The sequence below is a fragment of the Puma concolor genome, chromosome B1, assembly GCF_028749965.1.
Source record: "Puma concolor isolate L17-30 chromosome B1, mPumCon1.1.hap2, whole genome shotgun sequence".
In the NCBI taxonomy this organism is placed as follows: Eukaryota; Metazoa; Chordata; class Mammalia; order Carnivora; family Felidae; genus Puma; species Puma concolor.
This window is the reverse complement of record NC_141670.1, coordinates 150581354-150653442: the sequence shown is the minus strand read 5'-3', so window position 1 is coordinate 150653442 and position 72089 is coordinate 150581354. Positions and strand designations below refer to the sequence as shown.

Below are 72089 nucleotides of genomic sequence, written 5' to 3'. Positions count from 1 at the left end.
ATATAAATACAGTTATGCCAGAGTCTCTTCACACCACAGCTCATTATCTAGTTTTAAAGATGGATATGAAAACAAGCAACCATCAGTCACAATATCATTGCATAAAGAAGTGAGGTGATTGGGTGGGTTATTTAGGACTGTTTTACCAGCAGGTCTGTGGCAGCTTGAGTGAGAGGGATCTAGGCAAACAATGAAGATGGCCATCAAGAAACTACCAAAATAATTTAGGATGAGAAATAAGAGCTTGAGGAAAAACAAAGTAATAGAGATAGTAGCAATTTTCTCTAAAGCAGAGTCTGACTATATAAATACTTGAGAATAATCTCATCAGCTCTTCCCTGTGGACGATTTTAACTAAGGCACAGTTTTTGGTCAGGGAGCTTGTGTCATGTGAAATCAAACCAAACCCAAACTTAGATAAGGAGGGACTTTATTGGTAACAAATTCCATTGCTTAAATGGGGAGAACACTTATATCTCAGAAATCTGCAAGTGTCTCAAAATCCAACAGAAAAGGATTTTCTTTCACAGGCTAAAAAGAAGAAAGCAAGGATCAGCAGAAACTTTTGAGGGGAACTTGGGCAAGCAGGGGGAATCCAGTAGGATCTAAGAGAAAGTGTAGGCTATGGTTAGTCAATTCTCAGGATAAGTTGATAAGGGTCACACTCCATCCCCAGCGCTTCTTCAGACTTGGGCCACTCAGAGCTCAGAGCGTAGAGGAGGGAGAGAAGCCTGATGAATATGAAATCCAGACCAAGCAAAGGGTAACAAATGGGCAACTGTGAACACCTGCTCATTCACGGAGGAATATATTTAGATACAAATCAAAAAACAAGAAAGCATAAGGGTATTAGCAATGACTTGGTCTGTCGTTCAAATTTAATAAAAAGAATGTTTTCTCTTTATCCACAGGTTTGGCGGAAAGTCCTATTTTCTCTCTTACTGATGATGATTCTTCTTATTCAAAAGTCCTTTGACCATCTATCTATTAGATAGAACTACCCGCTGTGCTGTTTGTATTATGTTATGTATTGTATTGGAATTTTAAAAAATAGTTTGAACCATCAGTAGTTTCTAGCTTCCCCAACAACAACAAAAACCTATTCTAATCAAATAGTGTTATATGAAATGCACAAACTTGAGGTAAATGATCAATATTTTTAAAAGAGTGGTAATGTTAGTCTCTGAACAATTTGATTTTTCCCTGACTTTGTGCTCTGTATTCATAGCATTATAAAAATTTTTTTTAAAAAGGTCATGCATAATAAATTGATTTATCAAGCATATACTGGTTCTCCCATTGTATTTGTTTCTAGGGTGGCCATAACAAATCACCAAAACTGGTGTTAAGAACAACAGAAATTTGTGATCTCACAGTTCTGTTGACAGAGTCTTGCTCTTTCCGACAGCTCTGGGGTACAATCTTTCTTCACCTCTTCCTAGTCTCTGGCATTTGTTGACAATCCCGGAATTCCTTGGTTTGTAAATGCATTATTTCAATTTCTGCCTCTCTTGTCTCAAAGCAGTCCTCTCCTGTGCATCTCTCTTCTTATACAGATAATCATCATATGAAGTTAAGGGCTCACTCTGCTCCCTCCAGTAGGACCCCATCATAACTAATCACATCAGCAGTGGCCCATATTTCCAGAGAAGGTCACGTTCTGATGTTTTGGGCTTAGGACTTCCACATATCTTTGGGAGAGGGACACAACTGAATCCATACCACCTATTTTTGTTTTGGTTCTCAATAACATTTTTCTGCAATGATTATATGTCAAAACTCATAATATTCTTCACTATGTCAACATTTCTAAAGGAATGACAAGCGATGCTATTTCATAATCTTCTGGGACAATGATTATGGAAGAAAATAGTTTATGACGTAGCAATTCACAACAAACCTAGGTGGTTATTTAAGGGGCATGAAAATTGTCTAAGCAATCTCATTTTAGCCTTGAAATCTTCTGTACTAGAAGACATTCCAATTCATGCAATTTGCATGAAATCCCTAGAATACCAATCAAAATCTTTCCTTTAATTTTAATCATATGCATAAGGAAAACTAATGCACATTTAGCAAGTGGCTTGGAAGAAAATCTCAGCTGTGCCCTGGTTGTAAATATTGGCAGCTAAAAGTTTACAAATTATGCTGAATAACAATGTTTATGATAAAATGTTTTGTTCACCAAAATTCATGGAGGCAGCTTCTCTTCCAGAGAAAAGCAGCCCAAACTAAAGGTCAATCCCCAATCCCCACAGGGTTGCACGCAGCAGAGAGAAGTGTGAAGGGCCAAAGACATTTGAAAGGAACAAAAGGAGGGTGCTGAGACTCAGAGGCTGAGGAAAGAAGGGGAGATAAAGGGAAACTGGTAGAATGCTGAATTGGGTGGATTGTGTTTGTGTCCTGAACCGCCTTCTGGTCCTCCACCTTACACACTTTGGTGGTATGTAAGGGACTTCTGAAATTTAACAGATCTAGAAGAACTCTTTCTTGTTCTCCTCCTTGAGTCTTAGTGAATTTCACCTTGTCCTTGTACAGATTCTAACCTAAAGAAAACAGTGATTTTTTTTCTCCTCTGCCCTTCACTCTTTACACACACACACACACACACACACACACACACACACACACACACACACTTGCTATTTGTGACCACAATGAAAGTTTTATTTGTCAAATACTTCAAGTACAGTTTGATTCCAATTACATATGTCTCAATGAGGCATTGCTAATAAATTAGGCACTGAGAAATAACTCTGCTTTGTGATTTTCTTTGAAAGGGGCTACTTTCTTTCTTCTTTCTTTAGTTGTAATGTTTATTTATTTTTGAAAGAGAGAAAAGAAGGGGAGGGGCAGAGAATGAGGGAGACATGGAATCTGAAGCAGGATCCAGGCGCCGAGCTGTCAGCAGAGAGACTGACGCGGAATTGAACTCATGAACTGTGAGATCATGAACTGAGCTGAAGTCAGTCCCTTAACGGACTGAGCCACCAGGTGCCCCAAAAGGGGCTGCTTTCAAGTATGAGCCTTAAAGATTCTGATCAATGGCCTAGCTCTCAAGTAGATTCCCTTGCATGTACATGTTTTTTTCATGTTTTAATTATGACTCTCACTTTCTGGTTACATGATTTTGGCCAAGTAACTAAACCTGTCTGAACCCTATTGTCTCTTGTGTGATGACAACTTAAAGGCATTGCTGGAAAAATTAATGTAATAACATACATAGGCACCTATACAATGCCTGGCAAAGAACAATACTTAAAAGAGTCATTATCACTTTCTATGCTTGAGAACTGAATGCTTTCCCAGAAGTAATTTTATTAAATCTGTACACAATCCTGCTGAAGCAGTATGATTATATACAGAGAAGGAATCCAACACTGAACAGAATTAAGTTATTTGCCCTAAATGACACAATTAGTAAATTGTTAGAGAAAAAAACAATCAATATTCTGGTCCATTAGATTCCAAAGCCCAGGCTATTTATCATACTCCAAGAGTGCCTGTATTAGTTTCCTATTACAGCTGCAACAAATTACCACTAATGTAGAGGTTCAAAACAAAGTAAACTTATTTTTTATTTTTAAAACCACTTCATTGGTATTGAAATTGAGATGTAAAAGCTGTACACATTTAATGTATATAACTTGATGAGTTTGGGGATAAGTACACATCCATGAAACCATCACCACTATCAAGACTAGAGACGTATGGTTCACCTCCCATTTTCTCCCACCCCCTTCATTATTTATTGTGATTATAATTTTGTGTGCATGTGTGTGGTAGGAACACTTAACATAAGATCGATTCCCTTAGCAAATCGGAATGCTGCATTGCACAGGAGATCTCCAGAACTTGCTTATCAGGCAGGAATACAACAATGCTTTTTGACCATCAGCTTCCCATTGCCCCAACACCACCCCTGGAATCACCATTCTACCCTATGCTTCTATAAGTTTGACTATTTAGATTCTCCAAATGAGTGAAGTCACACAATGTTTATCTTTCTATGACTGGCTTATTTCATTGAGCATAATATCTTTCAGGTCCACCCATGTTCCCCTGAATGGCATGATTTCACTTAAAAAAAAAAGGTGAATAATATTCCAGTGTGCATATATACTCCATATTCTTTCTGCATTCATCCATCAAGGCACTTATATTTGCACATCTTAGCTACTGTGGCTCCTGCTGCACAATCATGCTGCAATGAACATGAGAGTGTGTCTCTTTGAGATCCTGATTTCAGTTGCTTTGGAAAAATACCGAAAGTGGATTTCCTAGCTCATGTGATAGTTCTAGTTTTTTAAAAGATCAACCACACTGTTTCATTGAGGTATAAATCAAATACTGCATCGTATTAATTTCCAGTCAATCCCAGTAGTATTGCTAGCTCTAATGGCAGTTCTATTTTTAACATTTTGAGGAATCTCCCTATTGTTTTCTGTAACAGCTATACCAACTTGCATTCCCCCAGTGCTCCAAGGTTCCCTTTTCTCCACATCCTCACCGATACTTGTTATTATTGTTTGTTTGTCTGTTTGTTTGTTTTAATAATAGCCATCCTGACAGAGAACCTTCCAATTATAGCCTTCCCTTTCCATCTCCCACCCTCTGTGGTAATGTTGCCTTACATATTCCATTTTATATGTATTAAAGCATGTACTCCATGTTGTTATTTTTTAGCTAATTTACCTTTTAAAGAATATAAGACATAATTAAGGTGGTTAATATTTAGACCATTTCTGCCACTTCTAATGAGCTTCCTTTGAGTAGTTAGGGGTTTCCAGGGGTATTACTTCTGCCCGCAAGGATGTCCTTTAATATTTCTTACAAAGGAAGCCTGCTGGTCATTGATTTCTCATTTCTATGACTATGAAAAAGTTATTTTAACTTCATTTAACAGTTTACTTTCAGGGCACCTGGGTTGCTCAGTTGGCTGAGCTTATGACTCTTGATTTCGCTCAAGTTTTGATACCAGGGTCACGGTATCAAACCCACTTATTTGACAGATACTTTTTCATTACTTAATTTTTTTTTACATTCTCTCCTCCAATTTTTTTTCAAAATCAAGTCATCTGTCATTTGCATCTTTGCTGCTCTGGATACTTCAGTAGTTCTGCTTATGACCGTCTTTAAGCAATTTGATTATGTTTGATGTAGATTTCTCACGCTCTTACACCGCCCATTTTGTTGACCTTCTTAATCTATGGTGTAAAACTTTCCTAATATTTAGAAAATGTCAGCCATTTATTTATTCAAATATTGTTCCTTCCTTTTCCTCTTTGTTACACTTACATATATATTCACAAATGGTTTCCCCAGAGATATTTCAAGGGACTGTTTCTTCTTTTTGCACTTGCTTTTTCCATGTTATTTTGGATACTTTTTTGCTATATATTCAAGTTCCTGACTCTTTTCATTTACACATGCTACTACCTACATTCAGTGTACTTTTCATCTTACCATCATGTGTTTCGAATACACTCAGGATTTCCTCTACTTAAACACATCAAATACAGTTACACTAAGATTCTTAATAGGCTTGTTTGCTAATTCTATCTTATTTGTCACTGCTGAGTCTGTTTATATCAATGTAAACTTCTCTTCATTGTGAGTCATATAATTCTTCTTTGCTCCATGCCACGTAAATTTGACTGGATGCCAAGCATTGAGTTTGCCTTTTTGAGAGGGGGTGCTAAATATTTTTTTTTCCTTGAATGTTATTGATTTATGTTGTGGGTCACAATAAAGTTACCTGTAAAAAATTTTTCACTGTAGAGGTTTGCTTTTAAGCTTTATTAGACAATCGAGGCAATTAGAGGCTTTCATTTCCAGATAAATTTACACTTCTATTAAAGCATGTTACCAATGCCAGGTGCTTTACAGGCTATTTCCACCCTGGCTGTAGCTAACATGGTCTATCTTAGTCCCCGTTTGAGCTCAAGGGATTCAAGGGATTGTACAACATGCTCCTTTCTGATGTGCAGCCCCCAGCATCATGGGCTTTCCTCACATGTATTTGGTTTTATTTTTTTCACTATTTACCTGTTTATTTATGTATCTATTTATTTGCTTACTCTTTTAAGCTACTACCTTTTTAATTTTTTTTCAATATATGAAGTTTATTGTCAAATTGGTTTCCATACAACACCCAGTGCTCATCCCAAAAGGTGCCCTCCTCAATACCCATCACCCACCCTTCCCTCCCTCCCACCCCCCATCAACCCTCAGTTTGTTCCCAGTTTTTTTTTTTAATTTTTTTTTTCAACGTTTATTTATTTTTGGGACAGAGAGAGACAGAGCATGAATGGGGGAGGGACAGAGAGAGAGGGAGACACAGAATCGGAAACAGGCTCCAGGCTCCGAGCCATCAGCCCAGAGGCCGACACGGGGCTCGAACTCACGGACCGCGAGATCGTGACCTGGCTGAAGTCGGACGCTTAACCGACTGCGCCACCCAGGCGCCCCCGTTCCCAGTTTTAAAGAGTCTCTTATGCTTTGGCTCTCTCCCACTCTAACCTCTTTTTTTTTTTTCCTTCCACTACCCCATGGGTTTTTCTTAAGTTTCTCAGGATCCACATAAGAGTGAAAACATATGGTATCTGTCTTTCTCTGTATGGCTTATTTCACTTAGCATCACACTCTCCAGTTCCATCCACGTTGCTACAAAGGGCCATATTTCATTCTTTCCCATTGCCACGTAGTACTCCATTGTGTATATAAACCACAATTTCTTTATCCATTCATCAGTTGATGGACATTTAGGCTCTTTCCATAATTTGGCTATTGTTGAGAGTGCTGCTATGAACATTGGGGTACAAGTGCCCCTATGCATCAGTACTCCTGTGTCCCTTGGATAAATTCCTAGCAGTGCTATTGCTGGGTCATAGGGTAGGTCTATTTTTAATTTTCTGAGGAACCTCCACACTGCTTTCCAGAGCGGCTGCACCAATTTGCATTCCCACCAACAGTGCAAGAGGGTTCCCGTTTCTCCACATCCTCTCCAGCATCTATAGTCTCCTGATTTGTTCATTTTGGCCACTCTGACTGGCGTGAGGTGATATCTGAGTATGGTATCGATTTGTATTTCCCTGATGAGGCGCGACATTGAACAACTTTTCATGTGCCTGTTGGCCATCCGGATGTCTTCTTTAGAGAAGTGTCTATTCATGTTTTCTGCCCATTTCTTCACTGGGTTATTTGTTTCTCGGGTGTGGAGTTTGGTGAGCTCTTTATAGATTTTGGATACTAGCCCTTTGTCCGATATGTCATTTGCAAATATCTTTTCCCATTCCATTGGTTGCCTTTTAGTTTTGTTGGTTGTTTCCTTTGCTGTGCAGAAGCATTTTATCTTCATAAGATCCCAGTAACTCATTTTTGCTTTTAATTCCCTTGCCTTTGGGAATGTGTCGAGTAAGAGATTGCTACGGCTGAGGTCAGAGAGGTCTTTTCCTGCTTTCTCCTCGAGGGTTTTGATGGTTTCCTGTCTCACATTCAGGTCCTTTATCCATTTTGAGTTTATTTTTGTGAATGGTGTGAGAAAGTGGTCTAGTTTCAACCTTCTGCATGTTGCTGTCCAGTTCTCCCAGCACCATTTGTTAAAGAGACTGTCTTTTTTCCATTGGATGTTCTTTCCTGCTTTGTCAAAGATGAGTTGGCCATACGTTTGTGGGTCTAGTTCTGGGGTTTCTATTCTATTCCATTGGTCTATGTGTCTGTTTTTGTGCCAATGATTACAGCTTGGTAGTAGAGGCTAAAGTCTGGGATTGTGATATCTCCTGCTTTGGTCTTCTTCAAAATTACTTTGGCTATTCGGGGCCTTCTGTGGTTCCATATGAATTTTAGGATTGCTTGTTCTAGTTTCGAGAAGAATGCTGGTGCAATTTTGATTGGGATTGCACTGAATGTGTAGATAGCTTTGGGTAGTATTGACATTTTGACAATATTTATTCTTCCAATCCATGAGCAGGGAATGTCTTTCCATTTCTTTATATCTTCTTCAATTTCCTTCATAAGCTTTCTATAGTTTTCAGCATACAGATCCTTTACATCCTTGGTTAGATTTATTCCTAGGTATTTTATGCTTCTTGGTGCAATTGTGAATGGGATCAGTTTCTTTATTTGTCTTTCTGTTGCTTCATTGTTAGTGTATAAGAATGCAACTGATTTCTGTACATTGATTTTGTATCCTGCAACTTGGCTAAATTCATGTATCAGTTCTAGCAGACTTTTGGTGGAGTCTATCAGATTTTCCATGTATAGTATCATGTTATCTGCAAAAAGTGAAAGCTTGACTTCATCTTTGCCAATTTTAATGCCTTTGATTTCCTTTTGTTGTCTGATTGCTGATGCTAGAACATCCAACACTATGTTAAACAACAGCGGCGAGAGTGGGCATCCCTGTCGTGTTCCTGATCTCAGGGAAAAAGGTCTCAGTTTTTCCCCGTTGAGGATGATGTTAGCTGTGGGCTTTTCATAATAGGCTTTTATGATGTTTAAGTTTGTTCCTTCTATCCCGACTTTCTCAAGGTTTTTATTAAGAAAGGGTGCTGGATTTTGTCAAAGGCCTTTTCTGCATCGATTGACAGGATCATATGGTTCTTATCTTTTCTTTTATTAATGTGATGTATCACGCTGATTGATTTGCGAATGTTGAACCAGCCCTGCATCCCAGGAATGAATCCCACTTGATCATGGTGAATAATTCTTTTTATATGCCATTGAATTCGATTTGCCAGTATCTTATTGAGAATTTTTGCATCCATATTCATCAGGGATATTGGCCTGTAGTTCTCTTTTTTTACTGGGTCTCTGTCTGGTTTAGGAATCAAAGTAATACTGGCTTCATAGAATGAGTCTGGAAGTTTTCCTTACCTTTCTATTTCTTGGAATAGCTTGAGAAGGATAGGTATTATCTCTGCTTTAAACGTCTGGTAGAATTCCCCTGGGAAGCCATCTGGTCCTGGACTCTTATTTGTTGGGAGATTTTTGATAACCGATTCAATTTCTTCTCTGGTTATGGGTCTGTTCAAGCTTTCTATTTCCTCTTGATTGAGTTTTGGAAGAGTGTAGGTGTTTAGGAATTTGTCCATTTCTTCCAGGTTGTCCAATTTGTTGGCATATAATTTTTCATAGTATTCCCTGATAATTGTTTGTATCTCTGAGGGATTGGTTGTAATAATTCCATTTTCATTCATGATTTTATCTATTTGGGTCATCTCCCTTTTCTTTTTGAGAAGCCTGGCTAGAGGTTTGTCAATTTTGTTTATTTTTTCAAAAAACCAACTCTTGGTTTCGTTGATCAGCTCTACAGTTTTTTTAGATTCTATATTGTTTATTTCTGCTCTGATCTTTATTATTTCTCTTCTTCTGCTGGGTAGGCTGCCTTTGCTGTTCTGCTTCTATTTCCTTTAGGTGTGCTGTTCGATTTTGTATTTGGGATTTTTCTTGTTTCTTGAGATAGGCCTGGATTGCAATGTACTTTCCTCTCAGGACTGCCTTCACTGCGTCCCAAAGCATTTGGATTGTTGTATTTTCATTTTTTTTTTAATTTCTTCTCGAATTGCCTGGTTGACCCACTCATTCTTTGGTAGGGTGTTCTTTAACCTCCATGCTTTTGGAGGTTTTCCAGACTTTTTCCTGTGGTTGATTTCAAGCTTCATAGCATTGTGGTCTGAAAGTATGCATGGTATGATTTCAATTCTTGTATACTTATGAAAGGCTGTTTTGTGACCCAGTATATGATCTATCTTGGAGAATGTTCCATGTGCACTCGAGAAGAAAGTATATTCTGTTGATTTGGGATGCAGAGTTCTAAATAGATCTGTCAAGTCCATCTGATCCAATGTATCATTCCAGGCCCTTGTGTCTTTATTGGCCATGTGTCTAGATGATCTATCCATTTCTGTAAGTGGAGTGTTAAAGTCCCCTGCAATTACCACATTCTTATCAATAAGGTTGCTTATGTTTATGAGTAATTGTTTTATATATTTGGGGGCTCCTGTATTTGGCACATAGACATTTATAACTGTTAGCTCTTCCTGATGGATAGACCCTGTAATTATTATATAATGCCCTTCTTCATCTCTTGTTACAGCCTTTAATTTAAAGTCTAGTTTGTCTGATATAAGTATTGCTACTCCAGCTTTCTTTTGGCTTCCAGTAGCATGATAAATAGTTCTCCATCCCCTCACTCTCAATCTAAAGGTGTCCTCAGGTCTAAAATGAGTGTCTTGTAGACAGCAAATAGATGGGTCTTGTTTTTTTATCCATTCTGATACCCTATGTCTTTTGGTTGGCGCATTTAATCCATTTACATTCAGTGTTATTATAGAAAGATATGGGTTTAGAGTCATTGTGATGTCTGTATGTTTTATGCTTGTAGTGATGTCTCTGGTACTTTGTCTCACAGGGTCCCCCTTAGGATCTCTTGTAGGGCTGGTTTAGTGGTGACGAATTCCTTTAGTTTTTGTTTGTTTGGGAAGTCCTTTATCGCTCCTTCTATTCTAAATGACAGACTTGCTGGAGAAAGGATTCTCAGCTGCATATTTTTTCTTTTCATCACATTGAAGATTTCCTGCCATGCCTTTCTGGCCTGCCAAGTTTCAAAAGAGAGATCAGTCCCGAGTCTTATAGGTCTCCCTTTATATGTTAGAGCACGTTTATCCCTTACTGCTTTCAAAATTTTCTCTTTATCCTTGTATTTTGCCAGTTTCCCTATGATATGTTGTGCAGAAGATCGATTCAAGTTAAGTCTGAAGGGAGTTCTCTGTGTCTCTTGGATTTCAATGCCTTTTTCCTTCCCCAGTTCAGGGAAGTTCTCAGCTATGATTTCTTCAAGTACCCCTTCAGCACCTTTCCCTCTCTCTTCCTCCTCTGGGATACCAATTATGCGTATATTATTTCTTTTTAGTGTATCACTTAGTTCTCTAATTTTCCCCTCATTCTCCTGGATTTTTTTATCTCTCTTTTTCTCAGCTTCCTCTTTTTCCATAATTTTATCTTCTAGTTCACCTATTCTCTCCTCTGCCTCTTCAATCCGAGCCGTGGACGTTTCCATTTTATTTTGCATCTCATTTAAAGCGGTTTTCAACTCCTCGTGACTGTTCCTTAGTCCCTTGATCTCTGTAGCAAGAGATTCTCTGCTGCCCTCTATACTGTTTTCAAGCCCAGTGATTACTTTTATGACTATTATTCTAAATTCACTTTCTGTTATATTATTTAATCCTTTTTGATCAGTTCATTAGCTTTTGTTATTTCCTGGGGATTCTTTTGAGGGGAATTCTTCCGTTTGGTCATTTTGGATAGTCCCTGGAGTGGTGTGGACCTGCAGGGCACTTCCCCTGTGCTGTGGTGTACAACTGGAGTTGGTGGGCAGGGCTGCAGTCAGACCTGATGTCTGCCCCCAGCCCACCGCTGGGGCCACAGTGAGACTGGTGTGTGCTTTCTCTTCCCCTCTCCTAGGGGTGGGATTCACTGTGGGGTGGCGTGGCCCATCTGGTCTACTTGCACACTGCCAGGCTTGTGGTGCTGGGGATCTGGCATATTAGCTGGGGTGGGTAGGCAAGGTGTATGGGGGCAGGAGGGGCAGGCTTAGCTTGCTTCTCCTTAGGTGATCCACTTCAGGAGGGGCCCTGTGGCAGCAGGAGGGAGTCAGACCCTCTGCCGGAGGGTGGCTCCGCAGAAGCATAGCGTTGGGTGTTTGTGCAGAGCAAGCAATTTCCCTGGCAGGAACTGGTTCCCTTTGGGATTTTGGCTGGGGGATGGGCGAGGGAGATGGCGCTGGCGAGTGCCTTTGTTCCCTGCCAAACTGAGGTCTGTCATCCTGGGGCTCAGCAACTCTCCCTCCCATTGTCCTCTAGCCTTCCCGTTCTCTGAGCAGAGCTGTTAACTTATGACCTCCCAGGTGCTAAGTCCCGCTTGCTGTAGGAACACACTCCGTCTGGCCCCTCTGCTTTTGCCAGCCAGACTCAGGGGCTCTGCTTGGCCAGCGGGCCGCCCCTCCCCCCTGGCTCCCTCCCGCCAGTGCGTGTAGCGCACACCGCCTCAACGCCCTTCCTACCCTCTTCCGTGGGCCTCTCGTCTGTGCTTGGCTCCGGAGACTCCGTTCTGCTAGTCTTCTGGTGATTTTCTGGGTTATTTAGGCAGGTGTAGGTGGAATCTAAGTGATCAGCAGGACGCGCGGTGAGCCCAGCGTCCTCCTACACCGCCATCTTCCCGCCCATCAGAAACACATTCTTATAGAACTTCTTTTTTTAACTCCCGACTCTACTTTTTATGTGTATGCTTTCATATTTCACATCTTTTTATTCATATTTTCTTACATCTAATGATCAACATTTCCTTTCCACCTAAAGAACTCCCTTTAATTCTTAGACCTGGTTAGTACTCACAAGCTCCTTTACCTTTTGTTTGCCTGAGAAACTCTTTATGTCTCTTTTGATGGTGAATGTTAACCTTACAGCCTTGAGTATTCTTGGTTGTAGATGTTCTCCTTTCAATACTTTGTGTATTTCATGCAACTCCTTTCTGGCCAGAAAAGTTTCTGCTGAAAAATCAGCCTTATAGACTTTCCCTTGTACGTAACATTTACTTCTCTCTTGGTGCTTTCAATTCTCTCTCACCTTTCATCTTAACATTTCCATTATTCTGTGTCCTGCGTAATATCTTGTTCTGTGGGTTTATCTTGTTTGGAATTCCTTGTGCATAGAAACCTGGATATCCATTTCTTTCTCTAGGTTAGGGAAGTTTTCAGGTATTATTACTTCAAATAAGTTTTCTCTCCCTTTCGCTCCCAAATTCTTCTTCTGGGACCTTATCATGAAAATGTTCATTTTCTTGATGTTGTTGGTCAAGAGATCCCCTAACCTATCTGCGTTTTCTAATAGTCTTTACTGTTTTTGTGGTTTAGCTGGGACTCCAGATCTCTCATAACATTCGTCTTCATTTGCTAAGCTACCCTTTTTCCTTCTTCATTTTAGTAATTCACATGAGAATAGACACAAAATAATGTTTTAATGAAATAAGAAAACATCATGGCTTTTGTCACACACTATCAACTATTTCATTGTGAGAGAAATGAAGGAAAAGGAAGAAAAATAACATGTGGAAAAGGGAGAGAGAAAATGAATCAAGCAAAATACCAAATCCACAAATACCCATTCATTCTTTGCACACTTATGCCACCAACTGAATGTCACATTTGTGATACAACAATAGCTTTTTTATTTTTCCCTTGTAATTGTAAACTCTGGCATTTTTAAACACAACGATGGTTGGTTATAGAGGAAATGAACACTGTTTTACTTAATTAGAAAGTATCAGGACACATTCTGGTCCATCAATATTCTAAAATGACATACTGCCCCTGAGGGTGGCACCATAGCAAATATGAGAAAGTTATTCTGGTGTTTAGATTCCACCTTCCTGTTTCCTGCTATTCCACATAATCCCCATGCTTCCTGTCACATTAAATCAGAAAGTGATGTGTGGAATAATGCCAACATTTTGACGTCCAACCTAAAATATGGGTGAGGCAAGTTTAATTGTAGGTTTCAAATGTGTATGTTAGCATCTATCTATTTGTATTACCTGGAAATTTGTTGTTGGTGGTGTTCTTTGGTATTGCCCTTGGAGAATTTGTTCGCTTTTTGTCCATGAAACTATGACACTCACAGATTTGTTAGAATACCGCCTAGTAATATTGCTACATGAGGCAATGAAGGGATAAGTCAGGGAAGAAAATACGTGAGACTTAGAAACAGAAAGAAAATACTCAGGAAGGAAGCCATATGACAATTCCAAAAGGAATAAGCAGGGCTTATTTTTAAAATCAGACTTATTTCAATACTTACTAAACCCTATATATCTTCTTTTCTGTTGAGAATATAGCAAAGATTAGTTTTGTTTTGCATTTGATAAGAGGATATATATCTTCAAGGCTTAGAAATCAATGAAGTAGATAAAATAATGTAGATTTAATTCGACTGTAATTCATTGACTTAGAAAACATTTGTAATGTTTTGTATACTACCCAGAGAAGAACAGTAATTTCTAATGAGTGGCTCAAATATAGCATAGAAGAGTTAGCTAATGAGTATTTTCTTAAAACACCCGATAAAATTTAAACCTGAGGTTTTCTTTACACGACCTAGTCTATAGATAAATAATACATCTATTATAATGAGCCTATTACTTGGTGTACTTTCTGGTGCATGAATAGTTTTCTAGAGATACTGTTAACATGAGATTCCCAGGGCACCTCCAAGCTTCTGATGCACTGAGTATGGGAAGAGGGTCTATGAAGTTGCATTTCCACAAGCTCTCAGGTGATGCTAATTCTGATGGTTCCAGGTATCACATGTTGAGTAACGATGGACTAGGACATAAAATCTACAAACCCTAAAATGATTTTCTCATATTCGGCTCTGACTACAGTGAATTATTTAACCAGTAACAAAGAGGTGAATTTTTACACAAATCTACCTGGAGACTAACTGAAGTTTTCCTCCTATCTAGTGTAATCATGTGCACGTGGCTTCCACTGGGGAACATGAGCCTCTAAAAGCTCAGAGGAAGCAAATCAATTTTGGATATACTTTAAAACTTAAAATATTCCAAAGTCAATAGAAGCAAAGCACATTTTAATAATCTGAAGGAAACATAAATATATGAAGGCTAATTTCATGATGACAGTTGCCACCGTTTAATTAGACAAGGATACAATTTTAATTAGATGGTATCATTTTTCATATAGCGTTGTTCCATCTTGGACATGCATTTGTTGACATAAGGTAGGTGGCATTCTACAGAAACGTTTTTGCCATTTCAATCATTTCTATGCTTGGTTGACTCTAACATACTTTTCCCTTTGTCTTATTCACAAATGCCTTAACTAACATTGGGATTCTACTTGAATGGGTCCATTTGTTTCCTGGTCATCTGCTTTACAATCTTCTATTATAAATCATTGTGTTCAGTTTATCTTGGTTTTCTGTGGGGACAGATTTGGGGGTAGTATCGTCAGCTCTATATTGACAGTTCTTTATTTGACACGATTTAGAAAAACAAACGAAGGATTTCAGTGTATTTAAATACACCAGTCCTCAGAAAAAGCACATCATCTCTTCGGGCTTCAGAATTTCAGCCACTAACTCTTGAGTCTCGCATAACAGGTAATATACTCATGTATAATCCAACATGATGTCTTATTTTAATCTTCTGTGTGCTACAATTAGTTGAAAAGCATTTATAAAATGTTTATTGCTGACTGATAATTTCTCATAAAGAAACACTTGAAAGACAGAATCAATGACCTGAGTGAGGATCTGAAGGTGGGTTCAGGATTTCAGTGCCTCTGAATTGACAGCAATGATTACAAAGAGAATGATGTGGAAAATGGAAGAGATATGGTCCATCACCTCTACTGGTGGGATTTTCTAAAAGACTTTTAATTTTCTTGGCTACATATGTGACATTGACTTTGTCAATAATGACTTTTACCTTTCACTTAAAGTTGGAGTTTAAATTTTATGAGAAAATGAACCTTGAGTAGCATCAGCTCTCTTTTTGGAAATGTGTGTATTTCAAAGTTTTAAGTCATCATTTTTAACATTACTTTATTCCCAGTACTGCTTCAATTTTCCACTACCTTTCATTGTCCTTTTCATCATTCAAAATAGTTTGTTTTTCTGCATAATTAACACAGTATAAAGGATTATTTTGTTTTAGTTACTCATTTATTTAACCCATCTTCCATTTCTTTGTAATTTGACTGGAAAAAATTTTGCAATATTTCAGACTTTTATCATTGTGTTCCTTGGGAAATATTTTTCAAAGCCCTGCTCTATCTATCTATCTATCTATCATTTATCTATCTATCAATGCAATACCACTTTCTATGAATGTCTCTCAATCCTCTACTTTCAATAAGATGCCAGGGATACACAACACTAAGACCTACATCCTATTTTGTATCATATAATGACTAAATATTTGGTTAAATCGTACATGATAGAAAAACTACACCAAAAATTTCTTTAATTTTTATCATTTGTCTAAGGCCACAGTCTTGAGTTTAAACCAGTAAGGCAAAAGAAGCAGATAAGGAAGAAGGAAAATTCCATCAGTCCCAAGTTCTGCTTCATATGTTAAAAACGTAGTCATTTAGTGGAAGACTAAATACGAACTTCTTCTCTCATTAGACATACATTCTTAAGGTATGTTCTATCAAAACTGGTGGCTAAAAGAAAAAAGAAAAAGGCTTTACCTATTGTTTACCTTACAGTTTGTAAAATGCCTTTATTTATATATCTTCAATTCAGAAACAAATAACCTATTTCTTTTTCAAGAGAAATAGAACTGAATTTACTTGTATGGAGAGAATTACAAACATATGACAAATGGTCCCAGATTCCATTACTTTGGTTCGATAAGGTTATTTGCAAGATTACATCATGTTTACTGATTCAATCTGTAAAAGTGTTTACAAATGTTTTCACTGAAACCTTTTAATTAGATTTTTCCCTACCAAGTATCATTCATGCTCTAATACCAGGGTCACACCATTTACACCATTCTCAAGCCAGGAGCCTGGCTCATCTTCACTCATTCTGTTATAAAACCAGTCCCTGTTGTTTGTCACTCTACTTTCTAAACATTTCTTTAAACTCTGCCCTATCCCTCCTCATGACATTCTGTGGGCCCTGTAATCTCACAGCAATCTAAGGGGGCAGCCTGTCTCCATCACTGTCCTCCTTATGTGCCGAACGAGATCACTTCCCACATGCAATCTTCTCTCTTGATTGTGTTTCTTGGCTGGCTCCCAACACCTCTCCTTACTTACCCTATAGAATCTACAACTGCTTCTCCTTTTGCTTTACTTTCATGCCCCCACCCTCTTGGTCTTTTCATGCTGTCACTTTTGGGGGGTTCAATAACACTTTACTATTTGCAAATCTCAGCGTTTATCTTTACTTACCAAGGTCCCCACCAGTCTCCAAGTTCCCTGATGTCAGGCAATGTGTTTCAATTGTCTTTGCATTTCCAGTATGTTTCCCAAGGCTTTGGAGCATAGTTTGGTCAAGAAATGTTGGACTTGTAAATAAAGGAATGAATATGCTACTGATTTTCACATATGCTTTCACAGGACTCAGCCAAATATGAAGATCCTTCTCTTTGCTTTTATCATGGCTCTCATGGTTGCCATGACTGTAAGTATATCCAGGAATTTTGAAGAATACATTTTTAGTGGTTCTCCAAGGAGTCTCCTTATTTGCATTTTCACCTATGTTTTTGCATTTTCCTGAACACGGCTTACTAGATTTTAATGGTTTTATATGGACATTTTCCTTGAATTAATATAGTAAGCTCACTAGGCATTTAGAATAAATCTTGGGTACACAAACACACTAAACATATATGGACACTCAAACAATTAGCTTGATGTAAAAATAAAATTTTTTAAAAGAGCTCCATAAAGATGTGGGAAGGAGAGGCTAATGAAAAACACTTACATATTATCAGCGCTAGACTAACTAATTTTCAGAAGCTCTTACCTACATTGTCATTTTCTCGTGGGTCACCAGTGAAAATTGACTTCTCTGAAGCTTTCTTCTTTCTCCTTCATCTTTCCATCTGCCCCCTCTTCTTTATCCTCTTCCTTCCCTCCTCCCTCTCCTCTTCCACTCTCTAACCTCTTTCTTCTCCTCTCTCCCCTCCTCCTTCTTAGCCTCCTCCTTTCCTTCTTCCCCTTCTCTTCTCTCTTGCTTCCTCCTCCTCTACCTACTCCCCCTCCTCATTCCCCTCCTCCTGTTTGCCTTCCTTCCCCTCCTCCTCCACCTCCTAACCTCTTCAGTCTCCTCTCTCACTTCCCTTTCATCAGCCTCCACCTTATGTCCTTCCCTCATCCTCACTCTCTTCTTTCCCTCCTCATTACTTACCTCCTCCTCATTGTCCTAGACTTACCTTTGTTTCTTAGTCTGTTCAAGTTAAAGTGAGTCCCTTTTGCTTTGGTATTCTTTCTGTCTAATTATTGAGAAATTCATTAAGAAATAAGAATACTTCTTCAACTAATCCAACAAGTTCTATTTGATGTTTCTAAAAATGTGTTTATGACATCACAGTGTATCACTTTATATTTATTTGCAAAAGAACAAAAATGGAAGGAATAAAATTTGAAGAACAAAGAGAAAAACAATACCAGACTCTACTAGCACATAAAATATTTACAGATAAGTAGCTCTTAATCTACAGAAAATATATCCATGTGTTTAAAAAAAGCATTTGTTTTTAGGAAATACAAAGCTTAGTCTTTCAATTGCTCTCCAAATCTAATTACAGCAAAAACCTACTCATCACTCATTTTATTTATTTTTTTATGTTCAAGATTTTATTTGAATTCAAATTAGTTAACATGCAGCATAAAACATAGTATTGATTTCTGAATTGGAATTTAGTGATTCGGCACTTTCACCTAACACCCAGGGCTCATCCCAGCAAGGGCCCTCCATAATGCCCATCATCAGTTTAGCTCATCCTTCCTCCCACTCCCCTCCAGCAACTGTCAGTTTGTTCTTTATATTTCAGAGTCTCTTATGGTTTGCCTCCCTCTCTGCTTTTATCCTATTTTATTTTTCCTTCCCTTCCCCTGATGGTGTTTGTCTCCTCTGATTGACTTATTTCATTTAGCATAATATACTCTAGTTCCATCCTCGTGATTGCAAATGGCAAGACTTAATTCTTTTTGATGGCTGAATAATATTCCATTGCATGGATTTACCACTGTTTCTTTATCCATTCATCAATCAATGGACATTTGGACTCTTCTCATAAATTGGCTATTGTTGATCATTCTGCTGTAAACATTGCGGTGCATGTGCCCCTTTGATTCCGTATTTTTTTGTATCTTTTGTGTAAATACCTAGTTGTGCAATTGCAGAATTATAGGGTAGTTCAATTTTTAACTTTTTTGAGACACCTCTATCTTCTGTTTCACAGTGGCTATATCAGCCTGCATTCCCACCAACGGTGTAAGAAGGTTCCCCTTTCTCCACATCCTTGCCAGCATCTGTAGGTTCCTGAGTTGTCAATTTTAGCCATTCTGACAGGTGTGAGGTGGTATCTCATTGTAGTTTGGATATGTATTTCCCTAATGATGAGTGATGTTGAACATTTTTTAATCAGTCTCCTAGCCATTTGTGTGTCTTCTTTGGTGAAATATTTTTTCATGTCTTCTGCTCATTTTTTCACTGGATTGTTTGTTTTGGGGATGTGGACTTTGATAAGTGTTTTATACAGTTTGGATACTAGTGTTTTATCTGACATGTCATTTGCAAATATCTTCTCCCATTCTGTAGGTGGCCTTTTAAGTTGATCGATTGTTTCCTTCACTGAGCAGGAATATTTTATCTTGATGAAGTCCCAATAGTTCATTTTTGCTTTAGTTTCCCTCTACTCTGGTGACAGGTCTACTGAGAAGTTGCTCTGGCTGATGCCAAAGATTTCCTCCTGAGTTCTCCTCTAGGATTTTGATGGTTTCCTGTCTCAGTTTAGGTCTTTCATCCATTTGGAATATTCTTGGGTGTATGGTGTAAGAATGTGTTCTAGGTTCATTCTTCTGCACGTTGCTTTCTAATTTTCCCAACATTGTTTGTTGAAGAGACTGTCTTTTGTCCATTGGATATTCCTTCCTGCTTTGTTGAAGATCAGTTGACCAAATTAGTGAGCATCCGATTCTGGGTCCTCTATTCTGTTCTGATCTATGTGTCTATTTTTCTGCCAGTACCATACAGTCTTGATGATTACAGCTTTTTAATAGAGCTTGAAATCCGGAATTGTGATGCCTCCCACTTTGTTTTGCTTTTGCAACGTTACTTTCTACCCCTACTTTCTTGAGCGTTTTTATCAAGAAAGAATACAATATTTTGTCAAATGCCTTTGCTGCATCTATGGGGGGGGATCATAGAATTCTTATCCTTTATTTTATTAATGTGGTGTATCATGTTGATTGATTTGTGAATATTGAACCACCCTTACATCCCAGAAATAAATCCCACTTACTGGATCATGCTGAATAATTCTTTCAGTGTACGGTTGGATTCGATATGCTAGTATCTTGAGGTTTTTTTCACCCATGTTCATCAAGAATTCTGGTCTGTATTTCTGCTCTTGGGTGGGATCGTTGCCTGGTTTTGGAATCAAGGTAAAGCTGTTTTCATTGACTGATTTTGCATGTTTTCCTTCCATTTATATTGTTTGGAACAGCTTCGGAAGACTAGGTATTTATTCCTTTTCAAATGTTTGGTAGAAGTCCCCTGGGCATCCATCTTGCTCTGGACTCTTGAGGGAGATTTTTGATGACTGAATCAACTTCGTTGTTGGTTATACATCTGTTCAAATTTTCTATTTCTTCCCACTTCAGTTCCAGTATTTTATATGTTGTTAGAAATGTATCCAGTTCTTCAAGATTGCCCAATTTGTTGGCATACAATTGCTCATAATATTCTCTTATAATTGTGTTATGTGGTGTTGGTTGTGATCTTTCCTCTTTCCTTCGTGATTTTACTTATTTGGGTCCTATCTCTTTTCTTTATGATAATTCTGGCTACGGGTTTGTCAGTTTTATTAATTCTCTCACAGAACCAGTGTTTAGATTTGTTGATCAGTTCTACTGGATTCTTATTGTTTCTACATCATTTATTTCTGTTCTAATCCTTATTCTTTCCTTCCTCTGCTGGTTTTGGACTTTATGTGCTGTTCTTCTTTCAGCTCCTTCAGGTGTCAGGTTAGGTTGTGTGTTTGAGACTTTTCTTATTTCTTCAGGAAGGCCTGAATTGCTATATATTTCTCTCTTATGACCAGCTTCGTGGCATACCAAAGGTTTGGGACTGCCATATTTTCATTTTCATTTGCTTCCGTGTATATTTTTATGTCATCTTTAGGTTCCTAGCTAACCCATCCTATTGTTAGGAGGATGTTCTTTATCTTCCATGTGTTTGTGGTCTTTCCAATTTTTTTTTCTTGTGGTTGGTTTCAAGTTTCATAGTATTGTGGCCTGAAAGTTTGCATGGTATGATCTCAATCGTTTTTTGTACTAGTTGAGGTCTCATTTGTGACCCAGTATGGGATCTATTCTGGAGAATGTTCCATGTACACTCGAAAAGAATGTGTATTTGCTGCTTTAGGAAAATGTTCTGAATATATCTGTTAAGTCCATTAGGTTCAGTGTGTCCTTCAAAGCCATTGTATCCTCGTTGATCTCTTCACTCACTTTAAAGATGTCATTAAACAAACAACAAGAAAAAACTACTTTGGTGTGTCAGTTACTAAGACTTTGTCTTCATTTTGTTTAATCCCAATTATGACAGCTTAGTGCATTGTGACCTTCAGTTTGCAGTTATATAATGAAGGTGTTCATTATTATTTTTTCTTTTTTCCCAGGTTGCTGATTCATCTGAAGAGGTAAGACACTGTCATGTAACTGGTAAGCTTGATAAGTAAGTGTGTATTAACATTTTAATCTGTTATGCTTTTAACAAAAATCTATATCTCCTGCATATCCATACCGTGCAATTCCCAGTTATTATCCGGTAATGTACAAACATTTTCTGTCCCTGAGTATTTATTCTATAAGAAGAATCAATGCTTACCTCTTAAATATATCTATATAGTGAATGGTTATAGTACACATTGATTTTACTTATTTATGATGCACTGGTAAAAGACTCCAAGTCTTGTGCACTAGTAACGACTAAACGGAAACTCATAAGGCCACACAATAGAAGCTAACTCTTCTCTGTACTAGAGTATCTCTGTCAAATAATTGCCTTGGTCAAAAGAATAGCTGAACATTTAATGATATTAAGTATAATATATGCCTCATGGAGTATAGAGGCTGCTAAAAACACATATGAGGTGGTAAATCTCCACCTTCTGATGCTTTGGGACAGTGATGAAGTCATTAGCTGAAGTTAATGGACCATGTTAAATAACAGAGAAAACTTCATTCACTTAAGATTTTTAAAAACTTTATTTCTTTATTTTGTGAGGGAGAGTGAATGTGAGTGGGGGGGATGGCAGAGGGAGACCTAGAGAGAGAATCCCAAGGTAACAGCACCAACCCTGATGTGGGGCTAAAGGTAAGGAACTTGAGATCATGACCGAAGCAAAAATCAAGAGTCAGATGCTCAACCTACTGAGCCACCCAAGCGTCCTTAACATTTTTTTAAATGAATGCAACATTGATATCCTTTATTATTTTGACATGTCATATCAGTGTGATCAGGTCTCAGAAATACTTAGTACCGTAGTAAATAGATTAGTTTAAAATGGCACCAAACAAAAAGAATCAGAAGGAGAGATGAGGGATATTTCATTTAATAGAAGTTTGTAAGGGACTTCTAAGAGATAGTAAGCTTCTTATGACTCAAGAATCAAAAGAGCTCTACCTGACCTGGTATCAGTAACTTCTTTCTCTTTGGAATATTCAAGGATGGGCAAAGTAGGAACTTGGAGGTACTATTATAAAGAATACAGAAACCTTTTGTAAGTGATTGGTTGTAATCAAGGCCCCTGCATGTATTATTACAAACTGACAAAATTGTCAGCAACAGTAAAAATGTGAATCCTTGATCATTTTTACCTTCTTTCAACATTTCCCTCTTAAAAAAGTGAAAACCTATGCCCAAGTTTTAAAGAACAATGAAGTAGATGATACATAAGTTCCTACCAACTTTAACTTTAATCAAAATTTTGAATGAAAATTATTGTGAAATATTTGCACTGTCATTGTCTCAATTCTCTGCTATTGTCCATTTCCTTTTCCTTGCATACAGGGGAGGTATTTCCCACAATTTCCAAAAGCAGAACAACTTTATTTTCAACGTTACCCAGCTCCATATCCATAGGAAATCCCTTTTCTATTACATTCCAGAGGTAAGCTGGGTTTAGTTACATTTGATATTCTCCAGAGGTATCAATGGTGACATTAAAACAAGAGAAAACAAAAGCAAGGTTTTAAGTCAAAAGCAGTCCCAGTTTAGGAAATGCAGTAGCTCTCCTAAGGATAATTGTTTATTTAAATGTTTCCAAAAGAAAACTCCTGTCCTGGTATGGTTAAGGAGTCGGGGTTAGGGCTGGGAATACCATTGCTTGCCTCTGGTTCCAAACATTACTGCTGTATGACCTTGAACTATTCCTAATTTTTTCTAGACTTCATTTTCTCTAGGACAAAATGTGATTGTGATGACACTTAAACCAATTCATAGAAGTTGTGAGACTATTAAAAGACATATTACATAAAAGACCTTGATCAGATTTGTAATTGCAGGCTGCAAATTCATTTAATCTATTTTTCAATAATGACTCACTGTTTTTTAATTCCCCAAACTACTAAGAAATGTAATCCCTTAGGATACAATTAGTTTGGCATAGAGATCTAAAGACATAGTATGGCAGGATTTTCGCACAAAAGTTGTGACACCTAGGCTTTTCTCTCCAGGAAGCAACTTTATTTGTGCCGGCACTGCTCAGTCGGGTTTGTACCCAAAGAATTGAGCCCCAACATCACATGGCATAGTGTTGCATGCACTTTTTTATTTTTTTGGTTTCCGTACATGGTAACACACAAACATGTAGTCTGACTAATTGGTCTCATGTTACAAGGTTGTGAGGGATATTGTCACTTATGCACATCTCCAGGTTGCCTTGAGGATTTTTTGTTTGTTTTTTTGTTTGTTTGTTTTTGTTTGTTTGTTTGTTTTGTTTGTTTTTTTAGGGAGGGGACCCTACAACAATAGAAATAAAGAAGCTCTTTCAAAGATAAGAAAGAAGAAATTGCGAATAAATACAACTCCTTGTATAATTATTCATGAACATAGGGGTCAAACTGAAATTCGTGTTCATGCAGGCATAGGCTATTACTTTACCACAAAAGGATCATACAGTGAGACAGCCATTGGAAATATAAATACCATTAGCCAGATTCTCTGTACTCCACAGCTTACTATTTAGTTTTAAAAATGAATGTATAAACAATCATCAGTCAGAATATCACTTCACAAAGAAGTGAGGTGACTGCATGTGTATTTAAGACTATGTTACCAGCAGGTTTATGGCAGCTGGAGAGAGAGGAATCTAGATAGACAATGAAGAAGTCCACTGAGAAACTACCAAAATAATTTAGGACAAGATATAAGAGCTTAAGGGAAAAAAAAAAACTAATAGAGATGGTAGCATTTACTCTAAAGCAGAGTCTGATTATATAAGTATTTGAGAATAATTCTAGTCAGCTTTTCTCTGCAGATAATTTTAACCAAGGCCCAGTTTTTGGTAAGGGATCTTGTGTCATGTCAAATCAAAGCAAACCCAAACTTAGTTAAGGAAAGACTTTATTTGGAATGGAACCCATTGCCTAAATGGGGAGAATGCTTAAATCTCAGAAATCTGCCAAGTGTCTCAAAATCCAACAGAAAAACCTTTTCTTTCACTGCCTAAAGAGAAGTAAGCAAAGATCAGCAGAAACTTTTGAAGGGAACTTGGGCAAGCAGGGGGAAACTAGTAGGATCTGAGAGAAAATGTCCACTGTGGTTAGCTGATTCTCAGGATAAGTTGATAGGGGGGCACCTCCATCCTTACTGCTTCTTCAGACTTGGGCTAACCAGAGCTCAGAGCCTATAGGAAGGAGAGAAGCCTCTTAAGCCTCTAATCCAGACCAAGCATAGGGTAACAAATGGGCAACTGTGAACACCTGGTTAGTCACAGAGGAATATATTTAGATACAAATCAAAAAACAAGAAAGCATAAGGGTATTAACAATGACTTGATCTGTAGTTCAAATTTAATAAAAAGAATGTTTTCTCTTTATCCACAGGCTTGGTGGAAAGTCCTATTTGCTGTCTTTCATGATGATTCTTCCTATTCAAAAGTCCTTTACCCACCTAGCAAAATTTTGTAGCCCGGGTATAATGAATACACCCAAAGTACTTTTAAAATCATGTGAAAAGTAATTAAAACACTCAGTTTTACTTTTATTATGGTATGTAGTATATCAGAATTTAAAAATAATGGAGCCATCAGTAAATTCTGGCTTTTCAAAATAAAAAAGAAGTCCAATCAAATAGTGTTACAAGAGCAACACGACCTGAGATCAATGTTCAATATTTTTAAAGCAAAAGTAATGGTAGTCTCTGAACTCTTTGAAATTTCCCTTTTTTTTTTCTGTGTTAATTGCATTATAAAATTGGTGTGAAAACTCATCACCCATAATAAATTGATTTATCAAACATGTACTGGTTCTCCCATTGTATTTGGTTCCATGGGTTGCCATAACAGGTTTTCAAAACTCGTGGTGAAAAACAACAGAAATTTATGCTCTCATAGAACTGTTGGAAAAGACTTGCTCTTTCTGACAGGGTAAAATCTTTCCTCAACTCTACATACTTTCTAGCAACTTACTGGCAATCCTAAAATTCCATGGTTTGTAAATTCATGATTTCAATCTGTTTCTCTTATCTCAAATCTATCTTCTCTCTCTCTCTCTCTCTCTCTATATATATATATATATATATATATATCTTCTTATAAAGACAGCAGTCAAATGGATAGCAGTCAAATTTAGTGCCCACTCCACTCTAGTGTGAACTTCTCCCAAATAATTACATCCATAGCAGCACATATTTCCAAATAAGGTCACATTCTGAGTTACTGGGGTAAGGATTTCAGTATATCATTGGTGGGAGAGACACACTGAACTTTTTCCACCTATCTTTATTTTGATTCCCAGTATAATTTACTGCAACTATTATATGCCAAAACTCATAATATTCTTTATCATCTCAACATTTCCAGAGAATGACAAGTGGTTATTTCATAACTTTCTGGGACAATAATTATGGAAGAAAGTAGTTTATGACATAGCAATTCATGACATACCTGGGTGGTTATTTAAGGGGCAAGAAAATCATCTAAGCAATCTCATTTTAGCCTTGAAATGCTCTCTGCTAGAGGACTTTCCAGTTCATGCAACCTGCATGAAATCACTGGGATACTATTCAAAATCTTGCCTTTCATTTTAAACATACTCACAAGGAAAACTAATGAGCAAGCCACTTTAGCAAGTGGCTGGAAAGATCATCTCAGCTGTACAATGGTTGTAAATATTGACAACTTAAAGTTTACAAATTACGCTGAATGACAATATTTTGCTGCAACATTTTACTCACCAAAATTGATGGATACAGGGCTTCTGTTCCAGAGAAAATCAGCCCAAACTAAAGGCCAATCCCCAAACCCTATAGGGTTGCGCACAGCAGAGAGAGGTGTGAAGGGACCGGAGATATTTGAAAGGAGCAAAAAAGAGGGTGCTGAGACTCAGAAGCTGAGGAAAGAAGCAGAGAGGAAAGGAAGTTGGTAGAATGTTGAGTTGGGTGTGTTATGGGCCTTTTGGCCCTCCACCTTACACACTTTGGTGTGTAAGAGACTTCTGAAATTTAACGGATACCAAAGAGCTCTTTGGTGTTCTCCTCCTTGAATCTTAGTGATTTTCACCTTGTCCTTATACAGAATCTAACCTGAATGAAAACAGTGATTTTTGTCTCCTCTGTCTTTCACTCTTTACATATACCCAATGTATATCTGGTAGGTTGTCCCTGTAACACATGCGCGTGCACACACACACACACACACACACACACACACACAATATACACCCAGTATTTGTGACCACAATGAAAATGTTACTTATACAGTAGATCAAGTGCAGTGTGACTCCAATGACATATGTCTCAGTTACACAATGAATAAATTAGGCATCTAGAAATAACTCTGCTTTGTGGTTTTCTTTGAAAGAGAGCACTTTCAAGTATGAGCCTTAAAGAATCTGATCAGTGTGGCCTACCTCTCCTGTAGATAACCTTACATGGACATATTTTTTTCACATTTCAATTATGGCTCTCATCTCCTGGTGACATGATTCTGGCCAAGGAATTAAGCCTGTCTGAACCCTATTTTCTCTTGTGTGATGACAACTTAAAGGTGTTGCTGGAGAATTAACGTAATAACGAACGTAAGGCACATATACACAGTCTGACAAAGAGCAAAAGCTTAAAAATGGCAGCAGGTGTGTGGTAAGAACAGTTTCTATACTTGAGATTATCACTTTCTATGCTTTCCCAGAAGTAATTTTATTAAATGTGTACCCAATCCTGCTGAAGTAGTATGATTACATCCAGAGAAAGAATCCAGCACTGAACAGAATTAAGTTACTCATCCCAAATTGCACAATAGGTATATTGTTAGAGAAAAAAAAATCAATATTTGGGTCCGTTGGATTCCAAAGCCCAGGCTATTTATAATACCCCCACACCTCCTGTATTAGTTTCCTATGGCAGCTGCAACAAATTATCACTAATCTAGGGGCTTAAAACAATACAAACTTATTTTTTATTTTTTTTAATTTTAAAATTTTTTTTAACGTTTATTTATTTTTGAGACAGAGAGAGACAGAGCATGAACGGGGGAGGGAGACACAGAATCTGAAACAGGCTCCAGGCTCTGAGCTGTCAGCACAGAGCCCAACGCGGGGCTCGAACCCACGGACCGTGAGATCATGACCTGAGCCGAAGTCGGACGCTTAACCGACCAAGCCACCCAGACGCCTCACTTATTTTTTATTTTTAAAACCATTTCACTGAGATAGAGTTTGAGATGCAAAAGCAGTACACATTTAACGTATACAATTTGATGAGTTTGGGGATAAGTACACACCCAGGAAACCATCACCACTATCAAAATCAGAGACCTATCTATTGCCTCCCATTTTCTCCCACCCCCTTCATCATTTATTGCAATTCTAATTTTGTGTGCATGTGTGTGGTAAGAACACTTAGCATAAGATCTAATCACTTAGCAAATTGGAAGTATGCTGTACAGTTTGGTGACTATAGATACTCTGCTACCCTGCACAGGAAGTCTCCAGAACTTGCTTATCAGGCAGGACCACAACAGTGCTTTTTGACCATCACGTTCCCATTGCCCCAACACCAGCCCCTGGAACCACCATTCTACCCTATGCTTCTGTAAGTTTGACTCTTTAGATTCTCCAAATAAGTGAGGCCACACAATGCTTATCTTTCTAAGCATTTCTAAGGTCTGGCTTATTGCATTGAGCATAATACCTTTCAGGACCACCCATGTTCCCCCAAATGGCATGATTTCGTTAAAAAATGCGGAGGGGCGCCTGGGTGGCGCAGTCGTTTGGGCGTCCGACTTCAGCCAGGTCACGATCTCACGGTCCGGTCCGTGAGTTCGAGCCCCGCGTCGGGCTCTGGGCTGATGGCTCAGAGCTTGGAGCCTGTTTCGGATTCTGTGTCTCCCTCTCTCTCTGCCCCTCCCCCGTTCATGCTCTGTCTCTCTCTGTCCCAAAAATAAATAAACGCTGAAAAAAAAAATTTAAAAAAAGCGGAATATTCCAGTGTGTGTATATACTCCATATTCTTTCTGTATTCATCCATCAAGGCACTTCTATTTCCACATCGTGCTACTGTGGCTGCTGCTGCACAATCATGCTACAATGAACATGGGAATGTAGGTGTCTCTTTGAGATCCTGATTTCAGTTGCTTTGGATAAATAGCCAAAGTGGAATTTCTAGATCATGTGATAATTCTAGTTTTTTAATAGATCAACCACACTGTTTCATTGAGGTATAAATCAAATACCGCATCATATTAATTTCAAGTCAATGCCAATGGGATTGCAAGATCTAATGGCAGTTTTATTTTTAACTTTTTGAGGAACCTCCCTACTGTTTTCTGTAATAGCTGTGCAATTTACATTGTACACTTTTTCTCCACAGTTCCCTTTTCTCCTCATCCTCACCAACACTTGTTATCTTTTTTTTTTTTTTTTTTTTTTTTACAATAGTCCTTCTAAAGAGAACTTTACAAGGATAGTCTTCCTTTTCCATCTCACACCCTTTATGGTGATGTTGCCTTATATGTTCAGTTTTCTATGTGTTGCAGACTGTCCTATATGTTGTTAGTTTTTAAAAAAAACATTTACCCTTTTTAGAGTTTTAAGACGTAAGTATTAAGGCGATTCATATTTACCCTATTTCTATCATTTCTAATGTGCTTCCTTTGAGTAGTTTATAGATTTCCAGGTGTTATTACTTCTACCTGTAGGGATTTCCTTTAATATTTCTTACAAAGTAAGCCAGCTGTCATTGATTTTTCACCTTTGGGAGTATGAAAGATTTATTGTATCTTCACTTCAAAGTATAATTTCAGGTCACCTGGGTGGCTCAGTAGGTTGAGCATGTGACTCTTGATCCCAAGGTCATGGGATTGAGCGCTATTTATTTGACAGATATATTTTCAGTGCTTAAAAAGCTTTCCTATTCTCTTTTCCTTCTATTATTTTTTTTTCAAAATTAAGTCAGTTGTCATTTGCATCTTTGCAACTCTGGCTACTTAAGATGTTCTCTTTATAACTGCTTTTAAGCAATTTGATTATGTTGTTTGATGTACATTTTTCATGTTCTCTCACCTGCCATTTTGTTGAGCTTCTTAATCTATGGTATCAAACTTTCCTAATATTTAGAAAATGTCAGCCATTTATTTATTCAAATATTGTTCCTTCCTTTTCCTCTTTGTTACAATTACATATGTATTCACAAACGGTTTCCCCAGAGATATTTCAAGGGACTGTTTTTTCTTTTGGCACTTTCTTTTACCATGTTATTTTGGATACTTTTTTGCTATATATTCAAGTTCCTGACTCTTTTCATTTACACATGCTACTACCTACATTCAGTGTACTTTTCATCTTACCATCATGTGTTTCGAATACGCTCAGGATTTCTTCTACTTAAACACATCAGATACAGTTACACTAAGATTCTTAATAGGCTTGTTTGCTAATTCCATCTTATTTGTCACTGCTGAGTCTGTTTATATCAAAGTAAACTTCTCTTCATTGTGAGTCACATATTTCTTCTTTGCTCCATGCCACGTAAATTTGACTGGATGCCAAGCATTGAATTTTGCCTTTTTGAGAGGGGTGCTGAATATTTTTTTATTCCTTTGAATGTTATTGATTTATGTTGTGGGTCACAATGAAGCTACCTGTAAACAATTTTTCACTGTAGAGGCTTGCTTTTAAGCTTTATTAGACAATCGAGGCAATTAGAGGCTTTCATTTCCAGATAAATTTACACTTCTATTAAAGCATGCTACCAATGACAGGTGCTTTACAGGCTATTTCCACCCTGGCTGTAGCTAACCTGGTCTATCATAGTCCCATTTGAGTTCAAGGGATTCAAGGGATTGCACAACATCCTCCTTTGTGATGTACAGCCCCCAGCCTCATGGGGTTTCCTCACATGTATTTGTACTCATGAAAACTCAGCAGAAGAATAAGAGCAACCCTCTGTAGATGTCCAGAAGTCTTTTCTCTGGGCAGTCCTCTCCAGCCTTTGAAATGCTCTCCTTCTCAGTATTCTGTTACATCAAGTGCAGTCCTTTCCTCCAGCAATCTCAACAACTTCCTCTCCACTGAGGGGAATTGCCTATTGCTTTAAAGCCCTAAATTCTTGTGCCACAGTTTGTAAATTCTTTCCAGGTGATGAGCTGGGTTAATCACAGGACTTATCTGGCTTTTCTCTCTCTTCCTGGGGATTATATTTTCCTTTCCTGTAGTATAAGGTCTTAAAATTGTTGTATCATATATTTTGAGGGTTTTTTTTTGTTCTTTAAAGCAAGAAGATGAATCTAGTCCCTGATACACAATTATGGCCAACAACTAAATGATGGAGTAAAACTCTTTTAACGTCATTGTGATGCCTCCACATCCTGTAGTTCCTGGCCATATGGCTTCTCTGAACTCATCCACCAGATATTCTCAACTCCAGCTGCACTGTTCTATTTGTTGTAGTTTTTAAGAGTACCAGGCGTGCTCCCCTTCCACGGCCTGGAGTGGAGCCTCTTCTCCCAGCTACATCTATAGTATACTTCTTATGTTCTTGAGTTGTTACTCTCCTGCTCAGGAAGGCATTTCCTGGCCACACTATCTAATACTGAAAAGCCTTCCCTCCCAAATTTCTTAACTCCCTTCTCCAAATCAATTTTCTCTTAGTGTATATCACAATCAGACCAACCACCTATTATTTAATTATCATGTTTGTTATGTCTCTTTCCAGTTACAGTATAACTTCCCTGAAGTCTAAGATTTTTGCTGCTTGTCTGCATGGTCTATTCTAAGTGTGTATTGGAGCTCCCAGCACATATTAGCTCTCAATAATTATTTGTTAAAGTGTGGGGAATAAGTTTAGGAATTCCCTGAGCTTGCACCAGTGGGTTGACAAGGCTTAGAGCAGAAAGCGGCCACAGGGCAAAAGCGACCCCAGTGTAGAAAAAAAGCATAGATCAGGAAGCCATTTCCACAAGATGAAAGCATTGGACAATAGGTAAACAGGTAAACAGGGTGAAAGACCAAAAAACAGGTAAACAGGGTGTAAGACCATGGCAGCAGGGTGAAATTGCCCTGAACTATTAGCAAAACAAACAAACAAAAAAACAACAAGTGCCTTGTTGACCCTGAGGTAGCATGTTCTGTCTTATCCTCTAGGCAAGTTAAGATAAACAGACAAGGTGCCTACTGCCTACCATAAACAGCCATCTGCTCAGTGCCTTGATTTTGTTTTGTATTGACCCAAATTCCTCACACTGCATAGCATCAAAACCCCATTCTCTCACACACTTGTGTTAATGATCACTGTTTCATTGTCTCTTTCTGCACATCCATCACACTTATAAGCCTTCTGATCCTAATAAGTATAGAGCAAGGATGCTTACTCAGGGCTCTTGTCTCCTCCTAGCTATCAACCTCTCTCATATTCAATTCTTCATCTGCTCTCTTGCTGGACAAAAGAGAACTCCAGACTCAAAGTCTGCGACCTTAAATGAACTACAGTTACATATCAGCATCAATCTTATATTTATATGTATATGTTATTTTTATTAAATAGAAGAAATTTGCACAAAAAATATAAGGATTTGTGTTTCTGTGATATTTGGAGAGTAATTTCAAAGTTGTATTCAAATGGTACCTCGGCGGTTCAGTCTGTTAAGCATCTGACTCTTGGTTTCTGCTCAGGTCATGACTTCATGGTTCATGGGCTTGAGGCCCACAATGAGCTCCATGCTGACAACGTGGAACCTGCTTGGGATTCTCTCTGTCCTCCCTCTGCTCCTCCTGCTCTCTCTCTCTCTCTCTCATTCTCTCTCTGTATCTCTCAAATAAAAAATAACCTGTAAAATAAATAAATAAGGGGGCACCTGGGTGGCTCAGTCAGTTAAGCATCCGACTTTAGTTCAGGTCATGATCTCACACTCTGTGAGTCAAGCCCCGCATCATGCTCTGAGCTGACAGCCCAGAGCCTGGAGCCTCCTTCAGATTCTGTGTCTCCCTCTCTCTCTGCCCCTCCCCTGCTCATGCTCTGTCTCTCTCTGTCTCAAAAATAAATAAAAACTTTAAAAACATTTTTTAAATAAATAAATAAGTGTTTCTAGTTTTAAAAACAAAACAAAATAAAAAGGTGTGTTCAATTTTGAGTTTGATCTGAAAGAACACATAGGAAGTTATCACGTATTGCCACAGAAAATGTGAGCAGGCACCTTGGTCAGAGACAAAATGTGGAGTCACAGAGATGTGAACATCCATGGTGACCTCAGGAAAAAGGATCAATGACACTCAACAAGGAGCAAGAATTGAGGCCACAGATATCTACTGTGCAAAATTCAGATGGCCTTGAAGATGATTAGAACAATCTTCAGTATTACCTTAGACATGATAAGAAGCCAGAGAAATGTTTTAGGCAGTTAACTTACCTGAAATATCTATTATTTTAAAAAGTTTTGTGGGGGCGTTGTGGGACATAGATTTTGGAAATGGCTGATAAAAAGTTGGAGACCTGTTTGAAACTAGAGGGGACTGACTGCCTGTGCGGGAGATGATGAGATGTCCGGTGCAGAGGCAGTGGACTGGGAAGTTAGTGAGAAGAAGCTGCACATATGTCATCTTTCAAGAGGCTGGGGGGTCAGTGTAAAGAGTGAATTAGTGGTGTGACTCCTGGGAGCACAAATTGAAGAGTTGGCATCAGAGACCAGAGAGAACTCAAGAACATTGTAGACTAAGGGGATGATCAAATGCAAACAAAGGAAGTGAAGATATAGGAGAAAGAAGTTACCCACATGAAAAGGTCTTAGAGGAAAAACGACAAGCACATGTGCATTCATAGTAATTTGTAAGTCAGAGAAAAAGTAAAGTTCATTGGCGTTTAAAGAAATGAAAAAGCATGGTTGCATGATCTCTAGTCTCTTTGAAATTTAAAGTATCAAATACAAGTCAAAAAGGTGGCTGAAAAAGCAAGCAAGGCCAGCTGTAAAAATAAAGAATTTACTGAATACTACAACATGCCAGGTGTCAGGGCACGTGCTGGAACTACAAAGATGGTTTAGTCAGGTTTCCTCCACTCTGGATGGAAAAGTGATTCAATGAAATAGTTTCACACAATGCAATGTAATTGACTGACAGCAACAAAGAAAATGGAAAATCAAACACAATTTTTTAAGGACAAAAATTATGACTTTAGGAGAAATCATTTCTCAGTGGCAGCTAAGTACCATATACTCTAATTGTTCTTTATTGTTTACAAGTATATGGTATGCATGATAAATTTTAGAAAAACTCTTGCAAAAAATATGTTAACATATTGAAGCTTAAACCTTTATTGTCAGCTAACCAGCAAATGGGGTTTCCTAATGTGACTAGTTCCTCAATAAACACAAATAATTACATATAGGCATTTGCACAAGAGTCTCATCCTGGTGGCACTTAGGCAGGGGCTATAATGTTGTGTTTGATTGGCCCGCACAATATTTCAAATGTGTTAAACAGTTAGCAATATATGAAAATCAGACTCACATAAATATTCAACTCTTGTCCTAATGTTAAAAATTAGAAGACATGTCATGATTGGGACATTAACTGTAGAAGTCAAAATAGTCTTCTGAGTATTAACTCTGCCTTTCACAAGAAGCTTGCACTCCTAGGGAAGCCATAGTCTCATTATATCTTATTTTCTTACACCTGGACTTTTATTATACATTTTTAACACCTGCAATGAAAATGTTGTTTTATGAATTTGTAATCCGTTTTAGTCATTTCCATAGAAATATGTATCCACTTCATACACATTAGTGCCAAGTTGTAAAATCATTACATTAGATTAGACAATATTATTATTTTTATTATGATGATAGCGTTTTTATAGAAGCAAAATCCAGAGAGAAAAAGAAAAAATTCATTCCAGAATTTTTTTTCCAGGGTATTTGACAGCTGGAAAAGCATTAGAGAACTATTTTTTTGTCGAAAACACCATATTCTTATGCAGCAAAGGAGGTGCCAGGAGAAAAGGAAAAAAAAAAAAAGAAACTTGTTTGAATCAACAAACTAATTCATAGCAGAGGAAGGCCACATACAAAATACAGATTATCATTGTAGATTACAACATCCTCATTTCCTGCTATCATGCTCTAAATCAAAGTGTGTTAAAGCATTCCTTGGAATCTGCGGGGGAAAAAAATCTGGAAGAAAAACAATTTCTAATCAGAGGGACTTCTTAGAATTCAACTGGCTTTTTAAGGATTTTGAACCACAAAATTAACATATCATGGAGGAACAACATTTAAATAGTACTGACATAACCCATCAGAGATCATTCCCTGCCTGGTCCTCTGGTCTTCCATTTGGGGAGCAAGGTAATGTTTATATATGTTCTTTCTCTCCTATGATGGCCTGGTAAAAGATATTTCAAACATATTAAAAAACATTTAAGTACTTATAAAATGTTATAATTTTGAGGAATTTTCTTTAAATTAATACAAGCTAATCATTTATCTTCTTTTTAGTTTTTTGGGGTTTTTTTTGTTTTGTTTTTTTTGAAATTAGGGGCTCCGAGGTGTCTCAGTCGGTCGAGTATCTGACTCTTGATTTTGGCTCAGGTCGTGATCCCATGGTTGTGCGATCAAACCCAGTGTCAGGCTCTGTACTGGGCCTGGAGCCTGCTTAAGATTCTCTCTCTCTCTCTCTCTCTCTCTCTCTCAGTTTCTCTCTTTCTCTCTCCCTCTGCACTTCTCCATCAATTACTCTTCCTCTCTCTAAAATAAAACAAAATAATAAAGTAATTAATAAATAAATATGCAATTAATATGTAGACACTGCAGTATTTCCCATGACTCTCTATCTCATAAAGTGCAATGTTTCTTTCTGGAGGAAGGACCAAAGTACCAGGCTTCTAGATCGCCAGCAACTGATTATTTGGTGTGTAGTTCCGGGACCATATTTTTATTTAGAAATTGGAGATGATACAGAAAACACAAAGCTATTTTGAAGAATACATTGAATATTATACGGAGTCAGGCACAGTATTTGCCATATAGCAGTTGTTGAATCCCTACAACTCTTTCAAATGTCCATCTAACATGTTAAATATATGTCTAATTAAGAACTCGCAGTTTTACACGTTTCATTTCTTTCACCTATGTGAAATACAATCTCTAACTAAGAATGATATGCAAACAGATATATAAAATGCACTTATTTCATCAAAAGCAATGAAATATCCCTTCCAATTTAAAATAATCCTTTGGCAATGTGAAATATGTCTTCTGCATACCGTATGGATGAAATGTTATTTTTGTTTAGAAGAGAAAAATATCACATCAACTCTATGCCATTACTACTCAGTGTAAAGCCGAGAGGTATTATATTATAGACTTGGAATTATTTTAATATTATACAATCCAGGATTAAGACAGATAATTTAGTACATGTACATATATGCCGTCTTCATTCACATAAGTATGGGTCACAAACATTGTGAAGTTGTTTGGGTAAACATTAAAATTACTCTTCAAAGTAGATTTTAAATATGCAAACTATGATAAGTAAAATATATGGAAAATACAACAGAATAACCTTATTTTAATCTTTGCTTATTCACTTAATCACAGGGAAAAAACTCGAATCGGTCAAATACCTCATGGATTTGTTTGTAGCCATAGAATTAGAGAGTGAGCTGGCTGGAGGCAAACTTAGAGTCACAGTCCCATTTGTTGGATGCGGTCAATGAGACCTAGTGTTATCCCAGGCTAGCGAACACTTCAGCAGCCAAGTCCAGGGTCAAGCTGGAACTAGGAGGACACGTGATGTCTAACCCAATCACTGCCACCTGCTACTTCTTAGGAGGGAGCCAGGCTGCATTTTGCCTCACCTGTATCTGATTTAAAAGAGTGCCTCTTGTGCTTTGTGTTTCTGATAGTTGATCTTCACAAAAGGCCTGTCAGTGAGAATAATCCCTTGAACTGACTATGTCTGAATGAATCTTCCACATTTCAGCAAGCATGGCATTACATTATGTCTTGTTGATTGAGAACGACATAAATGGCTCTTCCAAAATAAACTGTGATACGTTCATATTCACGAGCTCCTTAAAAGCATCTACTTTTAGTCCTCTTCGGTGCCCTGTCTCCATTACCTGGTGTAAAGTTAATAATAGAACATGAAATGTCAGAGAATGTAATTTGTAGAAGCTGAAATCTTTTCTTGGTCTTCCATATATGTTTTTGCAGCCCCGAGTAACCATGAAGTTCCTCCTCTTTACCTGCCTTTTGGCTGTGGCTCTGGCAAAGCATGTAAGTAAGGATAATGGGACATATAATGGGATCCTTTCTTAGATACATCAGAGTGACCTTTTTACTACACGCAGAAGATGCAGATGTGGGCAGCAATGGAAGAGAGGCTAAGGATGTAACCCTTTAATGTATGACCAAGGATAGTACGGGCCTGCATTATGCGGACTGTGAAGAAGAACAAACTTTTATGAAGTGATTTTGCGATAATGACAAGGAAGCTATCGCCATAGGGAGGGAGGCATAAATTCCCCTGCATCCTATGTTGGCTAATTGATGGAATTTTCCAGAGGAGCTTTCTCCACTCCCTGGCATGTCTCTCGAATTGTAAGCAGGTCCCACCACTTGGACAGTCAGCTGTTCGATTTGGAATTCAACAGTCAGCTGTCAATGAAATGACAGAATTTCACCATTCTTGATACAAGCAGTTGAGAAATCATGATGTTAAAATACAAAACAAGGACCAGTGACAGGGGACAATTTGTAGCTCTGGATTTGAGTGGAAACTTTGTAAATTATTCACCCAATGACCTAGCGAGAATACAATAGTAACATTCATGTCACAAAATAATGAGTATATCAGAGATAAAGCATGTGAAAGAGCTTCACAAACACAGATATACATACACATGTTTACGTATGTATTTTAGTATATATCATGCCGGTCTATCAGCATTATTCCCACACTGTTCTCGGGGGAACTCACATGCCCACTTCCCTCCCACCCCAACATCAAACTGTGTGACAAGGGCAAGTTTCCTTGTGGTGCTCAGAGCCTTTGCCCTAACGTGCGTCCCCACATCCAGGAGACACATGCAGACAGGGATTTGTGCCTTCTTCCCTTTGTAGCCAATTTAAGAATAAATCTAAAGTGAGACTCTTATTTCTGATAAGAACAAGTTACTTCAAAAAACAACAAAAAGGCTTCAGTTATCAATACCATATAGCATCAATGACCTCTTTGCTCTTAAACTCCACTAGACATAATCACCCTCCTGCTTTCCTTTCTACAGAGTCATTGGCCTTAATCATACCTCTTAATCCACAAGGTTACTAGGCTACAGTTTGGGAGGTGCCACTAGCCAGTGCTAAATCAGGATATTCAAAAGGACTGTCACAGTTGTCCTGGCAACTTATAAGTAACAGTATCATTGTTTACTGATTGTATTTGGAACAATATTTTGAAGGAGGCCTGATTTCTATTCCCTATTTCCCTAGGTTACAAAGAAATTGTTTTAATCATTGCTATTGAACAGTAGAGGCAGAGAATCACCCTGGCATTTTAAATAAGCCATAAAAGTTAAATTTCTGTTTGTTTTTGTTATTTATATAGGAGCTAAAGCAGCTCTCCTCCAGTGAGGTAAGGCACATTATTGTGAAGACAATTCCTGGCACCTAGTAGCACATAACATGTACTGGGTTAATTATCCTCATTTTTGTGATCAATAACACTAGAGCTACGGAATCCTGAAAAACAAGAAGTATAGTCAATTGCTACAAAATTTGAAAAGAGTAAACCAAACTCTGTGCTTCCACTTATACTAGGATGAGATTTATACCTTTTTTTCATTTATTTCTCAAGCCACTATCCAATAATAGTAATAATAGCACAGGAGGAACAGTGAGCATTTTGCATGTCGTGAACGCAATGACAGGATCTATTTTATCCTCTTCTGGAGTAGGAGACTCCCGCACATTTGAATCCACATTAAGTGCTAATTTCTTAATTTTCTTGTTGCCCAGGGATACACAACATGTGCACAAAACTTCTTTAAAGTCACTCAAAGAATTACCCTGCTCCCTTGCTTTGTATTCCATTTCAAAAAGAGAGAGAAAGAAAGAAAGAAAGAAAGATAAAAGGAAAGAAAGAGAGAAAAAGAAAGGAGAGAAAAGAACAAAAGGGAGGAAGGAAGGCAGAAAGAGAGGGAGAGAAAGAAAGAGAGAAAGAAAGAAGGGAAAGTGTTCTATGCAGAGGAGTAATAAATTGTTTCTTCCCTGCTGTCGGTATTTACAAAAATGTTGTAGTTGTGCAATCTTATAATACGAGAGTGCAGTATAAGTTACTTAACTAAAACATAATGAGCTATGTATCTAAGGAGAAAAAAATTAGGTCAAATTCACTTTTTAATTCTGTCAAAGACTAATATTTTATCTTGACATCCTGGATAATGTATGTGAAAGGGTACTTTCTTAGGGAGGATAAGTAAAAATTCCATAATTAAGGAATAAAAATTCATTATCAATTTCTTTTGCTAAGGAATCTGCCATCCTCTCTGAAGAAGTAAGTCAGAACTCTTGTCATTAAATACATTTCAAGTACTTTTTCATTTTCACATAGGCTCTGAAATAAACAGTATGTATTTTTTTGCAGAAATATAGGCAGGACAATAATGTGGTCATCCAAACCAATCAGGTAAAAGTTATTCATTCATATCTTTTTGCTTGATGAATATGGTATCTTTTCTAACAATTATGTTCTTTTCACTTTTGCTCATATAAGTAGTGTTTGTTCACCTCTGAGTGTGAAATGGGTGATGTTTTCATGGTCTTATTTGTTGTGAAACTATGTGAAAAGGATTCCAGGGAAGCATTTGTGTTCCATTTGTGACCCAAGTTTTCAAAATGCCATTTCTCTACAGGGGTTCTTATATATGGTCCATCACGTTCCCTTCTCTGTCCCAATTCCGGACCTCATGACCATTATATTTTATAAGCATCACTTTCTGCCAAAAAAATTCGATATAGAGATGATGGAGAAGCAACTCTCTCTTGAATCAAGATTAGATCAGCCCTGATTTTGGCTGCTCTCAAGGACACTTGCTGCATTCCCATTAAGATAATAACCTTGATTTCAAATGTCATCATATTGTTTAGTATAAAATTGCTTTGAGTAAAGTTACACGTTAGCAGAGATGACAAATATATTCGATATCAAGAATATTGGAAAAACAAGGCAAAACCATGCACTTGTCCTAATTTGAGGACTAATTAATTGAATTTTTATTTGTGCATGAATCAACATATCCAGTAAATTCCTCCGCAGTTAGTTGTCAGGAGAAATACAGTCCTTGACCTGGTCCTTTTGTGTTTAGATGAGTTAGGCTGATATTTATAGTTTCTCAAAAATTTACCCTTTTAGTAGTAACTAAATTTGCTTTTAATTGAAAGTCTCTATCAAGTCTACCCAAGTCACTGGTTTGATTGACTTGGTTATATACTTTCTAATATACATTAAAATAAGTACGTATTAAAATAAAAGCATGAGGAGCATATATAAAGTATATTGTTGTCTTCCCATTGGTTTACCAAGGTCATTTGCAATAATTATCTCTAAAAATCGATTTAAGTGTTCTATTTCAATACATTTTAATGTTTCCTACTAATCATCAAGTAGGTAATTACTACGAAGCACATATAAAGTAACTACTGATATTCAAAAATAATGTTGAAGATTCAATTTCTTTTGTGCCAGATTTGTATTATTATATTATCTTTTCACTTCTCAGGAATCTGCCACCAGTTCATCTAGTGAGGTAAGATCCTGTTTATGTTAAAGCCAAAGAGCTATTTCAAGAAATGGCAGCTTTCGTGTTAGTCAGTACTTTGATAATCCTTAGCAAATCCACGTCTAAACATTTAAAGGATGTAATGGAAAAGTTCTAAAAATATCTTTGGTGACTGCAATTGACAATCTTCCTGAGAAGAATTGTTTGTTCTACCCTGATCTTTCTGAAAATACGTATATGAATCCATAAGAAACTGCATTTTAAATCAACCCTGTGCCAAATCAAGAGCTTGCCAATTGCCTTCACTGTGGTTTCACTTTTGAAAACTTCTCAGGATTCTTTAGAGAAGCAGTTCATACAGATTGTCACGATGTAAGTAATATCAGAAGCACCTGAGAAATTATGAGAAACACAAAGTCATCGGCCCTACCTCACACATACTGAATCAGAAAGTTTGAGTTGCAACTAGGCAATCTGCATTTCAGGCAGGCCAGTATGTGATATGGATCACATTAAGCTTTGGGAACCACTTTTAAGGAGCTTGAGTTGAGCGTTGGAGCAAAGACATGTGTAGGTCACCAGTACAAGAAACACCTTCTATGGTAGCAAAAGTCACAGTGTGAGAGTGTTCCGAAGGAGCAGGAAACATCTTCATGGGTCACGGTCCAGACCATTGTGCCTTGGGCACTGCCTAGATTCTTCCCAGCTTATGACTTGGGAAACTTGCTTGATCTTTTGTCCACTTCCACATTCCAGATGCAAACTGAGAGTCTCAGGCCATGACTGTCATTTCCACAAAGAGCCACAAGGCCTCATTTCCCATACAGCCCACCTGGTCTATTTTGTTATTTGGGGACACCTGTCTACACTGTCAGCATGTAAAATTGGCAACTTAAGATTGATAATGTTTTTGAAATAAGACATATTTAGAGTCATGGTTTTATAGTGGCGCAAAATGAGAGAGACAGTTGTGAAAATTAATAGTTTTCACTTACTTAATTGCTAATGTATACTTGATTTCTCAGGCTAGTAGCTTGGACTCTGGCTATTCAGTTATTGCCCCTCCCTTTCTATCATATTGTTTACAGACAACTACTGCTACGTCATTTAAATAAGCTATTTCTTTATTTGTCACACTAGGAAACTGGTGATGTCCCTACTGACGTAAGTAATCATTATTTTTAAAAATTAACTTAACAATATTATGAATTGGGGTTTTGCTTATCTTTGTCTAATATGTGCTTTATTTTTTGATAGACAATTGAGCTGACTGAGGAAGAAAAGGTCTACCTCAATCAACTGGTAATTTCTCAGATAATTAATTACTTCCAGTGAAAGAATCTGTTGGACAACTCATTTCTCTCCCAGATGATCACTTATTGGATGTTCTCTATGACATAGTTCACACCAAATTTGTGTTCAAAATTACTTTGTTCAATTGTTGTGATCAGGATATGTAAAGATTATCTTAACAAACAGAAGTTTTCAGTAAAATGTATGACCCAATAAATTAGGAAGAGTTACAAGCCTCAGGAAGAGTGTTCTTAAATTTAAGTGATCTATCACTGTGGTCTCAAAGTCCATAACTGCTCACTGAACTTCTCTTTCAAGTAGCAAAACCTGATATGTTAAGGTAAAAAGCTTTTAACTATTATTACCCCGACTGTAAGAGATCTGGTAACCCCTCTCTGGAGTTAGATATGTAAACTATTTAACAGAATCCTCGAAACACAAAAATGTGCACCAAAGGTCCCAATTGCTATTGAATTTATACACATAGGAAAAATATGCTCTAAATGCATTCTAACAGGAACTGCTTCCCATTGAGCATTTAAAAGCGAGATCTCTCAAATGAAACCATTTATTCTTAGAACATTCTAATAGCTCTACTAGTCTTTCTAGATATTTCTAATAACATTCCTTCTATCATCCTTATCATAATCATGTGTCCATCTGACACTTATCCACATGCGATTCTAAAGACATGTTGACTTTTACATACTGATTTTCTTATCATCAGTATGAAGTGAATCTTTCTAAGAATTAAGTGATTTCACATTCAATTTCTACACTAACATATGGGCAAACACCCAAAGCCAAATCAAGGTAGAATTTGTTCAGCTAGACATATGTGACCTGTAGGATCCAAATCACTCCACATATATCATCAGTTCACTAAAGGGTAACTTCATAACAGGCATAGGACCAGCCCAGGGCCATGGGAATAGAAGGTGAGTGTTCCGTGACATGAGAACCAGGCTTTCGTAACCAGCTGTGGAAACAGAAATGAAAACTCAGACGGTGGTTTTGTTTGATTTTTTAAACGATTCTCCACTCCACTTCTTATACTTTCTGTTCCTTTTGTACATTCAGTTATTTCCATGTGGAAGCGTTCAAGTAGCTAGACTGCGTCTTTAAAAGGTTCAGTCTGGGGCGCCTGGGTGGCGCAGTCGGTTAAGCGTCCGACTTCAGCCAGGTCACGATCTCGTGGTCCGGGAGTTCGAGCCCTGCGTCAGGCTCTGGGCTGATGGCTCAGAGCCTGGAGCCTGTTTCCGATTCTGTGTCTCCCTCTCTCTCTGTCCCTCCCCCGTTCATGCTCTGTCTCTCTCTGTCCCAAAAATAAACGTTGAAAAAAAAATTAAAAAAAAAAAAGAGGTTCAGTCTGTGACACAGAGGTTCAGTCTGTGTCATCCTTGTGCAGGGGCCAAGCCAATCTTCCCTGTATCCTTCCAATTTTAGTGTATGTGCTACAGAAGCAAGCACTGAAGTTCACTCCATGAATGGAGATAGTAAATATCTGTAACAGTCAATTTTGGGTTAGAAATGTCTTTGATCAGTTTGGCATCACTGAGATTTTATCTAAATCAAGTTTTAATTCACTTTGTCTTGTCCATATAAGCTCTGGCCCATAGAAAAGATTCCATTCTGATGTTAAATACTGGCATATTTCTTTTCTTACAGAGCAAAATCAACCAGTTTTATCAGGCATGGAATCTTCCCCAGTATCTTGAGGCTTATCATCAACAGCACAGTGTTAGGAACCCATGGAATCACATTAAGACAAATGGCTATCATCTATTTCCCCTTCTGGTGAGTTCTACTTTTTGTTTGTTGGTTTCTGACATTCTTGTAAAAGAAAAAAAATTAATAGGAGAGAAACAATGCGTCAATTCCTTTAAATGTAGAAAGTGCAAAAACTTAAATGTAATTCTTTAGGTCAGAAATGAAGTCACAAATCATATACTCAAAACGCTATAAATATAGCATTAGTAATACCAATTTTGAGTAAGAATAAGTTGAACTGTCCTAAGTATTCATTTCTAGGTCATTTTACTTGAATCTGGCAGTTGTCTTTGAAGGAGGCAGACCAAGAGAATATCATCTCCATTGTACTAAGGGAACTGAAATGAAAGACATGAAATCATTTGTCAACAGTCCAGTTCACATCTCCACTTGCATTCATCAATCATCTTTGGCTAAGGGACTTTGTCAAACACAAGGACTAAGTGGCAGAGCAGGAAACTGACCATAGGAGAGGGCACTTAACTGTAAACAATGTGAGATGTGGAGTCAGAAGTCCTGGAAAAGAGTGCCAGACCTGCCATGAACAAGATATGAGACTTTAGGGAAATCACCTCCCTCTCTGTGCTTCCTATTTCTTGAATGGGAATGATTTGCTTAGGTGACCCATGGAGGTTAAATATACCATCACCACCATGAGGGGAAGTAAGCTTTAGTACCTTGGTTTGAATGCCACATGCCTAAGGAACAACCTAAAGGTCAAAATGTTTCTTCATTTGGGCGGAAAAACTCTTGTGTCCAGAAGATGGCAGATTTGGGAAGCAAAATCCATAGATTATGTAGATTTGAGCTATTAACCAACAAAGAAAGCAGTGACCCCACCTGAAATAGGATGAGAAAGTCAGCTTGTTTCCATAGCATTCATTCTGGGTAAAACAAGGAAGCTATGTGAAGTCATATGTCAATATCACGAGAAATTTACCAGGTTACATAGGAAAAAGCTTCAGTGATCTTAGAGTAAATAAAAATAGCTATAAACATATAATATGCCAGTGTTATGTAATTGTCACTTAAAGAGTATTTCCAATTACTCCTTTACTCTGCAAAGCCTAAGAAACTCCATACCAACCCCTCCTCTGACCCTCAATTTACATCTCAGAAGACCACCATCTACCTAAGGCACTCAGAATCTTTCCTACCTCATTTACTTGATGAGACTTGATGTCTCCTTAACATTAAAGCCAATTCAACAGTCAAAAGGAGGTAGACAATTGCAAATGCTAATAAATTCAATGTAGGCAAAGAGAAGCAAGCTACTTCAGTGATCAATTTTACATGGGACAACAGTTCCTTTTCCCATAGACTTCACTAGTCTTAACCACCTTCTTCCCTTTTTTTGATTCTGTAGGTGGCCTCAGTCATTCCTTCTCCTCTACACTTTTGCTCACCTAATCATGAACTGCAGTCACTGGCAGGTGACTAATACACACGTGCTTCTGCCACGGTTGGAATTTTATGTCAGTGATGTATATCAAGAATATGCTTTCATCTTCAGGACTTGCCTCTGATAGAGAACACCTGCCCAATATTATATACTTAGCATTGATCATCAAACTAAGTGTATATTTCCTACCTGAGAACCCATAATTATGTTAAATTACTGTAGTATTTCCTCATGTACTATTGTCTAATTTCCACCGATAATATCTTACGTTAAAAAACTGTGGCAACTTTAATATCTACAATGCAGCACTTCAAGCAGCTCCTAAATATAAAAATACATTAAGTGAGAACAATAATTTCTTTCACATACAGAGTTATTTGTGTATTACTATGTAGGAAACCATGAGACTTTGGCAAAGGAAGCCCAATTCAACTAAAGTCCTCCTAAAAAGGAAACGGTATTTCCACATGATAGTCATTTCATTGGACCATACAATTGAAACTTATGTTTGTTTCTATATAGGAAAAAGAGTACCTGTCCTCCAGTGAGGTGAGGGGCTTTCCTGTGAGGACAGAAACATGGCATCCAGAAACAGAGATTAAGGTCTGTACAAGACGGTCTTGATTCTCAATTTCTATTTTGCATGCATCAAGTTGGTTAGGGAATTACAGAAAAAGAAGATATAAATTGTGGCAATGATCACAAACATTTAGGGGAGCAGACTAAAACCCTACATAGTCAAAGTGAGCAAGATCAGATTTGTGTGCTAAGGGACTGAGCAAAAATGTTCAACACCATTTCCTTTGCTAGAGGTCACTGAATAATAATGTGACTCCAGGAGTCCTGGTGCCCATCCTCAATTTGACAAAATGGCTGAGAGGAATCCGACTTGGGGTAAGGACTCAACTTCATACATCAAGTTCTAATTTCCAAATATCTTCCTACCAATGCTGCATAAGCTAAATGCCTAAAGCCACCCTGATACCACCTAAGGCTAGGCCTACTTTGGCTCCTTGTACTTCCTTTATGAGAAAGTGGGAAGCTGCCTGGGGCAAAATGACATTTATATGAATACATAACTGAAATGCATTGTTTCTTTCTTTCTTCTTCAAGGAATCTACCAGCGTCTCCCAGGAGGTGAGTCAGAACCACTAAAATTAAATCAACTTTTAAAGGTATTTTCAAATGTCATAATGGTTATAAAATACATGGCATGTACCTTGCTTTAAGAAGCACAAGACTCAAATCATGAACTAAAATCCATGTGTCCCATGAGGAGAGGTGATCTCAGCATTTCATGGTTTTGATTTTTACAAAATCCTGACTTTTTCATTTATTGTGACTACCTTTGCTCATGTAAGCAAATGCTGAGCAAATATTTTTCCTGAAATTTATTCTAGTAGAAATTTTACATAAAAGCCACCCAAAACACAGATTTGAAGAAATGCTTCTCTATACAAACACCCACTTACTGATCTTTGCAGCAAACACACACATTTAAACGCACACTTCATACTAGAAGTCATTAAATTCAAGTAGATATTTATTTCAGAAATATGTATTTCTCAAGTACTATGTTCCTTACATGACTCTAGGGCTTGGAGATACAACAACTAAAAGAAGGGACTCATATTCCACCTGGAGTTTGCATTCTAATACAACACAATCAGTGTGTTTCCCAGTTGGGGAACTCAGATACAACTCAAAGAATGGAAATGAATGCATTATTCTTCTTTCTTTATGGAACGTTGGTTTTCTTGTTGTATTCCAAAGGAAATTCTGTATACCCGATGGAATGAAATGGGTTTCACTTTTCTCTGCTTTCTTTAAGGAAACTTCAGGGAAGATTGTTGATATGGTAAGCTGTTTTTATTTATATACTGCTACATCGGGTTTAAAATGTTAATGAGAAGAAGTGACATACCTGCAAATTTGGTCTCTTAATAAACCCAAAAATCATCATTTTAATTGCCTAAGAAATGCAATTTTTCTTTGGCCCCTGGATTGTATTTCCTATAATTGTTCTCAATTCTCTCCATCCGACGTTTTCATTTACATCTAATTATATTTTCTGTCTTTTACCCTACTTTTAAAAATCGGACTGATTTTTACAATTTTTTGAAAGCCTCATTTTTTTTCCTCAGGTTATTGCTTATTTTTGCCTGTCACAGTAACGGTCATGTTGGTGACATACACTTGCCTATGTCTACTGGCAATTCAAACAACATGGCGATGCTGCAGATTCCGCTCTCGTGGTCTTTAGAGTTTGGTTGCTTTTACTCATCGTTTTAATTTCTTAAGAAGACTTTTAGCAGCTCACTTTCTAAGCTGCTTTCTTTTAAAATAAAGAAACAACTGGTCTCTCCAGGACAGCATATTTTTAGCTCGTATGTTATCTCACAGAAATGAGAAGCTGCCAACTTTTTAACAAACATCAAAATATACAACAAAGATAAAGAAAAAGCGTGTGACAAAAATGCTCAACTCAAAGTTACTTGGGGGTATGGCACTAAGTATTACTTAGCCAAGATTAGCTGTTCTAGTGTAACTTCTCAGATAAATACGCACTTTCCTTCTGACTCTTCGGAAACGTCACTTTTTAACAAGAGCCCGTAGGAACAAAAGAGTCTGTAAATTGCTTTCCCCATGGTTTTCCTCTCCCCACATGATTTAGGAGATTGAATAGCAGAGAGGGTCATTAGAGCTGTGTAGGTGAGTGGTACACAAGTACCTCTTGTGACAGAAAGAGCTGGGTGGGGAGCACCATGGGAAGGTCGCTGCGAGGTGGTAAAGCCTGGATGTGGCCCGGTGTCCTGTGGCCTGTGGCCCGGACAGAGGTCTTCCTCATCAGAGCCCTAGGAGTCATACTAGGAAGCGTTCCTGTCCTTTCACGTCTGATCTCATCCTGAGAGCCCATGCCACTTCCTGAAATGACCTGCAGGCTCTCATTTCCCTCACACCTCACCAGCTCTGTGTGCTCGCTGAGTTATCTGCTCCTCTTGGTGGTCATTCTTCCTTGTTTGGATGCACATGGAGGAGGCTGTAAGAAAACATCCTTCAGCGACGTGTTAGTATGTTAACACACAGTGTGGCTCTCACAGTGAAAGTTTTGGTGTTTTGGCTCCTGGTTAAATCTGACATCACAAATTAGGACTGTGATTTGAAAACAGTGGCTTGGCTCTCAGGTGTTCCATCAGCCCTAGCTCCTCTGCCGAAAGTAGCTGGACGCAAATACAATTGTGTCATCCAAGTGAAGCTGCTTTGTACTTTCTTTCCCTAAGGAATCCACTGAGGGGTCCCCTGAGGTAAGCAGTGTTTCCTGAAATGAAATACATTTAATTTCTCGGGTAGTGATTTCCTTTGTGCTTTTATAACCAAAGTTGCTTTTGGTTCTTAACAGGAAGTTCAGCTGAATGATGAAGAAAAGAATTACCTGAAACAGCTGGTAACTTTTAATAAACTTATACTTTTCCTTCACACAAATTATAGTTTATTCCAAAAAAGTCATAACAAATAATTTCATTCCAAATAAATGTTTTACATCACATTCAACATAAATCATATTTCTGTCACATATTTCTGTATCCATCCTGGATACGAAATCATTGTTTTTGTGGCTAGGTATGGATTGATCTCTAAGAAAAATGATTTTGAGCAATTATCTGAGTGACTTTGAAATGGTTGCACACCTCAAAAATGGATCATATTTGGTTTCTCCAAACGACCTACCCTGGAACCCATGTACAGTGACTATGCTTCATCTTCTCTTGGACAGTTGCCATGACCTGATGTCTCAAAACTAACATCTTTTGGAGACTATTTTGGAACCACAGGCATTCTTAGACCAAATATGGTGGCTGGAGACACATGTATCTCAGTGAAAGGACACAGGCTAGGGGTCAGGATATTTGTATTCCAACTCCAGCTGCACCACTTTTTATGTGTGTAACATTTCTTAAGTACGTAATCTCTGTCAGCTACACTACCGTCACCTGAAATGTAAACATAGAAATACACTGTTGACTGAGGGGCTTTTGTGAAGATCATTTCGGGTAATATACGTAAACTACATAAGAGAATGCCAGGGACACATTAAATGCACCAACAGCATTAGGTATTATTCTAATCTTCGTCCTATACAATGTCAAAATGTCCTCTGGAGGTTTTATAACGGAAGCAGGATTTCCTTCAGTGATCTCCAACCATAATCCTCCCAACTGAAAACCAGTCTGATTTTAGGAAATTCTCTTTGGTATTTAGACTTCCCTTTATATTTTGTCAACGTGATTCCAGTAGCATTCTTCTGAATTGTGTATTATAGCCATGGATCCACCCAAAACTTAGTCCTTTGCAATTCAAAACATAGCTTCCCATTCATAAGCACTGGAGATTATTCTCTGGGACATAGTTATTTTAATTCTACTTTTATTCCATACAAGAACCTATGATAAGGTTTATGGAATAGGCTTAAAGAACTTGAAAGCAGGAAGATTCTGTGTACATAAAATATGTGACTGGCAATATGCCAGATCTCTATGCCCATCAGATTTTTTCAATATTATAATGTAAATATGTTTACAGTAATTTCTATGTAACTTCACTCTCTTTTTGCCAGGTCTACTTAGAATAATTTATAAGTTATCTAAATAGGTAATGCTAGAGTTCATTTGCCTCTGTCTGTCTTTTGCACCCTGCCAGAGATTATGTGAGTAGTGATTCATAATTTTATTTCTCTGTAGGTCAAAATCAACCAGTATCAACAGAAGTTCACCTTCCCCCACTATTTCCAGGCTGTTCATCCACAGCAGATAGCTCTAAACCCTTGGGATCACCTTAAGGAAAATACTTACCCATCCATTCTCACTTTGGTATGTTTCATTTTTAGATAAGTAAGATGTCGTGGCCTTTTTAAAAATATTTTTAATATTTATTTTTGAGAATGAGAGAGAGAGAGACAGAGCATGAGTAGGGGAGGGGTAGAGAGAGAGGGAGACACACAATCTGAAGCAGGCTCCAGGCTCTGAGCTGTCAGCACAGAGGCCTGATGAGGGGCTCAGACTCAGGAGCCATGAGATCATGACCTGAGCTGAAGTCAGAGGCTTAACCCACTGAGCCACCCAGGTGCCCCTTCTGGCCTTCTGATAAAAAGCATATAAAGATATAAAATAAGTAAAAATCCTAAATTCTCACATAGAAATTATATCCAATTTAACTTAAAACCTAGGCCAGCAGTTAAAATTAAAAATCATACAGTTAAATTTAACAATGTAAAATCATAACAATAGTGATAAAGATTTGGATTGTATTGAATTTTATTTTCCTGATCACTGGTGTATATATTTTGCTTGATTCTGGCAGCCATTCCTTGAGATGAGAAGATATAGAATGTATTAGTTTATTTTATAAAAACACTTGAAATTAAGGAAGTGAAACAGCTGTAATAAATTTAGCAAGTATCCATCATCTCATATAGACGCAAAAACAAAACAAAAACAAAAAAAGTTCTCTTTTGTGAAGAGAACTCTAGTATCAACTCTCTTAAGTTACATCTTCAAATTTAAATTCCTGGTCAAAACCCATATATGTTCACAATAAAATAATAAATAATAAAGTGGCCAACATGGCAAATGGGCAATGGCAAATCCTATGGTAAAGCCTGATATTTACTGAGTGCTTAGCATGCGTCAGCCACAGTTCTAAACTCTCTGTCATGCTCACATCAGTGAGGGTAGTACCATTAACAGCAATTTGTAGGTGGTGTAAACAATGCACAGGGAGGTTTAAAAAATGCCCGTGATCACAGTGCGTGTAATCAGTGCAAGAGGCAGGATTCTAACCCAGGAGTCAAGCCCTAGTGTCCTGCCTCTGAAACTCTCCACGACTGAGGCTACGCTGCACACACATGCCAGCTGGAGATGACATGGAGGGGTGGTTTTTACCTTTCATGGCTTTGGTCCACAGCTTGGTTCTCTGAACCAGTTTGGTCCTCCTGATGATCAAAAGGGATTAGACTACTTTTCCAAATAACTGTATGTGAAGAAAAAAACATGACTGATATGGATAAAAGCTTGGCTGTGGTGGTATTTTCTGAATAGGAACATTCACTTTGATGTCATTCATTCATTCATTCATTCATTTTATATTTTGCAATAGCTTATCATGAATACCACTAATTGAGAGACTTGATAGATAGGAATGAGATGCTGACTCACATATCCTCAACTTTATCTTCAGAAAGAGAAACAACTTTATAAAGAAGTTTCCTAAGTGTTAAGATTTACAAAATAAACCTATACATAAAAGCATCTAATAAAATTAAGCATGAAGGATTTATTTTTACAGAGATTTAAAAAAAAATTCAAAGGACATTTTGCTTAATACAAGTGTTTAAAGATAGATTCAAATTAAATCAAGACATAGTCATTTAAGAAGTAGTAATGTGTTTTATGCTGAAAACAGTAGATGGAAATTAAAATATTGCTTCAAATGTGTTAAAAGATATAAATATTTCTCACTTATTTCAGGTAGTAAACAGAACCATTGCAGAATCTGGCTATTATCTGTCAATCATTTATTCATTTGGAATATAAATGCGTGCTAAGAATCTTTTCTGTTGGCACTTATAAATATTAATTATTATTAAATGTAAATAATTATATTTCTACTTGTCTGAATGTCAGTTAGCATGTTTATATGTATTATGCACACATGTGTACACATACAATGTACACATATTACATATGCATATTTTAGAATATAAATTTTATGGCTAATCTAGAATTTTCTCTTTATAGGCTTGACTGGAAAAATCATTTCTATATAGTTTCTTCATCTATCATATCACCTCATACCAATATGTTGATTGCTTCTTGAAAGGGCAATACTCTTGAGCCAAAGGAAGATTGTGTAACACTGTTTGTATTCCTCCTTTCGGTTTATGTTGGATATGCTAGATCTGGATTGCGGTATCATTTTAACTGTATCGACGATTAACTGAAGTCTGCAGCATGATGGCTGAGTCACAGAACCCCACATCTCTTGCCCAAACATTAAAATTTCAGATGCATTTTTATCTGTGTGGTGTTTTTATTTCCATTCCTCATATTTAGAGACCAGGCAACTATTACCACAATAACCAGTTCTCTAACAACTAACTAAGGCCATGTGGACGGCACTGGAGTAACTGTAAACTCACAGGGCCTTCTATCTTACATGTGCCTCGTAGACTTAATGCCTTAGAAGCTTCAGTGTATAGGCCCAACTACAGTGGTTCCTCAGCACAGGTTAGTCCTCACTATAACATCTCTGTGATTTCTTCCTGCTCCCATGTGTCTACTCCAAAAAACTTTCACCCAAATTCTCAAGTCAGCAGTCACAGTCCCTGTCTGCCCACACGAGAGCCCACAATATCACCCCAATAAGAAGCAAGTCAGGCACTGGGAACCTAAACATTTTAAGGCCCTCCATTGGTGGTTAGACTGTTTTCCAACAAATGTTGAGCACATATAATATGCCAAACATGTTTTCTGGTTGTTATTGTACAACAGAAAACCAAACAAAGATCCTGGCTTCACGGTGCTCACATTCTAATCACCAGAGGAAGAGCACAGAAAGAGCAACCTCACTGAGGCTGGTTTCTGTGCAGAGTAAGGAGAGAACTCCAGGGAGCTGAGCATGGCTTGAGAGCAGTGGGGGCTGGGAGGCGCTCAAAGGGCAGGGCCAAGGCCTTGATGGCCTTGCAATTTGTGCCTAGAGTCACTTTGTGATGTATATTGGAGAAGGGGAAACAAGTACATCAAGAGGACTTTTTGCTGGACTTCAAAGAATCATCTTGTTTTGAGGTTACCCCTTAGCATTCCATCCCACCTGTTTCCACTGGGCATCAACACTTTCCCACTCACCTGGGCTTCATCCTGGATCATTTTAAACACTTATTTAAGAGTTCACATGGACTCCCTGCCTTTGACAATCTAATATTTTTACCCCAGACTGGTTACCAGTGTTTTTTTAAGAGAAACTTTATATAATCATAACCCAAGTCACAAGGTTACTATGTACTTACATGTACAGTTTTCAGATGCTTATTAATATAAACAAAAAGTTTTTGAAAACTCTTCTATTCATGTACTGCCTAATTTCATCTTTAAATCTATTTATTCAAATATCCATAGAGTAGGTACTACATACCTGACATTATTCTAAGACTCTGAAGACACAACAGTCCATGAACTGACAACATTTCTGCCACTGCAAATAGTGCTGAAATTATTTTACAAAACAATTTTTCTCTTATGATAAAAGGACACATCCTATAATAAATGCTATAGGAACAAAAGATCTAATTTTTCCATTTCTCTTTTTAAAATTTGATTATAGGGGCGCCTGGGTGGCGCAGTCAGTTGAGCGTCCGACTTCAGCCAGGTCACGATCTCGCGGTGCGTGAGTTCGAGCCCCGCGTCGGGCTCTGGGCTGATGGCTCAGAGCCTGGAGCCTGTTTCCGATTCTGTGTCTCCCTCTCTCTCTGCCCCTCCCCCGTTCATGCTCTGTCTCTCTCTGTCCCAAAAATAAATAAATGTTGAAAAAAAAATTTTTTTTAAATAAAATAAAATAAAATTTGATTATATTTGACACACAGCGTTACATTGGTTTCAGGTGTACAACACAGAAACACCCCTCTACCTGTTGTGCTGTGTTCACCACAAGCGTAGCTACCATCTGTCGCCATAGAATGCTACTATAATTCCATTGACTATATTCCCTATGCTGTGTCTTTTATTCCCATGGGTCATTCATTCCATTACTGGAAGCATGTAACTAGCAGTCCCCATTGTCCATCATCCCCACCCCTTTCCCTCTGGAAACAATCAGATTGTTCTCTGAATTGATAGGTTTGAATCTGCCTTTTTTGCATGTTTATTCATTGTTTTTTTGTTTTCAGAGATTACATATAGTAACATCATATGGTATTTGTTTTTCTCTATTAGACTTATTTCACATACCATAATACCCTCTATGTCCATCCATGTTGCTTTAAATGTCAGCATCTAATTCTTTCTATGGCGGTGTAATATTCCTGTTTGTGTTTGTGCGTATGTGTGTGCATGCATATGTGTACATGCACCTGTGTGTGTATATACCAATTCTTTCCCTCTTGTTTGCTCTCAATCTTCATGGATTTCTGTAGTTATGTTTAGGTTTTTTTCTCTCTTTTTTTTGTGCATCTCTTATAAGTTTGGGGTTTTGCAGTTAACCGTGAGTATTATAAACACCATCCTGAATGGATAGCAGTCTATATTAAGTTGATGATCATTTAAGTTCAAACACGTTCTAAAAAAAAACTTCTTTTTTTTACTTTCTACTTTTTATGTATATGCTATCATATTTTACATCTTTTTATCCACAGTTTCTTACATCGAATTATGGTCATTTCTTTTCCAATTAGAAAACTCCCTTTAACATTTCTTATAAGGCTAGTTTAGTGTTGACCAACTCTTTTACCTTTTGTTTTTCTGGGAAACTCTTTATCTCTCCTTCAGTTGTGAATGATAACCTTCAAGGGTTGAGTATTCTTGGTTACAGAGTTTCTCCTTTCAACGCTTTGTATATATCATACGCTTCCTTTCTGGCCTACAAAGTTTCTGCTGAAAAATCACTTAATAGACTTACAGGGTTTCCTTTGTATGTGACATTTGCTCCTCTCTGGTGCTTTAAAATTCTCTCTTATCTTTAATCTTTGACATTTCAATTAGTGTTTCCTGGAGTGGACCTCTATGGGTTCATCTTGTCCAGAATTCTCTATGCATTTAAACCTGGATGTCCATTTCTTTCGCTAGGTTGGAGAACTTTGAGGTATTATTTCTTCAAATAATATAAATAAATAAATAAATAACAAAGTTTTCTGCCCCTTTCTCTTTGTCTTCCTCTTAGACCTTTATAATGCAAATGATCATTTTTTTTATGTTGTCTAAGAGATCACTTAACCTATATTCACTTATTAAAATTCTTTATGCTTTTTGCTGTTTAGTTTGGGTGTTTTCCATTACCCTGTCTTCCAGACCACTGATGCATTCCTCTACATTTGCTAATCTACTGTGGATTCCCTCTTCATTTTCATGATTCACAAGAGAATATGCACAAAATGTTTTTTACGTTAAATAAATAAACATCATGGATTTTGTCATAGACTTTTTCATTGTGAGACAAATGAAGAACAAGGAGGAAAAATAACATGTGGAGAAGAAAGAGAGGGAGAAAATATATCCGGCAAAATACCACCACAAATACCCATCATTGTTTACATAATAATGCCTCCAAATGAATGTCACATTTTGATATAGCAATAGCTCTTTATTTATTTTTCCTTTGTAAATGTAAACCCTGGCATTTTCAAACAGAATGGTGATTGATTATAGAAGAAATGATAACTGTCTTACTTAATTATAAAATATCAGGACATGTTCTGGCCCATCAATATTATAAAATGAACTACTGTCCCTGAGGGCGGCACCATAGTAAATACAAAAAGGTTATAGTGCTTAAATTCCACCTTCTTGTTTCCCACTGTCACACATAATCCCCATGCTTCTCTTCCTAAGTGAAAGAAGAAAGTAAGTGAGACTTGGAGGGACAGAGAAAGAGTACTTAGGAAGGAAGTCATATGACAATTCCAAAATTAATAAGCAGGACTTATTTTAAAAATCAGACCTGTTTCAGGGTGCCTAGGTAGCTCAGTCGATTAAGCATCCGACTTCAGCTCAGGTCATGATCTTGCAATCAGTGAGTTCCAGCCCCGTGTCAGTTTCTGTGCCAACAGCTCAGATACTGGAGCCTGCTTTGGACTCTGTCTCCCTCTCTTTCTGTCCCTCCCCAGCTCACGCTCTGTTCTCTCTGTCTCTCACAAAATGAATAAACATTAAAAAAAATTAAAAATCAGACTTATACTTACTAAACCCTATATATCTTTTTTCTCCATCGAGAATATACTAAAGATTAGTTTTGCTTTGCATTTGAGAAGAAACCTTATATCTATAGGGCTTAGAAATCAATGAAGAATATAAAATAATTTAAATTGAATTTGATCACAATTCTTTCTTCACCTTATAAAACATTTGTAATGTTTTGTATACTACCCAGAGAATAACAACAATTTCTAATAGATGGTTCAAATATAGCACAGAAGATTTACCTAATGAATATTTTCTTAAAACACCTGAGAATAATTAAACCTTAAATTTTCCTTATAGTATCTAGTCTATAACTATAAACAAATAATACATTTATGAGTCTATCATTTGGTTTTTAAAACTTTATGGTACACAAATAATTACCTCCAAGCTTCTGATGCAGTCAGTCTTGAAAGAAGGCCTATGAACTCGCATTTCCACAAACTCTCAGGTGATTCTGATTCTGATGGTTCCTCTGATCACATTTTGAGTAACAAGGGACTAGGACAAAAAATCTACAAACCCTAAAGTGATTTTCTAATATTCGGCTCTGACTACAGTGAATTATTTAACCAGTAGAAAAGACATGAATTGTTATACAAATTTACCTAGAGATTAAGTGAAAGGAAACTTCCCTTCTATCTACTGTAATCATGTACACATGGCTTTCACAGAGAAACATGAACCCTTAAAGATTCAGAGGAAATAAATTAAATCCACAAATAGCTTCAGTTACCTGTGAGATTTGTGGTACTAAGCATCTATGGCCATTTGATTTGAAAATAAGAATTATTTTGTCATACAGCACTTAGTGGATTAGTGAGTTTTGCCAAATTTTGGATACACATTAAGATTTAAAATATTCCAAAGTCAGCAGAATAAAAGCACAGTCTAATAAATTGCAGCAAACATATTGAAATAAGTGAAGACTAATTTTATTATGACAGTTGCCACCACATTTTAGACAGATAAAATTTTTTAAATGATACCATTTTTGGCATTGAGTAGTTCTATTTCAGATGTATATTTGTTGGAATAAGGTAGATGGTGTTCCAAAGAAAGTTTTTTTCCATTTCCATCATTTTACATTTGATTGACTCTTTTGCCTAACTTTTCCTTTTGTCTTATTTACAAATGCCTAGACTAGCACTGAGATTCTTACTGAATGGATCCATTTGTGTCCTGGCCATCAGCTTTACAACCTTCTATTGTGAATCACTGTGTTCTGTTTATCTTGGTTTCTACGGGGACAGATTTTCAGCATTATTGTCAGTTTCATAATAGGATCTCATATTTGACATGATTTAGAATAACACATGGAGGATGAGTGTATTTAAATAAGTTCTCAGGAAAAGCACATCATCTCTCAGGGCTTCAGAATTTCAGCCTCTGACTCTTGAGTCTTATCTTGGATATCAGGTAATATATTCATGTAGAATCAAATATGATGTCTTATTTTTATCTTTGTTTGCTAGAATCAGTTGAAAACCATTTATAAAATGTATATTACTGACTGATAATTTGTCATAAAGAAACAATTGAAAGACATAATAACCTGATGTGAGGATCTAAATTTGAGTTCAGGATTTCAGTGCCTCTGAATTGACAGCAATGATTGTATAAAGAGAATGATGTGGAAAATAGAAGAGATATGGTCCATCACCTCTGCTGGTGGGATTTTCTAAAAGTCTTTTTATTTCTTTGACTAAATATGTGACATTGACTTTGTTAATAATTACTTTTACCTTTAGCTTAAAGTTGGAGTTTAAATTTCATGAGAAAATGAATTCTTGAATAGTGTCAGCTCTCCTTTGGAAATGTGTGTATTTCAAAGGTTTAAATCATCTTTTTTTAAATATTACTTTATTCCCAGCATTAATTCATTGTCCATAACATTTTCATTGTTCTTTTCATCATTCAAAATAGTTTGTTTTTCTGCATCATTAACATGGCATAAAGGACTATTTAATTTAATAATTTCTTTTATTTAACTCATTTTCATTTTAATCATAATTTGGCTTAAAAAAGTTTATACTATTTATCATTGTGTTCCTTGAGAAATATTTTTTCAAAGACCCACCTCTGTCTATCTATCATCTATCTATCATCCTATCTATGTATTATCTATCATTCTGTGTATCTATTATCTATCTATCATCTATCTATCTATGCAAGACTGCCTTCTGCAAATCTCTCTCAATCCTCTACTTTCAACAAAATGCCAGTAATAACACTAAAAGTTACACCCTATATTGTATCATATGACTGAATATTTGGTTTAACTAGTAGATCATAGAAAAACTTCACCAAGAAGATTTAATTTTTATAATTTGTTTAATGTAATGTAACAGTTCTGGTTTAAACCAATAAGGCCAAATAAGCAGTTAGGAACATGGAAAATGCCATCAGCCTTAGTTCTATTGCATATGTTTAATATTTAGAGTTATTTAGCAGAAAAACAGTCTCTTCCATCACTAGACATAAGTTGTTACTATTTGTTCTACCTAAACTGGTGGCTTCAAAAAAAAAAAAGACAATACCTATTATTTATTTTATAGTTGAAAATGTTTTTATTTATATGTCTTCAATTCAGAAATAAATAATCTACTTTCTTTCTTTTTCAACAGCAATAAAATTGTGCTCACTTGCATAGAGAGAATTACAAACCAATACCAAATAATCTGAGATAGCATTAATTTGGTTAAAGAAGAAAATTTGGAGAAGCATATCGTTTTTACAAATTCAATTTGTCAAAGTACCTACAGATGTTCTCCCTGAAACTTCTTTGCAAATTGATTTTTCTCTGCCAGGTATCATTCATGCTCTAATACCGGGGTCACATCATCTACACCATTCTCAAGCCAGGAACCTGGCTCATTTTCCTGCACTCTGTTATAAAATCAGTCCCTGTTGCTTGCCTTTTTTCCTTCTAAACATTTGTTTAAACACTGCCTTAACTCTCTTCCTGTCATTCTGTGGACCCTATAATCTCACAACAATCTAAGGAGCCAGTCTGTTTCCATCAGTGTCCCCCTTACATGCTGAGTGATATCATTTCCAACATGCAATCCTCTCTCTCGTTTGTGTCTCTTGGCTGGCTCCCAGCACCTCTCCTTACTTATCCTATATAGCCTAGCACAATTTTCGCTTTTGCTTTACTTTAATGCCCCCATCCTCTTGGTCTGTTCAAGATGTCCCTTTTGAGTGTTTCCATAGCCCTTACTATTTCCATATCATGGTGCTTATCTTTACTAATCAAGGTCCCCACCAGTCTCTAAGGTTCCCTGATGTCAGGCAATGTGTTTCAATTGTCTTTGCATTTCCAGTATTATAAATATAGGAATGAATGTGCTACTGATTTTCACATATGCTTTCACAGGACTCAGCCAAATATGAAGATCCTTGTCTTTGTCTTTATCATGGCTCTCATGGTTGCCATGATCGTAAGTATATCCGGGAATTTTGAAGAATATGTTTTCAGTAGTTATCCAAGGATTCTCCTTATTGTATTTTCACCTATGTTTGCATTTTCCTGAACATGGCTTTAAAGTTTTTATATGGGCATTTTCATTTAATCAATCTAAATATGTTCATTAAGGATTTAGAATAAATCTTGGGTACACACACACTAAACTAACATGGACACTCAAATGTAATCAATTTAATGTAAAAATAAAAATTTTTAAAGAGCTTCATAAAGATGTGGGACTGAGAAGCTAATAAAAGACATTTAAATATTATAAGGTCTAGGCCAAACAAATTTCAGGAGCTTCTGCCTGTATTGTCATTTACTTGTGTGTCACCAGGTAAAACTGCCCTGTTAGAAGCTTTCTTCTTCTTCCACTTCTTCCTTTTCCTCTACCTCCTCCCTTTCCTCCTCCATCTTCTAACCTCCTCCTTCTCCTCCTTCCCCTTTTGCTCTTCAGCCCTCTCCTTTCCTCCTTGTCTTCTTACTCTACCTACACCCCTCCTGATTCCCCTGCTCCTTTTTCACTTCCTTCTCCTCCTCCTTTTCCTCCTAACGTCTTCAGTCCCCTCTCTCTTTTCCTCTTCGTCAGCCTCCTCCTTATGTCCTTCCCCTCATCCTCCCTCTCTTCTTCCTCTTCCTCCTCCTTCACATCCTCCTCATTGTCCTCCCTCTATCTTTTTTTTATTATTCTTTTCAAATTAATGGTCCCTTTTGCTTTGGTATTCTTTGTGTCTAGTTACAGAGAAATTCATCAAGAAATAATAATACTTTTCCAACTAATCCGACAAAGTCTAGTGGATGTTTCAAAAAGATTGTGTATGGTATCACAGTAAATTTATTTTTTGTAAAATGACAGAAGTTGGAAAAATAAAAATTCAAGAATAGAGAAAAACATAATACCAGACTCTATTATCACATAAAACATTTTCATATAAGTAGCTCTTAACCTACATGAAACATAGCTGTTAAAAAAATTGTTTTAAACAAGTCTGAAGTGTAGCTTTTCAATTTCTCTACCATTCATACATGACTGGTATTTCTTCCTTTCACACACACACACACAAAATTGGGCAAGTGTGAGTTGATATTAGAATGTAATAAATTAAGTATAACAAAACCTACTCTTCATTCATTTTAAAGATGTCATTAGACAACTAAAACAACAACAAAAACTAGTTTAGTGTATCAGCAGCTAAGACTTTGTCTTCATTATGTTTAATCATAATTATGGCAGCTTGGTGCATTTTTACACTCAATTTGGAGTTATAAAATGAAGGTGTTCATTATTATTTTTTTCTTTTTTCCCAGGGAGCTGATTCATCTGAAGAGGTAAGACACTTTCATCCACTGGTAAACTTGACAATTAAGCATGTATTAACATTTTAATTTGTTTTTTTAACAGAAACATGGATCGTATCCTCCATCGTTTGTGAGTATTCCCTTGATAATATGGTATCGTACAGACATATTCTGTTCGTGAATATTTATTCTATGAGAAGCATCAATACTCATCTCTGAATCATCTCCATATAATTAATGATTAAAGTACACATTGATTTTACTTATTTATTATACACTGGTAAAAGACCCCAAGTCTTGTGCAACTAGTAACAATTAAATGGAAACTTGTAAGGCCACCCTGAAGAAGCCAACTATTCTCTTGATACTTAAGTATCTCTGTCTGACAAATAATTGCATTGGCCAGAAAAATAGCTGAAATTCTAATTCTTTTAAGTACGATACATGCCTAAAGGAGCATAGAGGCTGCTAATAACATGTACGAGGTGGTGTCTCCACCCTCTGATTCTTTTGGAGAGTGATAAAGTCATTAGGTTAAGTTAAATGACCATGTTAAGTAAGATAGAAAACCTCAGTTACTTAACATTTTTCTTAGTAAAATGTACTATCGATATCCCTTATTATTTTGACATGTCATATCAGTGTGATAAGGTCTCAAAAATTCTTAGTAATATAATAAATAGATAAATTGGCACCAAAATTGGCCAATTGGCACCAAATAAAAAGAATTAGAAAGAGAGATGAGGGACATTTGGATTAACAGAGTTAATATTAAAGAATATGGGACTACTAAGAGAGAGGAAGCTTATTATAAGTCAAAAGTCAAAGTAGCAGCTCCACCTGACCTGGATTAGTAACTTTCCTTCTCCCTGGAATATTCAAGGGGGTATAGGAAGCTTGAAGTAGGAGCTTGAAGGTAATGTTATAAAGAATATAGAAACCTTTTGTAAGTGGTTGGCTATAATCAATGGCCCCACATGTATCATGAAATGGCAAAATTGTCAACAAACAGTAAAAAGTAAATCATTTATCATTTTTATCTTCTTCTAAACATTTAAAAAAGGGAAGCCTAACCCAAGTTTAAAAAAAAACAATCATGTAGATGATATATAAGTTCCTACCAACATTAACAATCTAAGTTTTTAATGAAAATTATTGTGAAATAGGTTTACACGGTCATTGTCTCAATTCTCTGCAATTGTCCCTTTATTTTGTTTCTATCTAGAGATGGTATGGAAATCGGCCACGTCAATATCCTTGGATACTTCCAACAAATGACATACCAGTTCCTTATCCAGCTCCTTTCAATTTTGCTCGTTAATCCCAGGATATGATTCCAGAGGTAAATTGGGGCTAGTAACATTTTATATTCTTCAGAACTATCAATGGTGACATGAAAACAAGAAAAAACAAAAGCCAGGTATTAAACCAAAAGCAGCCCCAGTTGCTGGTGTGGCTCTCCTAAAATGTAAGTTATTTACCAACATGTTTCCAAAAGAAATCTTCTGTCCTGGTAGGGTTAAGGGCTGGGATGTGAGAATGGGAACACCATTATCTTCGTCCTGCTTATGATAATTACTGTTTCATGACCTTGAGCTATTCCTAATCTTTCTTAATCTTCATTTTCTCATGGACAAAACAGGCATTATGATGATATTGAGCCAATTCATTGAATTGGTAAAACTACTAAAACACATTACATAAACGACCTTGGTCAGAATTGTTGTAATTGCAGATGGCAGGCTGCCCTGCCCCTAAATCTGTGCCTAATATTGTTTAAAACGTTTTCTTCTAAAATTTAATCTTTATAGCAGCTGTATCAATTGTCAGAAAGTTAGTGTCTGAGGCCACACCCTGACCTATACAATCAGAACCTATATTTTTATAAGATTCATAACACAATAAAGTTTGAAACTTTTCCTTGGGGATTCTGACAAGCAATAGGATAGGGACAACTGGTCGAATATAATGCCAACAAGAAGGAAAGGAGATATTACCAATTTGCTTTTAGAATGTCAATTTTATCTAACTCAACATTGAATGTTATGAATTCTATGAATGATTCAATATTTCACCATAAAATTAAGCAATATTTTGGGGGAAAAATAAGATTGCCCTACATTTCAGAGTAAAAATAGTTCCCAAGGATTTGAATTATAATTACGTGCACATGGGGTTTTAATTCAAATTTAATTCCCTATTGCCATTAAAGATAGGGCAAAGAATCTGAACTTGACTCCCTAACCATTAGGTAATAGATGAATAATATTTGATCAAGGAAGGATATATATAAAATATCTTTTGGGAGATGGGGTGCCTGGGTGGCTCAGTCGGTTAAGCCACTGACTCTTGATTTCAGTTCAAGTCATGATCTCACGGTTCGTGAGTTCAAGCCCCATGTCCGGCACTGCCCTGACAGTACAAACACACTCTCTCCCTCTCTCTGCCCCTCCCCTGCTCATGCTCTGTCCATCTCTCTCAAAATAAATAAATAAACTTAAAAGAAATTTAAGTAATTAAATAAAATATTGTTTGGGAGAGATTAACATGGATGAAACGAGTAGGCTATAGTTATGCTGAAGGATGGAGAGAGAGAAATAGGTCGGTGATAGAAAGAGTCTGCGTGAAATATGAGAAAGAGACCCTTAGTAAAGGCAATCGACAGATTTGACGATGAGTTGAATGAAAGACTAAATCAACGAAGGATTAAAAAACATGGATGAAGTTGTCAACATTGCATTAGCAAGTAAAAGTGCTCAGCAATATTCCTTTCAGAAAGACAGTGCTCCACTGTTTCCCATATGTTTCTTGGCTTTGGTTGTTGTTGTTGTTGGTGGTGGTGGTGGTGGTGGTGGTGTTTTCCCCCAGGGGATTTTGCCGTGTGCCTATGTTTTGCTTGGTCTAAGTAGGGAATGTTAAAAATACTCTGGCTATGTTAAGTGTGAAATCATAGTATTCAGATTGAAAAGTGACTAGGGAACAAAAAAGATAAAAATTCATTTAATCAATTTTTCAATAATGATTCAATATTCCTTAACCCCCTAAAGTACCAAGAAATCTAATTACTTAGTATGTAATTCGTTTGCATAGTAAATTTGAAGATATGGAAATCAAGGAGTTCTTTAAAAGATTGAAAGAAACAATTGGAAATATATACAAATCCTTCTGTCATTATTTGAGAAAATAAGGTTTGAAATGAAATTGATGTTCATTCAGGCATGGGCTATTAATTGACCAGATCACGAGCAACAGTGAGACAGCCATTAGAGATATAAATACCATTAGCCAGAATCTCTGCACTCCACAGCTCATTATCTAGTTTTAAAGATGGATGTAAAAACACACACAGAAAATCATTTCAGAAAGAAGTATTTAGGCCTATTTTACCGGCAGGTCTATAGCACCTGGAGAGAGAGGAATCTAGATAGACAATGAAGAAGGCCGTTGAGAAACTACCAAAATAATTCAGGATGAGATATAAAAGCTTGAGGAAAATTAAAAAAACTAATAGAGATGGTAGCAATTTACTCTAAAGCAGAGTCCGATTATATAAGTATTTGAGAACAATTCTAGTCAGCTTTCCTCTGTGGATGATTTTAACCAAGGCCCAGTTTTTGGTAAGGGATCTTGTGTCATGTCAAATCAAAACAAACCCAAACTTAGTTAAGGAAAGACTTTATTCAGAACAAAATCCATTGCCTAAATGAGGAGAATGCTTAAATCTCAGAAATCTGCCAAGTGTCTCAAAATCCAACAGAAAAACCTTTTCTTTCACTGCCTAAAGAGAAGTAAGCAAAGATCAGCAGAAACTTTCGAGGGGAGCTTGGGCAAGCAGGGGAAACCAGTAGGATCTGAGAGAAAGTGTGCACTGTGGTTAGCTGATTCTCAGGGTAAGTTGATAAGGGGGCACATTCCATTCTTACTGCTTCTTCAGACTTGGGCTAAACAGAGCTCAGAGCCTATAGGAAGGAGAGAAGCCTCTTAAGCCTCTAATCCAGACCAAGCAAAGAGTAACAAATGGGCAACTGTGAACACCTGGTCAGTCACAGAGGAATATATTTAGATACAAGTCAAAAAACAAGAAAGCATAAGGGTATTAGCAATGACTTGGTCTGTCGTTCAAATTTAATAAAAAGAATGTTTTCTCTTTATCCACAGGCTTGGTGGAAAGTCCTATTTGCTGTCTTTCATGATGATTCTTCCTATTCAAACGTCCTTTACCCACCTAGCAAAATTTTGTAGCCCGGGTATAATGAATACACCCAAAGTACTTTTAAAATCATGTGAAAAGTAATTAAAACACTCAGTTTTACTTTTATTATGGTATGTAGTATATCAGAATTTAAAAATAACTGGTCCCATCTGAGGAAGTCTCGAAGCATAAGAGAGATTCAGGTGCTAGGAAACCCAAAGAAAGTACAAATATCTCTTATTATTATACTTTCATATTATCATTATTCTTTGGATTGTATCATCATCATAGTGCTTTTGGAAGCCTGATGTTCTAGTCCTGATGACTTTCTGATCCATTATCTCCATTCTTTCCCAGATCACTACTTCCAATAGCTCAAAGCAAAATCATAAAACTTCAAAAACTAAAACTTCTACTTTAGTTATTAGAGATCAAAGCCAGCTCCTACTGTAGCTAAAACTACAGCTATTTCAGACATGCCGTGATATTACAAAATATATATTTTCTATATAATTGCGTCTTTTCTATATAATGTTTTCATTAAAAGAAAAAAAATCCCCCCCCAAAAAAACTGGACCCATCAATAAATTCTAACTTTTCAAAACAAAAGAGAATTCCAATCAAATAGTATTACATGAACAATCCACACCTGAGATCAATGATCAATATTTTTAAAACAATAGTCATGGAAGTCTCCTATTTGAAATTTCCTTTTTTCCCCTCTGTTTTAATTAAATTATAAAATTTAAAAAGAAAATTGTCATTAATAATAAATTGATTTATCAAGCAGTTACTGGTTCTCTCATTGTATTTGTTTCCAGGGGTGCATAAGAGAATATCAAAACTGGTGGCTAAAAGCAACAGAAATTTATGTTCTCATATTCTATCGGTAGAGCCTTGCTCTTTCTGACATCTCTAGGGCACAATCTTGCTTCACCTCTACCTAGTTTCTAGCAATTTATTGGCAATCTTGGAATTCTTGGATTTGTAAATGCTTTATTTCAATCTCTGCCTCTCTTGCCTCAAAGCAATCTTCTCCCTGTGAGTCTCTCTCTTCTTAGGAATACACCAGTCAAATGGATTAAGTGCCCACTCTACTCCAATACGAACTCATCACAATTGCATCCGCAGTGGCCCATTTCCAGATAAGGTCACATTCTGAGTTACTGGGGAGAGTGGCTTCAGTGTATCTTCTGTGGGATGGACACAACTGAACCCATTCCACCCATCTTTATTTTGATTCCCAATATAATTTTTCTGCAACCATTATAGGCCCAAACTCATAATAGTCTTTACTGTACCAAAATTTCTAAAGAAAAGAGACACAGTGCTATTTCATAACCTTCTGGGACAATGATTATGAAATAAAGTAGTTTATGACATAGCAATTCTTAACATACCTGGGTGGTTATTTAAGGGGCATGAAAATCATCTAAGCAATTTCATTTTATCCTCAAAATCTTCTGTACTAGAAGACATTCCAATTCATCCAATTTTCATGAAACCTCTAGAATACTAATCAAAATCTTGCCTTTAATTTTAATCATACACATAAGGAAAACTAATGCACATTTAGCAAGTGGCTTAGAAGAAAATCTCAGCTCTGCTTTTTTTAGCTATACTTTACTGGTTGTAAATATTGACAGCTTAAAGTTTACAAATTACACTGAATGACAATTTTTATGAGATAGAACATTTTATTCACCAAAATTCATGCAGACAGGGCTTCTCTTCCGGAGAAAAGCAGCCCAAACCAAAGGCCAACCCCACAGGGTTGCACACAGCAGAGAGAAATGTGAAGGGCCAAAGACATTTGAAAGGAACAAAAGGAGGGTGCTGAGACTCAGAGGCTGAGGAATGAAGGGAAGATGAAGGGAAGCTGGTAGAATGTTGAGTGTGTTGTGTGTTCTGTCCTGAACCAACCCTACAAGACCTGAAACTTAACAAACTCCAAATAGAACTTTTTGTTGTTTCTCTTCCTGAGTTTTAGTTAATTTCACCTGTCCTTGTATAGAATTTAGCCTAAGAGAAATGAGTGATTTTTTTTTCTCCTCTGCTGTTTCATCTTTTACATATACCAATATATATCAGGTCTGTCACTGATCACATCTCTTTGATCTGTTTCCCAATGACTATATACATGCTCCTTTCTGATGTTCAGTCCCCGCCTCATGGGGTTCCTTCACATTTATTTCTACTAATCAAACGTCAGCCGAAGATTCAGATCTCCAGTATTCTTTCTCTGGGAAGTTTTCTCCTGCTTTTAGAATGTTCTCCTTTTCAGTGTTTGGCTACGTTAATTGCAGACCCATGCCTACACTAATCTCAACTATTTCTCCTCAAGACAGGGGAATTGTGGATTCCTTTTAGGCACCACCTTGCTGTGTACAGTTGGTAAATTTTCTCTAGCCAACAGGCTGGGGCAATCACGGGATTTATCTTGCCTTTATTCTCTTCTCTGGAGGATACATTCTAACTTCCTAATGTACAATATATTAAAATTGAGATATCATATATTGTTTTCTCTGTTAAGTTACTTAAGGCATGAGGGTGAATGTAGTCTCTGAAATGCAGTCATCACCAGAAGCTGTTTTCTGGATTAAAAGCCTTTTGAAGTCCTTACAGTGTCCTAAAAATCCTGTATTATCTGGCCCTTTTTGCTTTTTTGACCTTGATTCACCAAATATCCTCAATTCCAACCACACTGGTTCTATTTGCTGTATTTTAAGTGTTCCAGGTGTGCTCCCCTCTCTGGCCAGTCCCATGGCCTGGATTGGAGTGCCCCCTTCTATCTTTATACTCTACGTTTTATTTCCTTGAAGTTTTACTCTTCTGCTCAGGAAGGCACTTCATGGCCACACTACCTAATATTGGAAATACATTCCTACCAAAACATCTAATCTTCCTCCATACCATCTTCCTCTTAGTATATATCACTAGCAAACCCACCACCTATTGCTTATCACATTTGTTCTGTCTCCTTCCAGTTAGTGTATAACTTCCATGAAGTCTGAGATTTTTGCTGCTGTTGTTCACGGTCTATTCTCAATGTGTAAAAGGGTTCCTAGCATATATTAAGTCCTCAGTAGGTATTTAGTAATCTTCAGTTATATAGCAGCTTCTAACTTCATATTCATTTTTGTTTATTGTTTTTATTAAATAGAAGACATTTTACATAAACAATATAAGGAATTGTGTTCTGTGGTATTTGCAGGATATTTTCACAGCTGTGTTCAAATTTGAACTTGATCTGAAAGACTACAGAAATTTATCGGGTACCCCGTCAGGAAAGTCAGTGGGGGCATCCTTGGTCAGAGGCAAAATGGAGTGTCACAGAGATGTGAACATCCGTGGTGTTCTCAGGAAGAGTGGAATGGCACCGGATGAACAAGAATGGGAGCCACCAATATCTGCTGTGTAAAATTCAAAGGGCCTTGAATATGACGTGAAAAAGCTTCAGTATTACCTCAGACATGATAAGAAGCCAGAGAAATGTTTTTACGCAGTTAAGTTACCTGAAATATCCATTGTTTTAAAAAGTATTGTGGGGGTGCTGTAGAAATATATTTTGAAAATGACTGATGGGGCGCCTGGGTGGCGCAGTCGGTTAAGCGTCCGACTTCAGCCAGGTCACGATCTCGCGGTCCGTGAGTTCGAGCCCCGCGTCGGGCTCTGGGCTGATGGCTCAGAGCCTGGAGCCTGTTTCCGATTCTGTGTCTCCCTCTCTCTCTGCCCCTCGCCCGTTCATGCTCTGTCTCTCTCTGTCCCAAAAATAAATAAACGTTGAAAAAAAGAAAAAAAAAAAAAAAAAAAAAAAAAAGAAAATGACTGATAAAAATTTGGAGACCAATTTGGAAGCCAGAGGGACTGTCCGCGCAGGAGATGATGAGATGTCTGGTGCAAAAGCAGTGGGCTGGAGGGTTAGGGAGAAGCAACTGCATACATGGAGTCTTCCAAGAAGCTGGGCGGGGGGGGGGGGGGGGGGGGGGGGGTCAGTGCAAAGAGTGAATTTGTGGTGTGACTTGCGGGGGCACAAATTGAAGGGATGGTATCTGAGATAAGAGAGAACTAAAGAATATTGTATTTATTTATTTATTTTAAAGTTTATTTTATTCATTTTGATAGAAAGAGAGAGAGAAAGCAGAGGAGGGGCAGACAGAGAGAACCCCAAGCAGGGTCCTCACTGCCAGCACAGAACCTGATATAAGGCCCAAACTCATGAACCATGAAATCATTGCCTAAACTGAAATCAAGAGCTGCTTAACCAAACGAGCCACCCAGGTGCTTGTTTATTTATTCGTTTACTTAGGTTTATTTTATTCATTTTGAGAGAGAGAGAGAGAGCAGGGGGGGGGCAGAGAGAGAATCCCAAAGAACATTGTAGACTTAGGGAATGATCACGATCACGTACAAAGGAAGCGAAGATACATGAGAAGGAAGTTAACCACATGAAAAGGTCTTAGAGGACAGAAGACAAGTAGGTAGGCACTCAGTAATTTTTAAGTCATAGAAAACTTTTTTAGAGGGGGGAGAATTGGAAAAGCACGGTTGCGTGAGTCTAGTCTTTTTGAATTAGAAGTCGCAAATAAGAGTCAAAGAGGTGGCTCAAAAAGCAAGCGAGGCAGTAAAGAATTTACTGAACAGCACAACACGCCAGGTCAGCGCAGGTGCTGGAACTACAAAGATGGTTTAGGCCGGTTTCCTCCACTCTGGATGGAAAAGTGATTTAGTGAAATAGTTTGATATAATGCAACATAATTGACTGACAGTAACAAAGAAGATGTAAAATCAAACACAAGTTTTTAAGTGCTAGACAATACTACCTTAAGAGAAAGCACTTTGTCACCAGCTGCTAAATTTCGTATACATTGTCCTTTATTGTTTACAAGGATAGTGTGTGGGATAAATTTTAGAAAAACTCTTACACAAAATGATAAGTTAACATAATGAAGCTTCCGCATTTGCCAGATAACCAGCATATTGGCTTTCCAAACATGACTAGCTCTCCAATAAACACAAACCATTATATACAGGTATTTTGCATAAAAGCCTCATACTGGCATCCCTTAGGCAAAACTTAGTTGTGTTTGATTGGTTTGCACAATATTTCAAATATTTTTAATCACAATATATAATGAATAAATAAACTATTTTTCTATCCTTCAAAATTAGAAGATGTACTAAGACAAGGACATTAATTGTATAAGTCAAAATTTTCTAGAGCAGACTATTAACTCTTCATTTTACAAGATAAAGGCCACTCTTAGGGAAGCCATGGTCCCACCATGTCTTATTTTTTTTACACCTGGACCTTCATTATACATTTATATCACCTGCAATGTCAATGTAGGTTTTTGAATTTGTAATCCGCTTTAGTGGTTTCCATAGAAATATATATGTATTTTATACTCATTATTACCAACTTTTCAACAGTATTTACATTAGGTAATATTGTTATTTTTATCATCATTATTTCATTTTTATAGAAGCAAAACAGGAGATAAAAAGAAAACTAAGAATTCATTCCAGGTATTTGTTCAGCTGGACAAGCATTAGAGAAATATTTTTATCCAAAACACCATACTGTTTTACAGGAAAGGAGGTGCCAGGACAAAAAGAAGAAAAAGTACAAAGAAACTTTTCTTCAATCAAAAAACTAGTTCATAGAAGAAGAAACTTCACACAAAATATAGGTAATCATTATACATAACAACATCCTCGTTTCCTGTTATCACGTTCTAAATCAAACTGTGTTAAAGCACTCCTTGGAATCTGTAGGGAAGTAATCTGGAAAAAAAATTTCTAATCATAGTGTCTTCTTAGAATTCAACTGGTTTTTTAAGTATTTTGAACCACAGAATTACCATATCATGAAAAAACAATGTTTGAATAGTTCTGAGATAACCTATCCTAGGGGTTGTAATGTTCTAAAATGCTTCTAGAAATCCAGCAACTGCTTAGTTTATGATCCCGAGACCACTTTCTTCATCTGGATATTTCAGAAAAGAATAATTAAAATAAATAGCTAGCACTAGTAAATATTATTTAGTAATACATATAAACAATTATATTTCTGCTAAGCCAGAATGTATCTTTGCATGCTTATATGTATTAAGCATACATATATGTACACATACAATGCATACGTATTACATACGTACATTCCGCAATATAAATTTTATAACTAATCCTATATGTTCTCTTTATTGATAGGTTTGATTGGAAAAGTCATTTCTGCATAGTTTCTTTATCTATCATATCACTTCATATATCAATATGTTTGCTTGTTGAAAAGGCAACACTCCTGAGCCAAAGGAAGATTGTATGTAACATTGTCTGTATTGTTTGTATGCCTCCTTTCCGTTCATGTTGGATATGCTAGATCTGGATTGTGCTATCATTTTAACTGTATCGACGCTTAACTGCAGTGTCTAGGCCTCTGGCTGAGACACAGAAGCCCACATCTCTTGCCAAAACATTAAAATTTCAGATGCTTTTTTTTTTTTTCTCTAATGGATTTTCTTATTTTATTTATTTATTTATTTTTTCAATATATGAAGTTTATTGTGAAATTGGTTTCCATACAACACCCAGTGCTCATCCCAAAAGGTGCCCTCCTCAATACCCATCACCCACCCTCCCCTCCCTCCCACCTCCCATCAACCCTCAGTTTGTTCTCAGTTTTTTAAGAGTCTCTTATGCTTTGGCTCTCTCCCACTCTAACCTCTTTTTTTTTTTTTCTTCCCCTCCCCCATGGGTTTCTGTTAAATTTCTCAGGATCCACATAAGAGTGAAACCATATGGTATCTGTCTTTCTCTGTATGGCTTATTTCACTTAGCGTCACACTCTCCACTTCCATCCATGTTGCTACAAAAGGCCATATTTCATCGGATGTATTTTTATCTGTGTGGTCTTTCTATTTCCATTCCTCATATTTAGAGACTAGGCCACTGTAACCAGAATAACCAGTTCTCTAACAACTAAGGCCATGTGGATGGCACTGGAGTAACTTTGTAAACTCACAGGGCCTTCTATCTTGCATGTGCCTCGTAGACCCAGTGCCTTGGAAGCTTCAGTTTAGAAGCCCCACTACAGCTGTCTCTCAGGAAGATTTAGTCCTCACTGTAACATCTTTATAATTTGTTCCTGCTCCCATGTGTGTATTCCAAACAACTTTCACCTAAATTGTCAAGTAGGCAGTCACAGTTCCTGTCTGCGCACAAGAGAGCCCACAATATCACTCCAGATTAAGTGAGTCAGATATATTGGATAAGGGACTGGTAACCAAAATATATAAAGAATTTAAAACTTAATATAGAAAACACAAATAATCCATTTAAAAATGGGCAGAGGACCTGGACAGACATTTTTCTAAAGAAGAAATGTGGCCGACACATAAAAAGATGTTCAACATCACTAATCATCAGAGAAATACAAATCAAACCACAATGAGCTATTACATTA

General features: G+C 37.1%; 1 protein-coding gene, 2 long non-coding RNA genes and 1 other non-coding gene across 4 annotated transcripts; 3 read left to right on the top strand and 1 right to left on the bottom strand.

The window, feature by feature from the left end:
• The first annotated feature begins 36694 nt into the window (after positions 1–36694).
• On the top strand, positions 36695–46984 carry LOC147581953 (alpha-S2-casein-like). Its single transcript, XM_086702974.1, has 10 exons — positions 36695–36753; positions 38084–38110; positions 39008–39031; positions 39122–39163; positions 40257–40283; positions 41397–41420; positions 41514–41558; positions 43218–43346; positions 44686–44752; positions 46866–46984. Exons 1-10 carry the CDS (start codon positions 36703–36705, stop codon positions 46982–46984), a joined length of 555 nt encoding a protein of 184 aa, XP_086559100.1. The 5' UTR covers positions 36695–36702.
• LOC112859147 (U6 spliceosomal RNA) lies at positions 42913–43019 on the bottom strand. The gene has a single exon (XR_015250679.1). It is a non-coding gene; the product is annotated as a U6 spliceosomal RNA (small nuclear RNA).
• A 1135-nt stretch (positions 46985–48119) lies between the features above and the next one.
• LOC147581952 (uncharacterized) lies at positions 48120–51776 on the top strand. The gene is made up of 3 exons (XR_015249800.1): positions 48120–48166; positions 49461–49589; positions 51516–51776. It is a non-coding gene; the product is annotated as an uncharacterized LOC147581952 (long non-coding RNA).
• Positions 51777–58329: 6553 nt separating this feature from the next.
• On the top strand, positions 58330–60478 carry LOC147581951 (uncharacterized). The gene is made up of 3 exons (XR_015249799.1): positions 58330–58474; positions 59044–59107; positions 60442–60478. It is a non-coding gene; the product is annotated as an uncharacterized LOC147581951 (long non-coding RNA).
• Positions 60479–72089: the final 11611 nt, after the last annotated feature.

Coding starts and splice junctions, on each gene's coding strand:
- LOC147581953 (XM_086702974.1), top strand. CDS start 36,703: ATGAAGTTCCTCCTCTTTACCTGCCTTTTGGCTGTGGCTCTGGCAAAG. Junction 38,111..39,007: donor AGCAGCTCTCCTCCAGTGAG/GTAAGGCACATT, acceptor TCTTTTGCTAAG/GAATCTGCCATCCTCTCTGA. Junction 44,753..46,865: donor TGAACTGCAGTCACTGGCAG/GTGACTAATACA, acceptor TTTTTTCCTCAG/GTTATTGCTTATTTTTGCCT.